Source organism: Ciconia boyciana, chromosome 2 (genome assembly GCF_034638445.1).
Source record: "Ciconia boyciana chromosome 2, ASM3463844v1, whole genome shotgun sequence".
Taxonomy (NCBI): Eukaryota; Metazoa; Chordata; class Aves; order Ciconiiformes; family Ciconiidae; genus Ciconia; species Ciconia boyciana.
This window is the reverse complement of record NC_132935.1, coordinates 921,899-986,372: the sequence shown is the minus strand read 5'-3', so window position 1 is coordinate 986,372 and position 64,474 is coordinate 921,899. Positions and strand designations below refer to the sequence as shown.

At 67.9% G+C, this 64,474-nt stretch overlaps 6 protein-coding genes and 2 non-coding genes across 11 annotated transcripts; 4 read left to right on the top strand and 4 right to left on the bottom strand.

Moving 5' to 3' along the window:
* Window positions 1-3,266: 3,266 nt before the first annotated feature.
* On the bottom strand, window positions 3,267-6,852 carry FOXH1 (forkhead box H1). The gene is made up of 5 exons (XM_072855047.1): window positions 6,082-6,852; window positions 5,523-5,624; window positions 4,484-4,588; window positions 3,589-3,972; window positions 3,267-3,485 (listed from the first exon to the last, which is right to left on the bottom strand). The coding sequence occupies exons 1-5, from the start codon at window positions 6,115-6,117 to the stop codon at window positions 3,267-3,269; spliced, it is 846 nt and encodes a 281-aa protein (XP_072711148.1). The 5' UTR covers window positions 6,118-6,852.
* Window positions 6,853-11,180: 4,328 nt separating this feature from the next.
* Window positions 11,181-16,007, top strand: TMEM276 (transmembrane protein 276). Its single transcript, XM_072851121.1, has 3 exons — window positions 11,181-11,268; window positions 11,389-11,504; window positions 15,456-16,007. Exons 2-3 carry the CDS (start codon window positions 11,418-11,420, stop codon window positions 15,975-15,977), a joined length of 609 nt encoding a protein of 202 aa, XP_072707222.1. The 5' UTR covers window positions 11,181-11,268; window positions 11,389-11,417; the 3' UTR covers window positions 15,978-16,007.
* Window positions 16,008-19,521: 3,514 nt separating this feature from the next.
* Window positions 19,522-26,430, top strand: ZFTRAF1 (zinc finger TRAF-type containing 1). The gene is made up of 4 exons (XM_072851763.1): window positions 19,522-19,895; window positions 23,423-23,661; window positions 24,343-24,554; window positions 25,755-26,430. Exons 1-4 carry the CDS (start codon window positions 19,566-19,568, stop codon window positions 26,144-26,146), a joined length of 1,173 nt encoding a protein of 390 aa, XP_072707864.1. The 5' UTR covers window positions 19,522-19,565; the 3' UTR covers window positions 26,147-26,430.
* A 7,951-nt stretch (window positions 26,431-34,381) lies between these two features.
* TONSL (tonsoku like, DNA repair protein) lies at window positions 34,382-43,799 on the top strand. Of its 3 annotated transcripts, XM_072851756.1 has the most exons (25): window positions 34,382-34,436; window positions 34,819-34,914; window positions 35,022-35,164; window positions 35,241-35,433; window positions 35,538-35,667; window positions 35,752-35,923; window positions 36,027-36,141; window positions 36,322-36,467; window positions 36,542-36,694; window positions 37,496-37,621; window positions 38,187-38,370; window positions 38,445-38,509; window positions 38,997-39,086; window positions 39,197-39,269; window positions 39,382-39,545; window positions 39,651-39,777; window positions 39,868-40,576; window positions 40,705-40,855; window positions 40,946-41,024; window positions 41,643-41,941; window positions 42,569-42,710; window positions 42,784-42,956; window positions 43,041-43,114; window positions 43,338-43,471; window positions 43,541-43,799. In XM_072851756.1, exons 1-25 carry the CDS (start codon window positions 34,406-34,408, stop codon window positions 43,732-43,734), a joined length of 3,963 nt encoding a protein of 1,320 aa, XP_072707857.1. In that variant the 5' UTR covers window positions 34,382-34,405; the 3' UTR covers window positions 43,735-43,799. The 3 variants fall into 3 exon arrangements, with proteins under 3 accessions (XP_072707857.1, XP_072707858.1, XP_072707859.1); XM_072851757.1 differs by lacking the exon at window positions 43,041-43,114; XM_072851758.1 differs by lacking the exons at window positions 42,784-42,956; window positions 43,041-43,114.
* A 12-nt stretch (window positions 43,800-43,811) lies between these two features.
* VPS28 (VPS28 subunit of ESCRT-I) lies at window positions 43,812-46,344 on the bottom strand. Of its 2 annotated transcripts, XM_072851759.1 has the most exons (9): window positions 46,197-46,344; window positions 46,023-46,051; window positions 45,895-45,932; window positions 44,903-44,992; window positions 44,680-44,785; window positions 44,492-44,593; window positions 44,346-44,399; window positions 44,167-44,258; window positions 43,812-44,082 (listed from the first exon to the last, which is right to left on the bottom strand). In XM_072851759.1, the coding sequence occupies exons 1-9, from the start codon at window positions 46,231-46,233 to the stop codon at window positions 43,965-43,967; spliced, it is 666 nt and encodes a 221-aa protein (XP_072707860.1). In that variant the 5' UTR covers window positions 46,234-46,344; the 3' UTR covers window positions 43,812-43,964. The 2 variants fall into 2 exon arrangements, with proteins under 2 accessions (XP_072707860.1, XP_072707861.1); XM_072851760.1 differs by lacking the exons at window positions 45,895-45,932; window positions 46,023-46,051 and having other exon boundaries at window positions 46,197-46,236.
* A 4,578-nt stretch (window positions 46,345-50,922) lies between these two features.
* TRNAR-CCG (transfer RNA arginine (anticodon CCG)) lies at window positions 50,923-50,995 on the bottom strand. Its single transcript has one exon. It is a non-coding gene; the product is annotated as a tRNA-Arg (tRNA).
* A 1,384-nt stretch (window positions 50,996-52,379) lies between these two features.
* On the top strand, window positions 52,380-63,845 carry SLC39A4 (solute carrier family 39 member 4). The gene is made up of 10 exons (XM_072855046.1): window positions 52,380-52,574; window positions 52,923-53,216; window positions 53,864-54,050; window positions 55,256-55,420; window positions 56,547-56,719; window positions 58,783-58,950; window positions 60,155-60,209; window positions 61,183-61,335; window positions 62,099-62,280; window positions 63,620-63,845. Exons 1-10 carry the CDS (start codon window positions 52,380-52,382, stop codon window positions 63,746-63,748), a joined length of 1,701 nt encoding a protein of 566 aa, XP_072711147.1. The 3' UTR covers window positions 63,749-63,845.
* On the bottom strand, window positions 60,274-60,346 carry TRNAR-CCG (transfer RNA arginine (anticodon CCG)). The gene has a single exon. It is a non-coding gene; the product is annotated as a tRNA-Arg (tRNA).
* Window positions 63,846-64,474: the final 629 nt, after the last annotated feature.

Here is a 64,474-nt window from a genome sequence, read left to right as displayed (position 1 = left end):
CCCGTCCCCGTGTCCCTGCCCCGCGTGGAGGGGGTGGGGACATGGGAAGGGGGCGGGGCCATGGGACAGGGGGCGGGGTCACGGGACGGTGTTTGGGGACACGGGGTGGGCCCAGGGATGGGGACAGTCACCCCAGGGACAGGGGACACGTGCCCGGGGACACCTGCGTGTCCCCCCCCCGGGTGTCCCTGTCCCGTCCCCCCCCCCGGGTGCCCTGCGGAGGGGACACACCCCTTCACCCACGGGTGACACTTTGGGGACACCCCTGGGACCCCAGGGACACCCAGGGTGACACCAGACCCGGGCACAGCCCCCCGCTCCCCCCCCGTGTCTGTGCGTGTGTCCCCCCCACGCCGCGGGGTCCCCTCGCCCACCCGTGTGTGTCCCCCAAGGGCCACCTGCCCCCCCACGGGTGCCCCCCCGCCTGGTTTTGGGGGGCTCAGGGGTCTGAGAACCCCCACGCGTGGGGGGCAGGCACCCAGCACCCCACGGCTCCGACTCAGCACCTCTATTGGCAGCGCCCCACATTTTGGGGGGCCCAGCCCCCATCTCCAGCGTGGGGCACCCCCACCCTGGGGTGCAGGGGGACCCCCCAGCTGTGCCCACTCCTGGGGTGCGGGGGAGGGGGTCGGACCCCCCTTAAAGTGGGGTGCGGGCGGAGAGGGGTGCCCCCCAGGGGTCTCATCCCGGGGTCCCCCCCCGGCCCCCCCAGCACCCAAGGGGGCCCAGGGATGGGGGGGGGGAGGTGCCCCCCAGGGGTCCCAGACCCCCCCCCCCCGAGCAGCACCCCCATCCTGAGGGGACCCCCCACCCGGGGAACCCCAAACCGGGGACCCCCATCCCAAGGGACCCCACACCCCAGTGCTCCCAGTGCAGCCCAGTGCCACACCCCAGTGCTTCCACTCCAGCCCAGCCCCCCGGCACACCTCCCCAGTGCTCCCAGTACAGCCCCGTGCCACACCCCAGTGCTCCCAGTCCAGCCCAGCCCCTGGCACAGCTCCCCAGTGCTCCCAGTCCAGCCCAGTGCCACACCCCAGTGCTCCCAGTCCAGCCCAGCCCCCTGGCACAGCTCCCCAGTGCTCCCAGTACAGCCCAGTGCCACACCCCAGTGCTCCCAGTCCAGCCCAGCCCCCTGGCACAGCTCCCCAGTGCTCCCAGTACAGCCCAGTGCCACACCCCAGTGCTCCCAGTCCAGCCCAGCCCCCTGGCACAGCTCCCCAGTGCTCCCAGTACAGCCCAGCCCCCTGGCACAGCTCCCCAGTGCTCCCAGTACAGCCCAGTGCCCTGGCACAGCTCCCCAGTGCTCCCAGTACAGCCCAGTCCCGTGGCATGGCACCCTGGCACCCCAGTGCTCCCAGTACAGTCCAGTATAACCCAGCCCTGCACCCCAGAGCTCCCAGTCCAGCCCAGTCCCCACTCCCTCACCCCAGTCCTCCCACCCAGTGCTCCCAGTCCCCCCAGCGCTCCCCCAGCGCTCCCAGTCCCTCCCAGTCCCCCCCAGCGCTCCCAGTCCCCCCTAGCGCTCCCCTCCAGTACTCCCAGTCCCCCCAGTCCCCCCCAGCGCTCCCAGTCCCCCCAGTGCTCCCAGTCCCCCAGTCCCCGCCCCAGCCCCGGCCCCACGCCCGTGTCCCTTCTCAGCGCAGCCCCGACGGGGCGGGCGGCGGGTCCGGGCTGCCGGCGGGGTCCCGGGGGGCGGCTGGGGTCCCGGGGGTCTGGGGGTCCCGGGGGTCCCGGGGGGGGGGGGAGTCCCGGGGGTGCCGGCGGTACCGGTACCGCTGCCGCCCCGCCCGCCCCGCCGCCATCGCCACCGCTCGGGCCGGCTCGGCTCGGCTCGGCTCTGCCCATCCCGTCCCGTCCCGTCCCGGTTCGGTCCCGCTCGGGCCGGTTCGGCTCCACTCGGGACGGGTCGGCTCCGCTCGGGCCGGGTCGGTCCCGCTCGGGCCGGGTCGGCTCCGCTCGGGCCGGGTCGGCTCCGCTCGGGCCGGGTCGGTCCCGCTCGGGCCGGGTCGGCTCCACTCGGGCCGGTTCGGCTCCGCTCGGCTCTGCCCGTCCCGTCCCGTCCGGGCTCTGCCGGGCCCGGTGAAGCTGAGCCCGGCTCAGCCCGGTTCGGCTCTGCCAGGCCCGGTTCAGCCCAGCGCGGCCCCGCCCGCCCCGTCTGGTCCCCCCGGGGCACCGACACGGAGGCGCCGGGTCGGGCCGGGCTTTATCAGGGGCCGAGACCCCCCGGGGCGGGCGGGGGCTGGGCACGGGGGAGCCGGGGGGGCCGAGCCCGGGGGGATTCGGGGGGTGCCGGGGCTGGTGGGGGCAGAGCCCCGGGGGGGATTCGGGGTCCCGGGGGCATTGGGGTCCCCAGGGGGATTGGGGGCAGAGCCCCGGGGGGATTGGGGGTCCCGGGGCAGGTGGGGGGCAGAGCCCCGGGGGATTCGGGGTCCCGGGGGAACTGGGGGTCCCGGGGCTGGTGGGGGCAGAGCCCCGGGGAGGATTCGGGGTCCCGGGGAGAGATTGGGGGTCCCGGGGCTGGTGGGGGCAGAGCCCCGGGGGGATTCGGGGTCCCAGGGGGAAAACTGGGGGGTCCCGGGGCTGGTGGGGGGTACAGCCCTGGGGGTGCCGGGGCAGGTGGGGGTCCCGGGGAACCGGCGCCCACCCCTAGGACCACCAGTGCCCCCAGTGCCCCCAGCCCTGGAGAACCCCAGCCCCTCCCCCATCCCATCCCCCTCCCCCGGTGCCCCCTCCCCACCCCCGGTGCCGTCCGCTCTTTGTTGTGCAAAGGCCCCGGTGCCGCCAGCCCGGCCCCGCCGCGGGGAACGGGGGGGGGGACACCGGGGGGCGGGGATGGGGTGCGGGGCACATGGCGGGAGCAGGGCGGGGGGCACAGCCCCCCGGGTGTCCCAGGACATTGGGGGGAGGCCGCCCCCCCCCCCACCGCGTGGGCTTTGCGGAGGGGGGTCACCCACCCCGTGTCGTCCCCCGTGTCCCCCATGACACGCACACCAGTGCCACCAGTGTCACCACCTGCTCTTTATTGGGTCCCATCCGGGGTGGGGGGCACAGGGGTGTCCCCAAGGGGGAAGGGGTGCTGGGGGTGACACGGGGGGGGGGTGACACGGGGTGTGACAGGGACATGGCAGGGGGGGACACGGCGTGGGTGCATGGGTGCCGGGGTCACTTCTGGGTGCTGAGGTGGCCGGATGGTGCCGGGGGGGTGGGTCCAGCTGCCACCCTGCCCCCCGGGGGTCAGAGCCCCCCAAATCTCAAGGTGGGGGGTGCTAGCCGTGGAGCGTGGGGTGCACGATGTCCCCAGGGTGGCTCAGCCAGACGTCGAAGATGCTTTTATTGGGGGGCATGGCCTGCACCCCCCCCTCGGGCTCGGGGGGCCCCGGGGGTGGGGGGCCCGGGGGCAGCACCCCCAACGCAGGGCGAGGAAGGGGCCCCACTCGGGGGGCCACGGCGTTGGGGGCCACGGCGGTGCTGTAGGAAGTGGGGAGCTGCCCCCAGGCTGGAGGGGGTGGCGTGGGGACCCCCGGGGGTCAGAAATGGGAGACCGGACCCCCCAACTGCCCAATCTGGGGGGAGCTGGAGGAGGGGCACCCAGGGGGTGTCGGCGGGGTGGGGAGGTGGAGGATGGGCGCAGACCCCCATAAATTGGCCGGGGGGGTCCGCAGGTACCGGTGGAGGGGGGGTCCCCGATTTGTCCGGGGGGTCCCCCCTTTCCGGGGAATCCCTGAGCAGGGAAGCGATGGAGAAGCCGCCGCCGTCACGGGGACGACGGGGAGGGGGGGTCGGGGGGTTGGGGACCCCGCAGCTGTAGGGGTGGCCCCGTAGGACGAAGGGGGCCAGGTCCCGGGCGAAGGTGGTGGCCCCCCCCCGCGCCACCGCCGTGTTCTGCAGCCGGAGGGCGGCGGGGGGGATGCGGCTCACGTCCACCGTCCAGTAGTTGCCCTTGGCCTTGGGCTTGGCCGGGTCCTTCAGCACCTGCGGGGGGGGGCACGACCCGGGCTGGCACCCCCCACTCGTGGCTGCACCCCCCCCCACTCGTGGCTGCACCCCGGGGGAGGGACACCCAGACCCCCCCCCAAGCAGCACCCCAAGCCCTGCAGAGCCAAAGCATCCCCCTTTGATGGGGCACCCCCCCGACCCAGGACCCCCCATCCCAAGGGACCCCCGTCCTGAGAGGACCCCCCACACACACCCCGGGGACCCCCACCCCAGCTGCCCCCCACACCCAGAGCCACCCCCCAAGGACCCCCATCCCCAAGGGACCCCCTATCCCAGCTGCCCCCAGCCCTGCCACCCCCAGGGACCCCCCAGGGGACCCCCCCCACCCCAGGGACCCCCATCCCAATGGGCCCCCCACCCCGAGGGGACCACCCCAGGGCCCCCCCCACCCCCAGCTGCCCTCCAGCCCTGCCCCACCCCAGGGCCCCCACCCCAGGGCCCCCCATCCCGAGGGACCCCCCCACCCGGGGGCCCCCCGCGCCCCCACCTTGGCGAAGCAGGGGTTGGAGGAGAGGTTGTGGCGCACGGAGTCCTTCCAGCCCTGGTAGCCCCCCCCGAAGGAGGGGAAGAGGCTGCGGATCCCCTGGATGATCTGGGGGGGCCGCGTCAGGGGGGGCCCCAACACCCCCACACCCCCAGCCCCTCGCCCCCCCCAGGGCTGGATCCGCCACCCACCCCCCGGCCCAACCCTCGCTTTATGGGACCCCCACCCCACGGCACCCACCCACCCAGCGGGGCCCCCACCCCCGCACCCTGGGGACCCCCTTTCCCGCGGACCCCTCCCCCGGTGTCCCCCGGGCCCAGGCTGCGACACCCCGGGGGCGTGGGGGAGGGGGCGCGCCACAGCGGGCGGGTGGGGGAGGGGAGGCGGCCCGATAGAGGCGACAGAGGCGACAGAGGCGACAGACCCCCGGCGCCGCCAGGGCCGCCCCCCGCCGTGCGGGACCCCCCCTTTAAAAACCGGCGGGAAGCGGCGCAGCTTCGACGGGGCGGGCGGGCGGGGGAGAGGGGGGCTCGGGGTCCCGGGGTGCCGGGGGGCTCGGGGTCCCGGGAGGGGGTGCGGAGCGGGGGGCCCGGGGAGTCGTGGTCCCGTAGCTGGAGGGTCCCGGGGCTGGGGAGGGGTCCCCGGGGTCCCGGGAGGGGGTAGGGGGCTCGGGGGCTCGGGGGGGGATGGCGAGGAGGGGGTCCCGGGTGGGGCGTGGGTCGGGAGGTCCCGCGGTCCCGTGGCTGGGAGGGGGAGGGTCGCGTGGGTGCCGGGGGTCTCGGGAGGGGGATCAGGGGTCCCGTGGGTGCCGGGAGGGGAGATCGGGGGTGCCGGGTTGGGTGGGGAAGGATCGGGGTCCCGGGGGGCGTGGGTCGGGGGTCCCGGGGGCTCCCGGGGATGGCGGGAGGGGGATGGGGGGTCAGGGGTCCCGGGACGGGCGTGCGGAGGTGGGGGACCCGCGGGGGTGAGGGTCCCGGGGAGGGGGTTGGGGCCCTGGGGGGACCCCGGGGGGTGGGGGTCCCGGGGTCCCGGGGGTCGGTACCTGGGCGAGCTTGAGGCGGCGGCCGGGGGCGGCGCGGATGACGAGGGCGATGAGCGCCAGGTAGGAGTAGGGCGGCTTGGGGTGGCGGCGGTACCGGTACCGCTGCGGGGGGCCATGGCGGGGAGCGGCGGGAGGGGCGGGGCTTTATGGGCAGGGGGCGGGGCGGGGAGGGGCTTTGTGGGGCGGGGCAGGGCGGGGCATGGGGTGGGGTGGGGACGGGGTGGGGTGGGGTGGGGATGGGGATGGGGATGGGGTGGGATGGGGTGGGGATGGGATGGGGATGGGGTGGGATGGGGTGGGGTGGGGTGGGGATGGGATGGGGTGGGGTGGGGATGGGGATGGGGTGGGATGGGGTGGGGTGGGATGGGGATGGGGTGGGGTGGGGTGGGGTGGGGTGGGGTGGAACGGGATGGAACTACAGCCCTGTCAGCCTGCCCTTGGTACTGAGGAAGCTGACGGAGCAGATCATCCCCAGTGCCATCACACGGCCACTGAGGATGACCAAGGGATCAGGCCCAGCCAGTGTGGGTTTAGCAAAGGCAGGTCCTGCTCAACCAACCTGATCTCCTACGCCAAGGCGACCCGCCTCGCGCATGGCGGCAAGGCCGTGGATGTTGTCTACCTAGACCTCAGTAAAGCCTTCGACACCGTTCCCCACCGCGTTCTCCTGGAGAAAATGGCTGCTCATGGCTGGGACGGGCGTCCTCTTCGCTGGGTGAAGACCTGGCTGGAGTTCGCTCCAGCTGGTGGCCGGTCACAAGCGGTGTCCCCAGGGCTCGGTGCTGGGGCCACTCCTGTTTAATGTCTTCATCAATGATCTGGGCGAGGGGATCGAGCGCACCCTCGGTCAGTTTGCAGATGACACCAAGCTGGGCGGGAGGGTTGATCTGCTGGAGGGGACGAAGGCTCTGCAGAGGGACCTGGACAGGTCCATGGGCCGAGGGCAACTGCGTGGGGTTCAACAAGGCTCAGTGCCGGGTCCTGCGCTTGGGCCACAGCAACCCCACGCAACGCTGCAGGCGTGGGGAAGAGCGGCTGGAAAGTGCCCGGTGGGGAAGGACCCGGGGGTGTTGGTCGACAGCCGCCTGAACGTGAGCCAGCAGCGTGCCCAGGTGGCCAAGAAAGCCATCTTGGCTTGTATCAGCAATAGCGTGGCCAGCAGGACTGGGGCAGTGACCGTGCCCCCGCACTGGGCGCTGGCGAGGCCGCACCTCGACTGCTGCGTGATTTTGGGCCCCCCACTCCCCGAGAGACGTGGAGGGGCGGGAGCGTGGCCAGAGAAGGGCAGCGGAGCGGGGAAGGGTCTGGGGCAGGAGGGGGGGGGGGAGCGGCGGAGGGACGGGGGGTGTTCAGCCCGGAGAGGAGGGGGCTGGGGGGGGACCCCCTCGCCCTCCCAAACCCCCTGGGCGGGGCCGCAGCGAGGTGGGGTCGGTCCCTGCTCCCCGGTCCCTCCGACGAGAGGAACCGGCCTCGGGGGGGGGGGGGTCAGGTGGGAAATTAGGAACCGATCCCGCCCGGAAAGGGCTGCCCAGCACCCCACACACTCCCCACGCACACCCCTCGCACGCCCTCGCACACCCTTGCCACACCTTGCCCACCCCTCGCACCCCCACACACCCCTTGCACACCCCTTGCCCACCCCTCGCACCCCCACCCACCCCTTGCACACCCCTTGCACCCCCCACCCACCCCTTGCACACACCCCTTGCACACCCCTTACGCAGCCCTCGCACACCCCTTGCCCACAATTTCTCCACCCCTTGCACCCCCTTGCACACCTCTCGCATACCCCTTGCACCCCACGCACACCCCACGCGCTCCCCACGCACGCCCCTTGTGCAGCCCTTGCCCACCCCTCGCACACCCCTGCCCACGCTTTGCACACCCCACACTCCCCACGCACACCACTCGCACACCCTTGCCCACAATTTGCCCACCCCTCGCACACCCCTCGCACCCCACACACCCCCCCGAGCACTCCCCACACACACCCCTCGCACACCCTTGCCCATCCCTTGCACGCCCCTCGCACACCCTTGCCCACGCTTTGCCCACCCCACGCAAATCCCTTGCACACCCTTGCCCACACCTCGCACACCCTTGCCCACCCCTTGCACACGCCATGCACTCCCGCACACCCCTCGCACACCCTTGCACACCCTTGCCACACCTTGCCCACCCCTCGCACCCCCACCCACCCCCACCCACCCCTCGCACACCCTCGCACACCCCTCGCACACCCTTGCCCACGCTTTGCACACCCCACGCACTCTTCACACCCACCCCTTGCACCCCCCACACACCCCTTGCACACCCCTTATGCAGCCCTCGCACACCCTTGCCCACAATTTGCCCACCCCTTGCCCACACCCCCCACACCCCCTTGCACACCCCTCGCACCCCTTGCACACCCCTCGCCCACCCCTCGCACCCCCTCGCCCACCCTCGCCCCCCGGCCCCCGCCCGTGGCCCCGCGGGCGGTGGAAGCCCCGGCCCGGCCCGGCTCTGGCGCTGACCCCGCGCTGCGCCTGCGCGGCCCCGCCGGGACCGGACGGGACGGGACGGGACGGGAGAGGAACCGGGCTGGGGGCGGGGGGCGGGAACGGACCAGGAACGGACCAGGAACGGCCCGGGAACGGACCAGTAACAGACCAGTAACGGACCAGTAACGGCCCGGGAACGGACCAGGAACGGCCCGGGAACGGACCAGTAACGGACCAGTAACGGCCCGGGAACGGACCAGGAACGGCCCGGGAACGGACCAGTAACGGACCAGTAACGGCCCGGGAACGGACCAGTAACAGACCAGTAACGGACCAGGAACGGCCCGGGAACGGACCAGTAACAGACCAGTAACGGACCAGTAACGGACCAGTAACGGCCCGGGAACAGCCCGGGAACGGACCAGTAACGGACCAGTAACGGACCAGTAACAGACCAGTAACGGCCCGGGAACGGACCAGGAACGGCCCGGGAACGGACCAGTAACGGACCAGTAACGGCCCGGGAACAGACCAGGAACGGCCCGGGAACGGACCAGTAACGGACCAGTAACGGACCAGTAACGGCCCGGGAACGGACCAGTAACAGACCAGTAACGGACCAGTAACGGACCAGTAACGGACCAGTAACGGCCCGGGAACGGACCAGTAACAGACCAGTAACGGACCAGTAACGGACCGGGAACGGCCCGGGAACGGACCAGTAACAGACCAGTAACGGACCAGTAACGGACCAGTAACGGACCGGGAACGGCCCGGGAACGGACCAGTAACGGACCAGTAACGGACCAGTAACAGACCAGTAACGGCCCGGGAACGGACCAGTAACGGACCAGTAACGGACCAGTAACGGCCCGGGAACAGACCAGGAACGGCCCGGGAACGGACCAGTAACGGACCAGTAACGGCCCGGGAACGGACCAGGAACAGCCCGGGAACGGACCAGTAACGGACCAGTAACGGACCAGTAACGGACCAGGAACGGCCCGGGAACGGACCAGTAACAGACCAGTAACGGACCAGTAACGGCCCGGGAACGGACCAGTAACAGACCAGTAACGGACCAGTAACGGACCAGGAACGGACCAGGAACGGCCCGGGAACGGACCAGTAACAGACCAGTAACGGACCAGTAACGGACCAGTAACGGCCCGGGAACGGACCAGTAACAGACCAGTAACGGACCAGTAACGGACCAGTAACGGACCAGTAACGGCCCGGGAACGGACCAGTAACAGACCAGTAACGGACCAGTAACGGACCAGGAACGGACCAGGAACGGCCCGGGAACGGACCAGTAACGGACCAGTAACGGCCCGGGAACAGACCAGGAACGGCCCGGGAACGGACCAGTAACGGACCAGTAACGGACCAGTAACGGCCCGGGAACGGACCAGGAACGGCCCGGGAACGGACCAGTAACAGACCAGTAACGGACCAGTAACGGACCAGTAACAGACCAGTAACGGCCCGGGAACGGACCAGGAACGGCCCGGGAACGGACCAGTAACGGACCAGTAACGGCCCGGGAACGGACCAGTAACGGACCAGTAACAGACCAGTAAGCCCAGTAACAGACCAGTAACAGACCAGCAACGGCCCAGTAACAGCCCAGTAACAGCCCAGTGCAGCTTTGCTGGGCACAGAGCCGGCCGGGAGTGGGGACGTGGGGGAGGGGAGGGGCCTGAGGGAGTGGGAGTGGGAGTGAGTGTGAGTGAGTGTGTGTGAGTGTGTGCGTGTGAGTGTGTGAGAGTGAGTGTGAGTGTGTGTGTGAGCGAGTGTGTGTGTGAGTGTGTGAGTGTGAGTGAGTGTGTGTGAGTGTGAGCATGAGCATGAGTGTGTGAGTGAGTGTGTGTGAGTGTGAGTGAGTGTGTGTGAGTGTGTGCGTGTGAGTGTGTGAGAGTGAGTGTGAGTGTGTGTGTGAGCGAGTGTGTGTGTGAGTGTGAGTGAGTGTGTGAGTGTGTGTGAGAGGGTGAGAGTGTGAGCATGAGCGTGAGTGTGTGAGTGTGTGTGAGTGTGAGCATGAGCATGAGTGTGTGAGTGTGAGTGTGAGTGAGTGTGAGTGTGTGTGTGTGCGTGTGAGTGAGTGTGAGTGTGTGCGTGTGAGTGTGTGAGTGAGTGTGAGTGAGTGTGTGTGAGTGTGAGTGAGTGTGTGCGTGTGAGTGTGTGAGAGTGAGTGTGAGTGTGTGTGAGCGAGTGTGTGTGTGAGTGTGAGTGAGTGTGTGTGAGAGGGTGAGAGTGTGAGCATGAGCGTGAGTGTGTGAGTGTGTGTGAGTGTGAGCATGAGCATGAGTGTGTGAGTGTGAGTGAGTGTGAGTGAGTGTGTGTGTGTGCGTGTGAGTGTGTGAGTGAGTGTGTGTGAGTGTGTGCGTGTGAGTGTGTGTGTGAGTGTGAGTGAGTGTGTGTGAGAGGGTGAGAGTGTGAGCATGAGCGTGAGTGTGTGAGTGTGTGTGAGTGTGAGCATGAGCATGAGTGTGTGCGTGTGAGTGTGTGAGTGAGTGTGTGTGAGTGTGTGCGTGTGAGTGTGTGAGTGAGTGTGAGTGAGTGTGAGTGTGAGTGAGTGTGAGTGAGTGTGTGCGTGTGAGTGTGTGAGTGTGTGTGAGTGTGAGTGTGTGAGAGTGTGAGTGTGTGTGTGTGAGTGTGAGTGTGAGAGTGTGTGAGTGTGTGTGAGTGTGTGAGAGAGTGAGCATGAGCGTGAGTGTGTGTGAGTGTGAGAGTGTGAGTGTGAGTGCGCGCGGAGCCGAGCGGGGCCCCCACCGCTCAGTGGAGCTGCCGCTGGGAAGGGGCGCTGGGCCCAGCAGTTACAGGGGCCCCCTCGCACGCCCTCACACCCCTCGCACACCCCTCGCACACCCTTTGCACACCCCTTGCCCACACCTTGCACACCCCTCGCACACCCCTCACACGCCCTCACACCCCTCGCACACCCCTCGCCCACCCCTTGCACGCCCTTTGCACACCCTCACACCCCTCGCCCACCCCTCGCCCACCCCTTGCACACTCGCCCCCGCCCCGGGCCCCGCCGCCCCCGGCCAGGCGCGGTAGCCCCGCCTTCAGCCCCCGGCCCCGCCCACCGCCCCGCCCCGCCGGTGTCCCCGCCCACCGCCCTTCTCGCGTGGCCCCGCCCACCCCATCGCCCCGCCCACCCCCGCCTATCTCGCCGCTCGTGGCCCCGCCCTTCGCCCCGCCCCGCCCGACGCTCCAGCCCGCGCCTCGGTGGCCGCGCCTGGAGGCCGGAAGTGCCGGTACCGGGAACGGGGCGGGGGGGGACGACCGGGAACCGGAGGCGGCGGGGGGGGCGGGACGACGACACCGGGGAGGGGGCGTCCGCGCTGGCCCGCACTGACGTCCCCTCGTTCCCTCAGGCCCGGGGCGCCGGGAGGCCGCCCCACCCATGGGTGCCGGCGCTGGGGGCGGCCGGGCGCTGTCCCAGGCGCTGCTCTGCGCCGTCTGCCTGCTCTGCGCGCGGCGGGCCCGGCAGGTCAGCGGGGACCGCGGGGACAGCGGGGGGGACACCCGCACCCCCACCCGGACAGGGCCCCGGCACCCGGCCAGGGCCCTGTCACCCAGTCTGTCCCCTGCCACCGTCACCCGGCCGGCCCCCTGTCACCCAGCCGGTCCTGTGTCACCCAGTCTGTCCCCTGTCACCCGGCACCCAGATGGTCACCCATCACCCAGACAGTCACCCGTCACCCGGACAGTCACCCGTCACCCAGCCAGCCCCCTGTCACCCAGTCTGTCCCCTGTCACCCGGCACCCAGACGGTCACCCGTCACCCGGACAGTCACCCGTCACCTGGCCAGCCCCCTGTCACCCAGTCTGTCCCCTGTCACCGTCACCCGGCCAGCCCCCTGTCACCCAGTCTGTCCCCTGCCACCCGGCACCCAGTCGGCCCCCTGTCACCCGGCACCCGGACAGTCACCCATCACCCAGACAGTCACCCGTCACCCAGACGGTCACCTGTCACCCGGCCAGCCCCCTGTCACCCAGTCTGTCCCCTGCCACCGTCACCCGGCCGGCCCCCTGTCACCCAGTCTGTCCCCTGCCACCCAGCACCCAGCCGGCCCCCTGTCACCCGGCACCCGGACGGCCCCCTGTCACCCAGCCAGTCCCCTGTCACCCGTCACCTGGACAGTCACCCGTCACCCGGATGGTCCCCTGTCACCCTGTCACTGGGGGTACCGGGGTCTCTGGGGACACTGGGGGCACTGGGGTCACCCGGACGGTCACCCGTCACCCAGACAGGGCCCTGTCACCCAGGCAGTCCCCTGCCGCCCGTCACCCGGACGGTCCCTGTCACCAGGACAGTCCTGTGTCACCCAGCCGGTCCCGGGTGACGGGATGCTCCCCTGTCACCCAACTGGTCCAATGTCACCCTCCCAGTCCCCTGTCACCCAGCCGGGCCCCTGGCACCACACTGGTCACACTGGGGCTGGGGGTACTGGGGACAGAGGTGACACTGGGGCTGGGAGACACTGGGGGCACTGGGGGTCTTGGAGCTGGGAGGTACTGGGGGCACTGGTCGCACTGGGGCTGGGAGAAACTGGGGGCACTGGGGGCACTGGGGACACTGGGGCTGGGGGCACTGGGGCTGGGGGTACTGGGGGCACTGGGGCTGGGAGAAACTGGGGGCACTGGGGGCACTGGGGACACTGGGGCTGGTCACACTGGGGCTGGGGGTACTGGGGGCACTGGGGCTGGGGTTACTGGGGGCACTGGGGGTCCTGGAGCTGGGGGGTACTAGGGGCACTGGTTATACTGGGGCTGGGGTTACTGGGGGCACTGGTCATACTGGGGCTGGGAGACACTGTGGGTACTGGGGCCACTGGGGGCACTGGGGCTGGGGATACTGGGAACACTGGGGACATTGGGGCTGGGGATACTGGGGGCACTGGGGACACTGGGGCTGGGGGTACTGGGGACACTGGGGGTCTTGGAGCTGGGAGGTACTGGGGCACTGGTCGCACTAGGGCTGGGAGAAACTGGGGGTACTGGGGGCACTGGGGCCACTGGGGCTGGGGGTGCTTGGGGCACTGGGGACATTGGGGGTACAGGGGGCACTGGGGCCACTGGGGCTGGGGTTACTGGGGGCACTGGGGACACTGCGGCTAGGGATACTGGGGGCAGAGGGGCTGGGGTTATAGGGGGCACTGGGGACACTGGGGCTGGAGTTACTGGGGACACTGGGGCTGGGGATACTGGGGGCACTGGGGACACTGGGGGTACTGGGGGCACTAGGGCCACTGGGGCCACTGGGGCTGGGAATACTGGGGGCACTGGGGACACTGGGGGTACTGGGGGCACTGCGGATGCTGGGGGCACTGGGGCCACTGGGGTGGGGGACACTGGGACTGGGGGTACTGGGGTCTCTGGGGGCACTGGGGCCATTGGGGCTGGGGATACTGGGGCCACTGGGGATACTGGGGGCGCTGGGGACACTGGGGCTGGGGATACTGGGGTCACTGTGGGCACTGGGGGCACTGGGGACACTGGGGCTGGGGACACTGGGGGCACTGGGGACACTGGGGCTGGGAATACTGGGGGCACTGGGGACACTGGGGGCACTGGGGATGCTGGGGGCACTGGGGCCACTGGGGCGGGGGACACTGGGCCTGGGGGTACTGGGGGCACTGGGGACACTGGGGGTACTGGGGTCTCTGGGGGCACTGGGGCCATTGGGGCTGGGGATACTGGGGCCACTGGGGATACTGGGGGCGCTGGGGACACTGGGGCTGGGGATACTGGGGACACTGTGGACACTGGGGGCACTGGGGACACTGGCGTGGGGATACTGGGGCCACTGGGGCCACTGGGGCAGGGGACACTGAGGGTGGGAATACTGGGGTCTCTGGGGGCACTGGAGCCATTGGGGCTGGGGATAATGGGACCACTGGGGATACTGGGGGCACTGGGGACACTGAGGGTGGGGATACTGGGGACACTGTGGACACTGGGGGCACTGGGGACACTGGGGTGGGGATACTGGGGACACTGGGGCCACTGGGGCAGGGGACACTGAGGGTGGGGATACTGGGGTCACTGGGGGCACTGGGGATGCTGGGGGCACTGGGGCCACTGGGGTGGGGGACACTGGGGCTGGGGGTACTGGGGGCACTGGGGACACTGGGGGTACTGGGGTCTCTGGGGGCACTGGAGCCATTGGGGCTGGGGATACTGGGGCCACTGGGGATACTGGGTGCGCTGGGGACACTGGGGCTGGGGATACTGGGGACACTGGGGCCACTGGGGCTGGGGACACTGAGGGTGGGAATACTGGGGTCACTGGGGGCACTGGGGATGCTGGGGGCACTGGGGCCACTGGGGCAGGGGACACTGGGGCTGGGGGTACTGGGGGCACTGGGGGTACTGGGGTCTCTGGGGGCACTGGAGCCATTGGGGCTGGGGATACTGGGACCACTGGGGATACTGGGGGCGCTGGGGATACTGGGGCCACTGGGGCCACTGGGGCTGGGAATACTGGGGACACTGGGGCCACTGGGGCAGGGGACACTGAGGGTGGGGATACTGGGGTCACTGGGGGCACTGGGGATGCTGGGGGCACTGGGGCTGGGGATACTGGGGCCACTGGGGCCACTGGGGCTGGGAATACTGGGGTCACTGGGGACACTGGGGGCACTGGGGCCACTGGGGCGGGGGACACTGAGGGTGGGGATACTGGGGTCACTGGGGGCACTGGGGATGCTGGGGGCACTGGGGCCACTGGGGCGGGGGACACTGGGGCTGGGGGTACTGGGGGCACTGGGGACACTGGGGGTACTGGGGTCTCTGGGGGCACTGGGGCCATTGGGGCTGGGGATACTGGGGCCACTGGGGATACTGGGGCGCTGGGGACACTGGGGCTGGGGATACTGGGGACACTGTGGACACTGGGGACACTGGTGTGGGGACACTGGGGGCACTGGGGCCACTGGGGCTGGGAATACTGGGGGCACTGGGGACACTGGGGGTACTGGGGGCACTGGGGGTGCTGGGGGCACTGGGGCGGGGGATACTGGGGCCACTGGGGATACTGGGGCGCTGGGGACACTGGGGCTGGGGATACTGGGGACACTGGGGGCACTGGGGACACTGGTGTGGGGATACTGGGGACACTGGGGCCACTGGGGCAGGGGACACTGAGGGTGGGGATACTGGGGGCACTGGGGATGCTGGGGGCACTGGGGCTGGGGATACTGGGGCCACTGGGGCCACTGGGGCTGGGAATACTGGGGTCACTGGGGACACTGGGGGCACTGGGGCCACTGGGGCGGGGGACACTGAGGGTGGGGATACTGGGGGCACTGGGGCCACTGGGGCGGGGGACACTGGGGGCACTGGGGCTCCTGTCACCCGGCCAGTGCCCTGTCTCCCAGCCCGTCCCCTGTCACCCCCGTCTCCCCTCCGGTCACCTCCCGTCCCCTCTCTCCGGCAGGTGACCGGCGGGCCGGCGGCCGGCTTCCTGCTGCAGGCGCTGGCGGCGGCGAGCGACGCCCTGGAGCCCCTTTGGCCCGGGGGGACCCCGGGGGGGGACCCCGACGACCCCCACCCCGACCCCCTGCCCGGCGCCTGGGTCTCGGCCATGCTGGCCCAGCCGCTGGTGGCTTTCGGCTTCCACCGGCTCAGCGGTGACCGGGCCACCGCCAACCTGCTGCTGGGGGGAGCGGCGGTGCTGGCCCCCGCCGCCGCTCGGCTCCCCGAGGAGGGCCGCGTCCTGGCCGCCCGCGCCGTCACCGTCCTCACCGCCGGCAGCGTCCTCGCCCTCTCCGTCCTCACCGCCAACGGGCCCGGCGCGCTGGGCGGCCTCCTCTTGGCCGCCGGGAATCTGTTGCCGACGCCGCTGCCCGGCGCCCGCCGCGATGGGCACCCATGGGTGCTGGCGGCCGGGAACCTGGCACTGGAGCGAGCGCTGCGGGTGCAGCAGCTCGGCGTCGACCGAGGCGGCGAGGAGCAGTAAAGCCGGGGTGCGGTGGCGGTTCTGCCCCGAGACGGGCGCCCGTAGGTGTCATTTTGCGGCGTTAACCGGCGGTGGCCCGCGCGTCACCCCTCCGCGTCGTTAAGGGCCCCGTTAGCGCGGGGCCGGGGGGCCAGCGCTGTCCCCGAGGCGGCTGCCAAGGTCCCCAAGCGCCGGGGCTCTGGGCCGGTGCCGGCACCCAGCGGTGCCGCCACGGCCACGGCACGCTCGGCACGCGCGCCGCCTCGGCTGGGAGAGGGGGCACCCTGGGGTGGGGGTCCCGGCACAGCGGGGCACCCTGGGGTCCCCGGCAGCTCCCGGCCCCTCTCTGGGGCGGGAGGACCCCACCCCTGCAGGGCGGCCCCTCACCCCAGCACATGGGCCGGACTGGGGGCACTGGTCACACTGGGCTGGGGGCACTGGTGGCAATGGTGACACTGTGGCTGGGGGCACTGGGGACACTGGTCACATGGACTGGGGGCACTGGGGGTACTGCTCACCCTGGGGCTGGAGGTACTGGGGACACTGGAGCTGGGAGGCACTGGGACTGTACTGGGGGCACTGGTTCCACTGGGCTGGGGGCACTGGAACACTGGGCTGGGGGCACTGGGGGTCCTGGAGCTGGGGGGCACTGGGGGCACTGGTCACACTGGGGGCACAGAGGACACTGGGAATGCACTGGGGATACTGGTTATACTGGGGCTGGGGTTACTGGGCCCACTGGGGCCACTGGGGCTGGGGGCACTGGGGCACTGGTCACACTGGGGCTGGGGGGTGCTGGGCCACACTGGGCCGCACTGGTCTGTACTGGCCCGCACTGGTCTGTATTGGCCCGCACTGGCCCGCACTGGTCCCCACTGGCCCGCACTGGTCTGTACTGACCCGCACTGGCCCGCACTGGTCCACACTGGTCTGTATTGGCCCGCACTGGTCTGTACTGGTCCGTACTGGCCCGCACTGGTCCGTACTGGCCCACACTGGTCCGTACTGGGCCACAATGGCCCGCACTGGTCCGTACTGGTCTGTACTGGCCCACACTGTCCCGCACTGGTCTGCACTGGTCCCCACTGGTCCGTACTGGTCTGTACTGGCCCGCACTGGTCCCCACTGGTCCGTACTGGCCCGCGCTGGCCTGCGCTGGTCCGCACTGGCCTGCATTGGTCCGCAGTGGTCCATACTGGGCCACACCGGCCCGCACTGGTCCACACTGGTCCCCGCTGGTCCGCACTGGTCCGTACTGGGCCGCACTGGCCCGCATTGTTCCGCACTGGTCCGTACTGGGCCACACTGGCCCGCACTGGTCCCCACTGGTCCGTACTGGCCCACACTGTCCCGCACTGGTCCCCACTGGTCCGTACTGGCCTGCACTGGTCTGCACTGGCCCGCACTGGTCTGTACTGACCCGCACTGGCCCGCACTGGTCCACACTGGTCTGTATTGGCCCGCACTGGTCTGTACTGGTCCGTACTGGCCCGTACTGGCCCGCACTGGTCCGTACTGGGCCACAATGGCCCGCACTGGTCCGTACTGGGCCGCACTGGCCCGCACTGGTCCGTACTGGTCTGCACTGGTCCCCACTGGTCCGTACTGGTCTGTACTGGCCCGCACTGGTCCCCACTGGTCCGTACTGGCCCGCGCTGGCCTGCACTGGTCCGCACTGGCCTGCATTGGTCCGCAGTGGTCCATACTGGGCCACACTGGCCCGCACTGGTCCACACTGGTCCCCACTGGTCCGCACTGGCCCGCATTGGTCCACACTGGTCCGTACTGGGCCGCACTGGCCCGCATTGTTCCGCACTGGTCCGTACTCGGCCACACTGGCCCGCACTGGTCCCCACTGGTCCGTACTGGCCCACACTGTCCTGCACTGGTCCCCACTGGTCCGTACTGGTCTGTACTGGCCCGCACTGGTCCCCACTGGTCCGTACTGGCCCGCGCTGGCCTGCGCTGGTCCGCACTGGCCTGCATTGGTCCGCAGTGGTCCATACTGGGCCACACCGGCCCGCACTGGTCCACACTGGTCCCCACTGGTCCGCACTGGTCCGTACTGGGCCGCACTGGCCCGCATTGTTCCGCACTGGTCCGTACTGGGCCACACTGGCCCGCACTGGTCCCCACTGGTCCGTACTGGCCCACACTGTCCCGCACTGGTCCCCACTGGTCCGTACTGGCCTGCACTGGTCTGCACTGGCCCGCACTGGTCTGTACTGACCCGCACTGGCCCGCACTGGTCCACACTGGTCTGTATTGGCCCGCACTGGTCTATACTGGTCCGTACTGGCCCGCACTGGTCCGTACTGGGCCACAATGGCCCGCACTGGTCCGTACTGGCCCACACTGTCCCGCACTGGTCTGCACTGGTCCCCACTGGTCCGTACTGGTCTGTACTGGCCCGCACTGGTCCCCACTGGTCCGTACTGGCCCGCGCTGGCCTGCACTGGTCCGCACTGGCCTGCATTGGTCCGCAGTGGTCCATACTGGGCCACACTGGCCCGCAATGGTCCACACTGGTCCCCACTGGTCCGCACTGGCCCGCATTGGTCCACACTGGTCCGTACTGGGCCGCACTGGCCCGCATTGTTCCGCACTGGTCCGTACTCGGCCACACTGGCCCGCACTGGTCCCCACTGGTCCGTACTGGCCCACACTGTCCTGCACTGGTCCCCACTGGTCCGCACTGGTCCCCACTGGTCCGTACTGGCCCACACTGTCCTGCACTGGTCCCCACTGGTCCGCACTGGTCCCCACTGGTCCGTACTGGCCTGCACTGGTCTGCACTGGCCCACATTGGTCCGCACTGGTCCACACTGGTCCGTACTGGTCTGTACTGGTTCACACTCGTCTGTACTGGTCCGCACTGGCCCGCACTGGTCCCTACTGGTCCGCACTGGTCTCTACTGGTCTGTACTGACCCGCACTGGTCCGCACTGGCCCGCACTGGTCCCCACTGGTCCGCACTGGTCCCCACTGGTCCGTACTGGCCCGCACTGGTCCGCACTGGCCCGCACTGGTCCCCACTGGTCCGCACTGGCCCGCACTGGTCTGTATTTGCCCGCACTGGTCTGTACTGGCCCGCACTGGTCCGTACCAGCCTGCACTGGCCCGCACTGGTCCCCACTGGCCCGCACTGGTCCCCACTGGTCCGTACTGGCCCGCACTGGTCTGTACTGGCCCGCACTGGCCCGCACTGGTCCCTACTGGTCCGCACTGGCGGCGCTGGGGGGCTCCCCCCACCCCCCGGGGGCTCCGCCCACACGCCCCGCCCCCTCGGCCAGGCCCCGCCCCCTCTGGCGCCCCCCCTCGCCCATTGGCCCGCTGCCGTTTGACGCCGCGCCGGGCCCCGCCCCTCCCCGCCCTCGCGGGGGGAGGGGGGGGATGGCGTTGAAGTTTGCGACTCCGGGCCCGGCGGGGGCGCGGGGGGGGCGTGGCGCCGGCGTCGGCGTCGCCTTCTCATTGGCCGCCCGTGCGGCGGCACCGCCTTCCGCGGGCGGTGATTGGCGGTGGCCCTGACGGGCCGGGAGGGCGGGGTTGGGGGGGGGGCGGCCAAGATGGCGGCGGCGGCGGTGGCGGGGTGAGGCGGCGGCGGCGGCGATGATGTCCGGGGCGGAGGATCGTGAGGCCGGCGGGGGCCCGGCCGCTCCCTCCGCCCCCTCCGCGGCCCTCCCCGGCCCCGCGGCGGCGGCGGGCGGCCCGGGCGAGGCGGGCGGTGCCGAGGAGGCGGGTTCGCTGCTCGGTGGGGCCCGGCCTCACGGTGAGGCGGGCGCCGATCCCGACGCGCCGCCCAAGAAACGATTGAGGGCGGCGGGAACGGGGGCGGCTGGGCCCGAGGGGGCGGCGGGCAGCGTGAAGCTGGAGGAGCGGCTCTACTCCGTGCTGTGCTGCACCGTCTGCCTCGACCTGCCCAAGGCCTCGGTCTACCAGGTACGGCCGGGCCCCGGGGCCTCCCCGGTGGCCACCGACCTCCCCCCTCGGGGCCTCCCTGTCCCCTCAGTGGCCACCGGCACCCTCCTTGTCGTCCCCATCCCTCTCTCCGTGTGTGTCCCCCAGTCAGTGACACCCCCCGGGGCCTCCTTGTGTCGTGTGTCGTGTCCCCCCCCCCCAGGGCTCCGTGTCCCCCTCCCGCTGTCACCGACACCCCCCGCACCCTCTTGTGTCCCTGTCCCCGTGCCCCCCCCAATCAACCACAGCCCCCCGGGGCCTCTGTGTCCCCTACACCGGGCACCGACACCTCCCCCCCCCGCCGCCACTGGCACCCATCAGGGCCCCCCTGTGTGACCCCCCACCCCCTTCTCTCCCAGATCCCCCCCTCAGGGCCCTGCACCCACATTTGTGTCCCCCCCAGCCCCCGTCACCCTCAGCCCTGTGGGGGCACTGGACCCCTGTCCCCCGTCCCCAAACCAGGGGGACCCCTGCCGGGGCACTGACCCCCCTCTCCCCCCAACCAGGGGACCCCCACCAGTCCCTGTCACCCCGTGGCCTCGGGGACTGCCCCTCCCCAGTCCCCGTGGGCACCCACCCTGCGGGGGCTCCCCCTGCCACCCCCCACCGCCATTCACGAGGGGTTCAGGTGCTCTCCCCCACCCTGCTTGGGAGCTTTAGGGTCCCCTCCCCTTTAGGGACCCCAGGGTCCCCCAGGCACCCACCCCTGAGGGCCTCCGGACCCCCTTACCCCCCCCCCAGCATCCTGACCTCCCCCAGGAACCTCAGCACCCACCGCTCGCCCTCCCCACCCCATAGCCCCTCCCCACTCACCCCGAGGGGGGGCTGGGTTCAGTGTCGTCCCCCCCCCCCCCCCTTTATCCCAGTTTGTGCCACACCGGGGGGTTCCCCTGCCCAGGCCGGGAGCGGGACGGGCATCGCCGGCGCTCACCCGAGCGGAGCCGGCGGTTACGTAAAGGTGCCGGCATGTTTCCCTCCGGCCAGCATCCATTTCGCGGCACGCGGACCCGCCGGCAGCCCCACGGTGACGGCAGAGCCGCCAGCACGGCCGCTGGGTGCTTGACCGCCGGCGTGCCGGTTGGCAGTCGGTTGCGGTGGCGACAGAGCCTGGACGCAAAGGTCATCCCCTCGGTGATCTTACACTTTGCTGGTCACATACTAAGAATATCCGGCATCGGCGCGGCCGGTGACGGTGGCGGCAGAGCCGGGGGGGGGGACGCACGCTCCCCCCACCTCGTTTGGGGGGTTCATTTTGGGGAGGGGGGTGCTGTACGACGGCCACTGGCTCGGCGAGGGGGGGATCCCCTCGGCGGTGACGATTAAAAGCATTAAAACCTCGCCGGAGCCACGCCCGGTGAGAGATCCCCGCTGATCCGGTGCCAACGCTTGCCAAACCGGCTCCGCGTGCTGGGCAGGGGGGGCTGCGTCCTTCGTCACGGCCTCCTCTTCCTCCTCGCTCCTGCGGTCACTCGTCCCCCTGTTTAATTATTTATGACGAGGGATGTAATTAAAACCGGGAGCGACCGCGGTGTCGGCCGGTGGCGTGGCCGTGCCGGCGCCTTCCCACCGTCGGGTGGGTTCGTCAGGGCCGAAGCGCTAACGAGCGGCTGTAATTACACGCTCGCGCCGCGGAGGAGCCGCCGTCACCGCCGCGGTTGTGGGAGCGCTCAGCCGGCTTTCGCCTCTTGTTTTGGCTGGCTTGCCGGTATTTTTAGCACGGCAGCGGCGAGGCCCCGCGGGGGAAAGCCGGCGGCTCACCGGGACCGTGCCGAGCCTAAACCGTGAGGGATTTTGAGTCGGACGCGCGCCTGCGCTCATCCCGAAGCCATCGCGGGTATTTCGGAGCCGGGACCCTCATCTGGTAACCGTGCTTCGGCAGCATCGCGGCGGGGACGGTTTAACGCCCGGCTGCCGCGCTCCGGGCCCGGCAGGAGGGAAAATCCGAAACCTTTTGGAGGCAGAACAATGGATGTCCTGGGTAAGCAGATCGGCGCTAATCCCGGCAGCAGGGTCAGGCCTTTCCCATCCCAGCGGAGGATTAAAGCTTTTCCCGGCGCTCCTGGGGAGATGTTTACCGAGCTCCCGGCCATCCCGCCGGCAGGAATCTCGCTGGAATTTGGGGGGTGAGCCCCTGCGACAGGCTGGACCCCGCTGCGGTGGCCCGGCCGGGCCGGGAAGCTGCCGGCTCTGCCCTCGCTGGTCACGGAGTTTGTCCTGGAGGTGACGGCGTTGCAGCCCTCCCGCCGGATTCGAGGGAAGGATTTTCACCGCGGGAGCCCGAAGCCGCCGGCGGGAGCTTTCCCGTCCCTTGGGAGCAGCCGCGTGTCCCTTGAACGATCCCTGCCGTCGCCGGAGATGAGGGAGGACGCGTCCGGCCCGGATGCCATCTGCCTCCTGAGCAGCTCCGGCAGCTCCCGACGGATTCGGTGGTACCTTCGCCCGCTCCGCCGGGCGTTCTACAGGCGATGCCTTTGCCCCGGCACCCGCAGCCATGAAGACGGCTTCTCCCCCCCCCATCACCGGCCCATCGCCTTCGGCAAACTCCGGAAATCCGGCGCTGGCTCTCTGCTCTTTCCCTCTGGTTTTCGGGGCGGATGGAGGAGACCGGATTGGGATCGCTCCGGTGCCGCTCGCTTTGGACAGGGGCTGCCACGAAGCGTCTCGGTCCCGTGTTTCACCTGGCACGGCTCGGCAGCCGGCGTAAACGCATCTTAAACTGATTTTTTTTTTGCCCGAAAAACAGAGATTTAGGGGTTTTATTTTGATGCACAGAGAGAATTCCGAGTGAGCGCCTCTGCGTGCTGGAAGGAGAGGGTGATTCCGGCAATCCGGGGTGCAGCCGGCACGCGGATCCTCTCTTGCCGCCCCGTATCAAAATGTGAATAACTTGGAATAAAAGCCGTTTATTGGGTTATTTCGATCACCCTGTTGAAGCCCGGCAGCCCGGCCGCGCTCTCCCTCGGGAAGCGGGATGCCGTGTTTGGCTCCGGAGCTCATCCCCGGCACACGGGTGCCGAGTCGGACTCGGAGACCCCAGGCCCATCCCGGCGATCCGAGCCCTCGGAGCCGGTTGCCGTCGCTTTGCCGGTGGGTTCGGCTGCGCCGGAGGGGTCTTTTCCCCTCTCTCTCGGGGGCTTTGTGCCGATCCCGCTGGTTTAACCGGAGCGGGGGGGTCTCGACTCCTCCAAAGCCGGCGGTGCTAACCTGGCAGCCGGGGAACGTTCCGGCCTTCGGGATCCCACGGAGCTGGGGGACACAGGGAGCGGGGGGAAGCTTTTTCCTCCCCCGTTTTGGTGTAGTTCCCTGCGGCGGGAGGGCTCCGTTCCCCTCTCCCCGGCTGTTTTTTGGTTATCCCGAGTCCCGTGGTTTTTTGGGAGGAGCGGGAAAGCCAAAGCGCCTTTCTCCGGCGCCGATGAGTCCGAATTCACTTCGTTTGCCTTTCGCCCGACTCTTGTTTCCCCCGCGCCGGATCCGGCAAGAGTCTGATGCTTTATTTCCCTCTCCCGCAGTGCACCAACGGCCACCTGATGTGCGCCGGCTGCTTCATCCACCTCCTGGCAGACGCTCGGCTGAAGGAGGAACAGGCCACTTGCCCGAATTGCCGGTGCGAGATCAGTAAGAGCCTGTGCTGCCGAAACCTGGCCGTGGAAAAAGCCGTCAGCGAGCTGCCCTCCGAGTGCGGCTTCTGCATGCAGCAGTTCCCCCGATCCCTCCTGGAGCGGCACCAGAAAGAGGAGTGCCAGGACAGGTAAAGAGCTTCCCTTCCCTTCGGCGGGGTGCCGGCTTTGCCGGCGTGGCTCGTGGTGCTCCGCCGGCCCGGCACAGAGACACGCGGGGTTTGGGAAACCTCGCTGCCCGGAGAGGGGTGTCGCGGTGAAGCCGGGGCTCGCACAGCGGTGAGCCCCCGCAGTCGGGGTGCCGTGGGCAGGAGGGTTTCTCCAGCGTGCCCACGCTGCCGGAGCCGGCTCCGGTGAAGCCGTCGGGGCTCGGCGGTGCCCTGTGCCCCCTCCAGCCCCCGGCACGGGGTGGTCCGGCCCCAAAACACCGGCTGGGTCCCACCTCCCTTGGGGGATGACGGTTTGAGGGGAGGACGCGGCGCCGCTTCGGCGTGCGGCAGAGCCCCCCCTCCCTCCCTCCTTGCCGGCGTGCTTGTGCCGCCGTGCCCGGTCGGCAGCTGCCGGTGTCCTGCTGGTTTTCCACCGGGTGTGAAAACGGCTCTCCCAGATTTACCGGTCTTGCTCCCGTCTCACCCGGGGCTGCCGGCTCCGAATTCACCCGGACGAGGCGGGCGGTGGCAGGTCTCTGCACCTCGCCGCCCTTCCCGGTGCCGGCACAGCCGGATCCGCCTGGTTTTGCGCCTGTTATCCCGATCCGGGGAATATTCACGCAATATTCACCATTATTTTCTTCCCCCCTCCGCCTCGCCCAGGGTGACCCAGTGCAAATACAAGCGGATCGGGTGCCCGTGGCAGGGTCCTTACCACGAGCTGACGGTGCACGAAGCCGAATGCACCCACCCCACCAAAACCGGCAACGAGCTGATGGAGATTTTAGACGAAATGGACCAAACACGGAAAAAAGAAATGCAGCTTTATAACAGCATCTTCAGCCTGCTCAGCTTCGAGAAGATCGGCTACACAGGTAACGGCTCGCAGTGGCGGCTTCCCCGGGCCCTTCTGCTGCGTCTCCTCGGGCGCCGACGCCGTTTCCGCGCTGCCGAAACCCGCTTTTCTCTCGCGCGGCGATCCGAGTCGGTAGCGGCAAAGGGTTTTGCCGAGCGCGCGGTGGCGTTTCGGCTCGAGCCGCCGTCCTCGACCGCGAGCCAAGGGAGAGTTTTGAAACCAAAACGGTAAATGCCGTTCCCCGTCATGGTTTATCGAGTTCCGGAGAAGCACCGGTGACGCGTCACCCTCCCCTCGCCGTTCTTGCTTTACCGAGGGGTTTTACCGAACCCCTCTCCCCGCCTGCCGGAAAGCTGCCGGTGCCGCGGCGGTTGCGTTTGCAGAGCGGGACTCGGGCGATAACGGGTTTGAAAAGCCGCGGAAGCAGGTAAGCTGGATCTTTGCTTGGTACGCCGGTATTAAAACCGGGGCTAGAACCGCCGCCTAAGACCGGTTTTTACTTCCAACGCCGGGAGGCGAGTTCACCGGAGAGGGAAACGCCGGATTGGGGCTGGAGGGGGAAGGGTTTTCCCCTCGGCGCGGGCAGAGACTCGCTCTCTCTCCTGGAAGCGCCGACACCGTGAGCGCCCAGCTCCTCCCTAAACCCCCACGCCGGTGCCTTCACCAGCGCCGAGCCGGCAGCGTTTTGGTGCCGGGAGCCTCCGGGCCGTGTCACTGGTGTCTGTGCCCCGCGGTGACGCTTTACCGCGCTGCCTCGCTCGCCGGTTTGTACGCCTAACCCCAATAAATTACGCCTTGCCACCCGAACCGTATCCTGTCTGTCTGTCCTGCTGCGCCGTCGGATGCTGGGAAAACCTTTCGGCAGCCGGTTGTGGTTGCCGGCACGCTGTCGGATGCCGGTAAAGCCTTTTGGTGGCCGGGAGCTGCCCCTCTCGTCGCCGTCTCCTGGTGCCGAACGGCCGTAGGCGGGTCGCGTCCCGCGCCGGCTCGTTAGGTTTAATTGCGGATATCGGGTCGCGGTTTCGCTTCCGGCGCTGGGTTGAGCGGAGACGGCGGCGAGGAGGAGCCACCGGTCGGCGGCACCGAAGGATGGCGATGCGGGGCGGTTCCTGCCCGATCCCGATATCCCCATTTTTTTTTTTATTATTTTTTTTTTTGCGTGTGTGTTTTTTGTGTGTTTCTTTTGTTTTCGTTTGCGTTGTTGTTTTTTTTTTTCCAGAGGTCCAGTTCCGCCCTTACCGCACCGACGACTTCATCACCCGGCTGTACTACGAGACGCCGCGCCTGACCGTCCTCAACCAAACCTGGGTGCTGAAGGCGCGGGTGAACGACTCGGAGCGGAACCCCAACCTCTCCTGCAAACGTACCCTCTCCTTCCAACTGATCCTGAAAAGCAAAATCAATTCCCCCATGGAGTGCTCCTTCCTCCTGCTGGAGGGGCCCTACGACGACGTCAAGATCCACCCCGTCATCTACCACTTCGTCTTCAGCAACGAGAACAACGAGACGGATTACATGGCGCTGCCCATCGTCGATTCGGTGGAGTGTAACAAACTCCTGGCGGCCAAAAACATCAACCTGCGGCTTTTTATATTTCAAATCCAAAAATAAGACTCCGGGGAGGGGAGGAGAGAAGAAAAAAAAAAAAAAAAAAATCCTCACCCCCCCGCCCCCCCGCCTCATCTCCCCCGTCGGACCCTCGCCGCCGGCGTTGCGCCGAAACCTGTTTTAAAGCAAAAAAAAAAACAACCAAAAAACCAACAACAACCCCCCCCCCCCCCACGACCGACCGACCCCCGCACCGACGAATATCGAGCTCGAGCTGCATGCCTCCGCCGCGGCGTGGTGATGGGCGGTGGGGGCTCCTCGCCGGCGGCACCGGGGTGGGCGGGGGTTTGGGGTACGGGGAGGGGGTGTGATTTTGGGGAGCCTTCTGTACAGCGGGTGCGCCGGCTGTTTTACTCTTAGAATAAAGGAAAAGGGGAATTTTCCAAATTCTTTGGGGGGTTTTTGCACCTCGGCGCCGGTTTTGCATCCAACCGGCCCCGCGCCGGCTCCCCGGGTGAGCCCGCCCTCTGCCCGGGCTGCTGCCAGAATTTCAGGGGGTGGGGGGGTTACCAAAACTGGAGGGGCTCGGGGTTTTTTTACCAAAATTTGAGGGGCTCGGGGGTTTTTTTAACCAAAATTTGAGGAGCTCGGGGGTTTTTCTTACCAAAATTTGAGGAGCTCGGGGTTTTTTTTAACCAAAATTTGAGGAGCTCGGGGTTTTTTTTACCAAAATTTGAGGGGCTCGGGGTTTTTTAACCAAAATTTGAGGGGTTCGGGGGTTTTTTTAACCAAAATTTGAGGAGCTCGGGGTTTTTTTACCAAAATTTGAGGGGCTCGGGGTTTTCTTACCAAAATTTGAGGGGTTCGGGGTTTTTTTAACCAAAATTTGAGGAGCTCGGGGTTTTTCTTACCAAAATTTGAGGGGCTCGGGGATTTTTCTTACCAAAATTTGAGGGGTTTGGGTGTCCTCTTACCAAAACTGGAGGGGCTCGGGGTTTATTTTACCAAAACTGGAGGGGCTCGGGGTTTATTTTACCAAAACTGGAGGGGCTCGGGGTTTTTTTACCAAAATTTGAGGGGCTCGGGGTTTTTTACCAAAATTTGAGGAGCTCGGGGGTTTTTTTAACCAAAATTTGAGGAGCTCGGGGTTTTTTTTACCAAAATTTGAGGGGTTTGGGGTTTTTCTTACCAAAATTTGAGGGGCTCGGGGTTTTTTTACCAAAATTTGAGGAGCTCGGGTTTTTTTTTTACCAAAATTTGAGGGGTTCGGGGGGTTTTTCTTTACCAAAATTTGAGGGGCTCGGGGGTTTTTCTTACCAAAATTTGAGGGGCTCGGGGGGTTTTTTACCAAAATTTGAGGGGCTCGGGGCTTTTTTTACCAAAATTTGAGGGGCTTGGGGTTTTTACCAAAATTTGAGGTGTTTGGGGTTTTTCTTACGAAAATTTGAGGGGTTTGGGTTTTTTTCTTACCAAAACTTGAGGGGTTTGGGGTTTTTCTTTACCAAAATTTGAGGGGCTCGGGGGTTTTTTTACCAAAATTTGAGGGGCTCGGGGGTTTTTTTACCAAAATTTGAGGGGCTCGGGGGTTTTTCTTACCAAAATTTGAGGGGCTCGGGGGTTTTTCTTACGAAAATTTGAGGGGTTTGGGTTTTTTTCTTACCAAAACTTGAGGGGTTCGGGGTTTTTCTTAACAAAATTTGAGAGGCTCGGGGGTTATTTTACCAAAATTTGAGGGGCTCGGGAGTTTTTTAACCAAAACTTGAGGGATTTGGGAGTTTTTCTTACCAAAACTTGAGGCGTTCACTGTTTTTCTTACCAAAACTTGAGGGGTTCAGGTTTTTTTTTACCAAAACTTGAGGGGTTTGTTTTTTTTTAATTTTACCAAAACTTGAGGCGTTCGGGGATTTTCTTACCAAAACTTGAGGGGCTCAGGGTTTTTCTTACGAAAACTTGAGGGGCTCAGGGGTTCTTTTCACCAAAATTTGAGGGGGTTGTGGGGTTTTTTTCCCAAAATTTGAGGGGGTGGTGGTGCGGTTTTTTCCCCAAATTTGAGGGGTTTGGGGTTTTTTTTCCCAAAATTTGAGGGACTGGGGCATTTTTTACCAATATTTGAGGAGTTTGGGGGTTTTTTTCCCAAAATTTGAGGGGCTGGGGGATTTTTTACCAAAATTTGAGGGGTTCAGGGGTTTTTTAAACCAAAATGAGGGGTTTGTAGTTTTCTAACCAAAATTTGAGGGGGTTTGGGGATTTTTTACCAAAATTTGAGGGATTTGGGGGTTTTCTTGTTGTACCAAAATTTGAGGGGCTTGGGGTTGTTTTTTTTACCAAAATTTGCGGGGTTTGTGGTTTTCTAACCAAAATTTGAGCCATTTGGGGGAAATTTTTTTACCAGAATTTGAGAGGTTTGAGGGATTTCTTACCAAAATTTGAGGGATTTGGGGTTTTTTTGTTGTACCAAAACTTGAGGGGCTCGGGGGTTCTATTTACCAAAATTTGAGGGAGTTGTGGGTTTTTTTACCAAAATTTGAGGGAGTTGGGGGATTTTTTTACCGAAACTTATGGGGTTCATTTTTTTTTTTTTAACCAAAATGAGGGGTTTGTAGTTTTCTAACCAAAATTTGAGGGGATTGGGGTTTTTCTACCAAAATTTGAGGGGGTTGGGGTTTTTTTGCCAGTATTTGAGGGGCTTGGGGGTTTTTTTACCAAAATCTGAGGGGTTCTGTTTTTTTTTTAACCAAAATTTGAGGGGTTTTTGGTTTTCTAACCAAAGTTTGAGGGGCTTGGGGGATTTTTAACCAAAGTTTGAGGGGTTTGGGGGTTCGTTTTACCCAAATTTGAGGGGGTTTGGGGATTTTTTTACCAAAATTTGAGGGGTTTGGGGTGTTTTTTTGTTGTACCAAAATTTGAGGGGCTTGGGGGGATTTTTTTTACCGAAATTTGAGGGCTTTAAGTTTGTTTTTTTTTTTACCAAAATTTGAGGGTTTCAGGGGTTTTTCTAAACAAAACTTGAGGGGTTTGTGGTTTTCTAACCAAAACTTGAGCCATTTGGGGGATTTTTTTTACCAAAATTTGAGAGGTTTGGGGGATTTTTTACCAAAATTTCAGGGGTTTGGAGGGGTTTTTTAAACCAAAATCTGAGGTTTGGGGTTTTTACCAAAATTTGAGTTGTTGTTTACCAAAATTCGAGAGGTTTGGGGTTTCATTTTATGAAAATTTGAGGTTTGTGGCTTTTTTTACAAAAATTTTAGGTTTGTGAGGGTTTTTTTACCAAAATGTGAGGGGGGTTTTAACCAAAATTTGAGGTTTGGGGGATTTTTAACCCAAATTTGACTGGTGTGTGTTGCTTGGGGTTTTTTACCAAACTTTGAGTGTGTGTGGGGGGGGGGGTACCAAAATTTGAGAGGTTTGGGGGTGTTGGTTTTTTACCAAAATTTGAATTGTGGGTGCATTTTTAACCCACATTTGAGGTTTTAGGGGTTTTTTTTTACCAAAGTTCGAGGCATTTTGTGTTTTGTTTTGGTTTTTTTACCAAAATTTGAGGCGTTTGGGGTTTTTTTACCAAAATTTGAGGCGTTTTGGGGGGTTTTTTACCAAAAATTTGAGGCGTTTGGGGTTTTTTTACCAAAATTTGAATTGTGCGTGCATTTTTAACCCACATTTGAGGTTTGAGGCTTTTTTTTTTACCAAAGTTCGAGGCGTTTTGTGTTTTGGTTTTGGTTTTTTTACCAAAATTTGAGGCGTTTGGGGTTTTTTTTACCAAAATTTGAATTGTGGGTGCATTTTTAACCCAAATTTGAGGTTTGAGGCTTTTTTTTTTACCAAAGTTCGAGGTGTTTTGTGTTTTGGTTTTGGGTTTTTTTTATCAAAATTTGAGGCGTTTGGGGGTTTTTTTATCAAAATTTGAGGCGTTTGGGGTTTTTTTTTACCAAAATTTGAGGCGTTTTGGGGTTTTTTTACCAAAATTTGAATTGTGGGTGCATTTTTAACCCAAATTTGAGGTTTGAGGCTTTTTTTTTTACCAAAGTTCGAGGTGTTTTGTGTTTTGGTTTTGTTTTTTTTTTTACCAAAATTTGAGGTGTTTGGGGTTTTTTTTACCAAAATTTGAGGCGTTTTGGGGTTTTTTAACAAAAATTTGAGGCGTTTTGGGGTTTTTTAACCAAAATTTGAATTGTGGGTGCATTTTTAACCCACATTTGAGGTTTGAGGTTTTTTTTTTTTACCAAAGTTTGAGGCGTTTTGTGTTTTGGGGGTTTTTTTACCAAAATTTGAGGCGGTTTGGGGTTTTTTTAACCAAAATTTGAGGCGTTTGGGGGTTTTTTTTACCAAAATTTGAGGCGTTTGGGGGTTTTTTAACAAAAATTTGAATTGTGGGTGCATTTTTAACCCACATTTGAGGTTTGAGGCTTTTTTGTTTTTCACCAGAGTTCGAGGCGTTTTGTATTTTGGTTTTTGGGGGTTTTTTGTTGTTGGGTTTTTTTTACCAAAATTTGAGGCATTTGGGGTTTTTTTTACCAAAATTTGAGGCTGCTTTTTTACCAAATCTGAGGGGTTTATATTTTTTTTACCCCCGTCGAGGCCCCTCTGGCCCCCGCGGGCCCCTGCTCCGCCCGGCCGCGCTCCCCTCCTGTGGCCTGGACCCATCTTGGGGCGGGAATAATTAAATGGACTGAAGTAATTAATTAAAGGGGGGAGGGGCTGCCCTGGCCGGCGGTGACCAGTGACGGGCGGGGGGGCAACTGGGGGCACTGGGGGCACTGGGCTGGGAGTTACTGGGGAGACTGGGGGCACTGGGCTGGGAGTTACTGGGCAAACTGGGAGGCACTAGGCTGGGGATTACTGGGGATACTGGGAGACTCTGGACTGGGTGTACGGGGGATACTGGGAGCACTGGGCTGGGGGTTACTGGGGATACTGGGAGGCACTGGGCTGGGAATTACTGGGCAAACTGGGAGGCACTGGGCTGGGTGTAAGGGGGAGACTGGGGGCACTGGGCTGGGAGTTACTGGGCAAACTGGGAGGCACTGGGCTGGGTGTAAGGGGGAGACTGGGGGCACTGGGCTGGGGGTTACTGGGGACACTGGGGGCACTGGGCTGGGAGTTACTGGGCAAACTGGGAGGCACTGGGCTGGGTGTAAGGGGGAGACTGGGGGCACTGGGCTGGGGGTTACTGGGGATACTGAGGGCACTGGGCTGGGAGTTACTGGGCAAACTGGGAGGCACTGGGCTGAGGATTACTGGGGATACTGGGAGACTCTGGACTGGGTGTAAGGGGAGACTGGGGGCACTGGGCTGGGGGTTACTGGGGATACTGGGGGCACTGGGCTGGGAGTTACTGGGCAAACTGGGAGGCACGGGGCTGGGGATTACTGGGGATACTGTGGGCACTGGGCTGGGAGTTACTGGGCAAACTGGGAGGCACTGGGCTGGGTGTAAGGGGGATACTGGGGCCACTGGGCTGGGGGTTACTGGGGATACTGGGGGCACTGGGCTGGGAGTTACTGGGCAAACTGGGAGGCACTGGGCTGGGTGTAAGGGGGATACTGGGGGCACTGCGCTGGGGGTTACTGGGGATACTGGGAGACTCTGGACTGGGTGTATGTGGGATACTGGGGGCACTGGGCTGGGGGTTACTGGGGATACTGGGGGCACTGGGCTGGGAGTTACTGGGCAAACTGGGAGGCACTGGGCTGGGGATTACTGGGATACTGGGAGACTCTGGACTGGGTGTATGTGGGATACTGGGAGCACTGGGCTGGGAGTTACTGGGCAAACTGGGAGGCACTGGGCTGGGTGTAAGGGGGATACTGGGGGCACTGGGCTGGGAATTACTGGGGATACTGGGAGGCACTGGGCTGGGTGTAAGGGGGATTACTGGGGCCACTGGGCTGGGGATTACTGGGGGCACTGGGCTGGGAGTTACTGGGCAAACTGGGAGGCACTGGGCTGGGTGTAAGGGGGAGACTTGGGGCACTGGGCTGGGGATTACTGGGGATACTGGGGGCACTGGGCTGGGTGTAAGGGGGATACTGGGGCCATTGGGCTGGGGATTACTGGGGATACTGGGGGCACTGGGCTGGGAGTTACTGGGCAAACTGGGAAGCACTGGGCTGGGGATTACTGGGGATTACTGGGGCCACCGGGCTGGGGATTACTGGGGATACTGGGAGACTCTGGACTGGGTGTATGTGGGATACTGGGAGCACTGGGCTATGGGTTACTGGGGATACTGGGGGCACTGGGCTGGGAGTTACTGGGCAAACTGGGAGGCACTGGGTTGGGTGTAAGGGGGATACTGGGGACACTGGGCTGGGGATTACTGGGGATACTGGGAGACTCTAGACTGGGTGTAAGGGGGATACTGGGAGCACTGGGCTGGGGATTACTGGGGCACTGGGCTGGGAGTTACTGGGCAAACTGGGAGGCACTGGGCTGGGTGTAAGGGGGATACTGGGGCCATTGGGCTGGGGATTACTGGGGATACTGGGGGCACTGGGCTGGGAGTTACTGGGCAAACTGGGAGGCACTGGGCTGGGTGTAAGGGGAGACTGGGAGGCACTGGGCTGGGGGTTACTGGGGAAACTGGGAAGCACTGGGCTTGGTGTATGGGGTTACTGGGAGGCAGTGGTCTGGGGGTTACTGGGGATGCTGGGAGACTCTGTGCTGGGTGTAAAGGGGCAAACTGGGAGGCACTGGTCTGGGTCTAAGGGGGATACTGGGATCACTGGGCTGGGGGTTACTGGGGATACTGGGGGGTTTTGGAGGGTAACTGGAGAAACTGGGTAGCCCTGGGCTGTGGGGCTGTATGCAGGGGGTACTGGGAGGCACTGGGCGGGGGATACTGGGAGCCACTGAGGCACACTGGGGGTACTGGGAGCACCAGTGGGGCTGAACTGCGATGTCAGACTGGGGGTACTGGGAGCACTGGGCTGCGTGGTGGCAGGGCTGGGATGGGGGGGCACTGGGAGTACTGGGGGGGGCACTGGCCTGAGCGTGGCAGGGGATACTGGGGAGACACTGGAGGCTACTGGATTATACTGGGAGCACTGGGGCCACTGGGCTGAGGGTACTGGGGAGCACTGGGAGCCACATGAGGTTACTGGAGTGTACTGGGAGCACTGGGGCCACTGGATTGGGGCCACTGCGAGGCACTGGAGGCTACTGGGGAGCACTGGGAGGCACTGGAGGCTACTGGATTGTACTGGGAAGTACTGGGAGCACTGGGGCCACTGGTCTGGGGGGTACTGGGGAGCACTGGAGGCGGCTACTGGAGTGTACTGGGACCACTGGGGCCATTGGGCTGTGAGGTAATGGAGTGCACTGGGAGCTACTGGAGTGTACTGGGAGCACTGGGGGTACTGGGCTGAACTGGGAGGCACTGGAGGTTACTGGAGTGTACTGGGAGCACTGGGGCCACTGGATTTGGGGTACTGGGAGGCTACTGGAGGCTACTGGAGTGTACTGGGAGCACTGGGGAACCACTGGGGGGTACTGGGAGCACTGAGACCACTGGGCTGGGGCTACTGGGGAGCACTGGAGGCCACATGAGGTTACTGGATTGTACTGGGAGCACTGGGGCCACTGGGTTGGGAGTCACTGGAGGCTACTGGAGTGTATTGGGAGTGCTGGGGGATACTGGGGAGCACTGGGAGGCACTGGAGGCTACTGGAGTGGACTGGGGGTTACTGGGGAGCACTGGAAGCCACATGAGATTACTGGAGTGTACTGGGAGCACTGTGGCCACTGGATTGGGGCTACTGGGGAGCACTGGGAGGCACTGGAGTGTACTGGGAGCACTGGGGTCACTAGGCTGTGGGGTACTGGGGAGCACTGGGAGGCAAGGGAGGCTACTGGAGTGTACTGGGAGCACTGTGGCCACTGGTCTGGGAGCACTGGGAGGCACTGGAGGCTACTGGAGTGTACTGGGAGCACTGTGGCCACTGGTCTGGGGGTACTGGGGCGCACTGGGAGCTACTGGGCCCCAGTAGGCAGTGACTGGGAGCACTGGGCACAGTCGCCAGCGGAGTCGGGGCCGCCACGCCTCCCGGCATCCCCCGCGGCGGGGCCGCCACACCTCCCGGCATCCCCCGCGGCAGTCCCGCCACGCCTCCCGGCATCCCCCGCGGCCGGGCGCGGGACACTCCTGAGGCGCTAGTCCCCGCCCCGCTGTGGAGGGGCGGGTTCTACTCCTGCGCGCCGACCAATGGGAGCGCCCACCTCCCTCCCTTCCCCGCGCGGATTGGCGCAGAGGGGCCGAGCGGCGGCCAATAGCGGGGGCGGGGCGGGGCGGGCGGCCTTCGGCGGGTTCGGCGGCGGCGGCGGGGGATGAGCGCGGAGCGGGCGCGGGAGATCCGCCGTGAGTCGGGGCCTACACGGGCCCCCCCCGGGCCCCCGGAGCCTTCCCCGGGCCCCCTCGGCGCGGCACCCCCCGAACCCCCCCAGTCCCGGCTTCCCCCGGGCCTCCCCAGGCGGCCCCTCCGCCCCCTCACCCCCCGCCCCCGGTTTCCCTCGCCCCTTTCCCCTCGGTGCTCGCCCCCTCCCCGTGTCACTCGCCCCGGGCCCCCTTTACCCCCTTGTCCGTGTGTCTCCCCCCCTCCCGAGCTCCTCAACCCCGCCCCGGGTCCCTCGGGCTTCCCCACCCGTGAGGGGGGGACACACACCGGGCTCAGGCCCCGGCTGCGTGGGCACAGGCTGGTTTGGGGGTCCCCGGCCTGACCCCCCCTCCCCGCACCCCCCAGAGCTGCAGAAGGCGAAGGAGAAGGCCCAGCGCAGCGGGAGCCTGGTGGAAGAGGCCGCGGTTTGTAACCAGCTCGGGGAGATTTTGGCCAGCCATGGTACGTCCCCGGGGCGCCGCTGGGCTCCGCTTTGCACCCCCACAATCGGGGGGGGCTCCTGGCCTTCCCTTAGGGTACGTAGGAAGCCTCCCCTCGGTCACCGGCAGGACGCTACGAGGAGGCTCTGGAGGAGCACCGGCAGGAGCTGCGGTTGCTGGAGGGAGCCGGGGACAGCATCGGCTGCGCCGTGGCTCACCGCAAGATCGGCGAGCGCCTGGCCGAGCTGGAGAGCTACGAGGCGGCGCTGAAGGTGGGGGTTCTCATTCTTGGGGGGGGCACCCGGGGGAGGCAGGGGGGGGTCCTCACTCTTCTCCCCGTCTCCGCAGCACCAACGGCAGCACCTGGAGCTGGCCCGGTCGCTCTCGGATGACACGGAACAACAACGAGCCTGGGCCACCATCGGGCGGACGTATATGTTCATCGCCGACAGCCGCTCGCCGGGGGACGCGGTGCCGGCGCTGCGCGAGGCCGAACGAGCTTTCCATACCAGTTTGGCCGTCGTGGAGGAGAAACTGGAAGGTGAAGCCGCGCCGGGTGACCTCCGAGGGACGTCCCGGCCCCGGCGAGGTCCCTCGGTCCCCGGGGAGCTTCGCCAGCTCCCAGAACCGGCGTTTTTTCACCAGGAGCCGTGCCGAAGCGGGAGCTGACGGAGATGAGGACGCGGCTCTACCTTAATTTGGGTTTGGTTTACGACAGCCTGAAGGAACCGGCCAAATGCGACCACTACATCAAGAAAAGCATTTTCCTTTCCGAGTAAGGACGGGCAGAGCAGGCAGGAGCCGCCCGGCAGCGGGTTTAGGGGGCAAATCCGGCAGCGGCGGCGGTTCCGTTTTACAGGCAGGGACGGCTCGACGAAGATCTTTACCGCGCTTACTTCAACCTGGGGAACATCCACCTGCGGGAGGGCGAGCACTCGGGGGCCCTGCGCTGCCTGGCCCGGGCGCGCGATTGCGCCCGGAGGATGAAGGAGAAGGCGATGGAGAGCGAATGCTGCAGCAGCACGGCCCAGGTGGGTGCTGGCAGGGTGGGGGGGGGGTGGCTCGGGACCCCCTCCCCGCGCTCCCTCAGGGTTTGGGGGCTTTTTCTGACGGGCGTCCCCCGCCGTCGCCCAGGTCCTGTTGAGTTTGGGTGACTTTGCGGCCGCCAAGCGCTCGCTGAAGCAAGCCTACGTGCTGGGCTCGCGGCAACCCTGGCAGCGCGACCTCATCCGCTCCAACCTCCGCTACGGTGAGCCGGTGACGGCGTCCCCAGGGGCGGGAAAATGTCCCCAGGGGCGGGAAAATGTCCCCAGGAGGAGACAGGGCCGGGAGGACAGGCACAGCTCACCGGGTGACGCTTGAGGGGACGCTGAGCCCCGCTGGGGTGGCCCCGGGGGTCCCCGGCGTGCCCTGATGGCCACCCCCGTAGCCACCAAGGTGACGCGGCTGCAGGAGGCTCTGGAGGAGGCAGCGGCCGGTGACCCGCCGGCCGCCCTGGCCCTCTGCGAGCAGCTCGGGGACACCTTCTCCAAGCACGGGGACTACGGCCGCGCCGTGGAGTACTACCAGAGGCAGGTGAGCGGGGCCGGGGAGGGGTTTGGGGGGGGTCCCGGGGAGTCGTCCCCGCTGACGGGGGGTCCCCGGGGCAGCTGAGCTTCGCCCAGGCGCTGCGGAGGCCGCCGGGGGAGCTGGCCGTCATCCACGTCTCGCTGGCCACCACCTTCGGGGACCTGAAGGACCACGCGCGAGCCGTCCACCATTACCGGCAGGAGCTGGCCCTGCACCGGGGCAACGCGCTGGAGGTGAGCTGGGGCCTGGGGGGTTCCCGGGGTCCCTGGGGGTTCCGGGGGCCCCTGAGGTGCTTCCTGGGTCCCTGGGGGTGCTCCTGGGGTCCTTGAGGGAATTCTTGGGTCCCTGGGGGGTTCTTGGGGTCCTTGAGGGAATCCCCGGCTCCCTGGGGGGTTCCTTGGGTCACTGGGGAGTTCATGGGGTCCCTAAGGGGGCTCATCAGGTCCTGGGGGGGTTCCTTGGGTCACTGGGGGCTCATCAGGTTCCTGGGGGTTCCCTGTGTCCCTGGGGGGTTCCTTGGGTTCTTGAGGGAGTCCCTGGGTCCCTGGGGGCTCATCGGGGCCCTGGGGGTTCCTGGGGTCCCTGAGGTTCTCCCTGGGTCCCTGGGGGCTCATCAGGTCCCTGGGGGTGCTCCTGGGGTCCTTGAGGGAATTCCTGGGTCCCTGGGGGTTCCTGGGGTCCCTGAGGTGCTCCCTGGGGGCTCATCGGGTCCCTGGGGGGTTCCTGGAGTCCCGGGGGGCTCATTGGGTCCTTGAGGGAGTCCCCGGGTCCCTGGGGGGGGTCCTGGGGTCCCTGGGGGGCTCATCAGGTCCCTGGGGGGCTCCCCGGGTCCCTCGGAAGTGGAGGGGGGCCTCAGCGAGGCTGGCCCCAGTCGGGGTGGGAGGCGACGAGGGCCCGGTGGATTTGGGGACCCGTGGGTGGAGTGGCCCTGGCCCCCTGGGGAGGGTGCGGGGCTGGGGGTGCCCCCCGGGGGGGGTCCGTGGCTCGGCGTGGGACCCCCCCAGGGCCGGGCGCTGACTCCCGGCGGTGCCCAGGAGGGGAAGACGTGGCTGAACGTGGCGCTGGCCATGGAGGAGGCGGGCGAGCCCCCCGCCGAGCTGCGCTCCTGCCTCCAAACCGCGCTGGAGCGAGCGGAGGCGGCCGGAGACCCCCGGCTGCAGGTGAGGGGGGGCAGGGACCCCCCGGTGTCCCCCTGGTGTCCCCTCTGCGCTCCGGGGACTGACCTTCCTCCTTCTCTTTGTCCTCCTTTTCCTTCCTCCTTCCTCCTCCTTTTCCTTCCTCCTCCTTTTCCTTCCTCCTCCTTTTCCTTCCTCCTCCTTTTCCTTCCTCCTCCTTTTCCTTCCTCCTCCTTTTCCTTCCTCCTCCTTTTCCTTCCTCCTCCTTTTCCTTCCTCCTCCTTTTCCTTCCTCCTCCTTTTCCTTCCTCCTCCTTTTCCTTCCTCCTCCTTTTCCTTTTCCTTCCTCCTCCTTTTCCTTTTCCTTCCTCCTTCTTTTCCTTTGTCTTCCTCCTTCTTTTCCTTTGTCTTCCTCCTTCTTTTCCTTTGTCTTCCTCCTTCTTTTCCTTTGTCTTCCTTCCTCGTCTTCCTCCTTCCTCGTCTTCCTCCTTCCTCGTCTTCCTCCTTCCTCGTCTTCCTCCTTCCTCGTCTTCCTCCTTCCTCGTCTTCCTCCTTCCTCGTCTTCCTCCTTCCTCGTCTTCCTCCTTCTTTCTCTGCCTCTTCCTCCTCAGCGGCAGATCCTGCGGCACCTCCGCTCGCTGCAGCTGCGGGACGGCGACGCCGAGGCTGCCGCCGGCACCGCGGCCCGGCTGGTGGGGCTGGGGGGCTCTGGCGAGGAGGAGGAGGAGGAGGAGGAGGAAGAACCGGAGAGCAGCGAGGCTCAGGATGAGAGCGAGCTGGAGCTGTCGGAGAGCGGTGAGGGCTCGGGGGGCTGGGGGGTCCCCTCGCTCACAGGGGGTCCTCACTCATGGGGCGGGGGTCTCTTCCAGAGGAAGAGGAAGATGAACTCGACGGCTACAGCAAGAGCGTGCCCGGGCGCCGGCGGATCAGCAAGGTGAGAGGCCGGGTGTCCCCCCGACAGCCCCCCAAAGAGGGGTGGGGGGTCTCCCCCTTCCCCCGACAGCCCCCAAAGAGGGGTGGGGGGTCTCCCCCCTTTCCTCTGACACCCCCAAAGAGGGGTGGGGGGTCTCCCCCCTTCTCCCTGGCACCCCCAAAAAGGGGTGGAGGAGTCTCCTCTCTGACACCCCCAAAGAAGGGTGGGAGGGGGTCTCCTCCTTCTCTCTGACACCCCCAAAAAGGGGTGGGGGGTCTCCCCCTTCCCCCGACAGCCCCCAAAGAGGGGTGGGAGGGTCTCCTCCATCTCCCCGACACCCCCAAAAAGGGGTGGGGGGGTCTTCTCCTTCTTCTTGACACCCCCAAAGAGGGGTGGGGGGTCTCCCCCTTCCCCTGACACCCCCAAAGAGGGGTGGGGGATCCCCCGGGTGCTGGGGTGCATCCCTGGGGGGTCCCCACCATCCCCCCTCTTTTCCCCGTGCCGGCAGTGGAACCGCCGGAACGAGCGGGGCGAGACCCCCCTGCACCGCGCCTGCATCGAGGGCGACCTGCGCCGCGTCCAGCTCTTCCTCAAGCAGGTGGGCGAGGGCACCGGGGAGGGGGCACCCACGGGCAGTTTTGGGGGGGCACGGGGGTCCCCACGGCCCCTCGCTGACCGTGTGTGTGTGTGTCCCCCCCTCTTTTCTAGGGGCACCCCCTGAACCCCCGCGATTACTGCGGCTGGACCCCACTGCACGAAGCCTGCAACCACGGGCACCTGGGTGAGTGGGGGGGGCGGGCAGAGCCCCTCCCCCCCAAAAAAATGGGCAGAGCCCCCCCAAAAGTGGGCAGAGCCCCCCCTCGCCCCCACCGCCACCCTCTCCTGTCCCCCAGAGATCGTCCGGCTGCTGCTGGATCGGGGAGCGGCGCTGGACGACCCCGGGGGGCCGGGCTGCGAGGGCATCACCCCCCTGCACGACGCCCTCAGCTGCGGCCATTTCGAGGTGGCCGAGCTGCTGGTGCGGCGAGGAGCGTCGGTGACGGCCAGGAACGCCAGGGTGAGGCGCGGGGGACGGCGAGGGGACACCGGGGACCGGTCGCGGCGGGAGGGGGGACGGGACGATGACTGGTGTGTGTCCGTGTCCCCCCGCCCCGTCTCGTAGGGCCTGACGCCGCTGGGGACACTGGAGGAGTGGGTGAGCACCTACAGCAAGGAGCTGGACCAGGAGACGCGGCAGCGGTGCCGGGCGGCCGAGCGCCTGCTCAAGGAGACGGCGGCGGCGGGACGAGGTGGGACGCGGTAACGCCGGCGCCCCGTTCCCCGCCGTTTTTGCGGGGCGCCGGGGTGGGCTGAGGGTGCCGGTGTCGCGTCCCCCGCAGCCCCGCCGCAGCTCTGCCAGGACTCGCCGCTGTTCGACGCCGAGCTGAGCGAGCGCCAAACCCCGCAGCCGCGCTCCCCGCTGGCGGCGGAGCCGGAGGACGGTGACATGTCACCGCTGAGGCCGGTGAAGAAGCGGCAGCGGGTGCCGGGGCTCGGCAGGCGCGAGGGAGCGGGGCCGGAGCTGGAGCCGGACGAGTACGAAGCCGCCATCCGGGGCCTCGGCAGCGCCAAATCCCTTCTCGGCGGCAGCTCCACGACGGCGTGCCGGCAACCGGCGCCGCGGCCGGCTCTCATCCCGGCTGAGCAGTACCTGGAAGAGGAGGACTGGCTGGAAGACGACCTGGGGGGGTCTTGGGGGGGCCGTAAGCGGCCACGCCAGGAACCCCAGGAACCGGTGACCGCTTTGGGGGACAGCACAGGGCCGGAGAGCGACGGCGGGGGTCCCGCTCCGGCCCGGCACCAGCCACGGCGTCGCCGGAGCGTGCAGAGCCGGCTCACCCGCCTGGTGGAGAAGATTCCGGCGGGGCGCTCCCGGGAACGCCGAACCCCCGAGGCGGCCGGGACCCCCCTCCCTGCCGAGGCTGAAGAGGAGGGGAGCCCCCCCTGCCTGCCCGCGCCCCTGCCCGCGCCGCTGCCCGCGCCGCTGCCCACTCTCCGCGTGCGGGTCCGGGTCCAGGACAACGTCTTCCTCATCCCCGTCCCCCAAAGGTGAGAGCTTTGTCCCCCCACTTTGGGACAACCCCCCACCCCACCCCCACCCACCACGTCCCCTTCGAGACCCCCGTGCCGGGCGGCAGCGCTGACCGGTGACCCCGCCGGTGCCGCCGTCGCGGCAGCGAGAGCCGTGCCGTGGGCTGGCTGGCGGAGCGAGCGGCCGAGCGGTATTACCAAACCTGCGGGCTGCTGCCGCGGCTCACCCTCAAGAAGGAGGGGGCCCTCCTGGCCCCCCAGGACCCGGTGGGGGACGTCCTGCAGAGCAACGAGGAGGTGAGCCCCGAGCCCGGACCCCCGGCCCGTGCCGGGCAGCGGCTGCCGGCGAAGGCGGCAGTGCCGTCGGTGACGGTTCTGGCGTTGCAGGTGCTGGCGGAGGTGCAGTGCTGGGATCTGCCGCCCCTGGCCGAGCGCTACCGCAGGGCGTGCCAGAGCCTGGCGGTGGGTAAGGACCCCCGTCCCCTCCCCGTCCCCTGTGCCAGCCCCTTGGGGACCGACCCCCTGAGGGACAGGGACAGGGGAGTCCTGTGCCTGGGGGACCCCTTGTCCCCTCCCCAGCTGTGGCCAAAGACCCCTGTCCCCTCCCTGTCCCCTCCGCCAGCCCCTTGGGGACCGATCCTCCTGAGGGACAGGGACGTCCTGTGCCTGGGGGACCCTTTGTCCCCTCCCCAGTTATGGGCAAGGACCCCTGTCCCCTCCCTGTCCCCTCCCTGTCCCCTCCCTGTCCCCTCCCTGTCCCCTGTGCCACCCCCTTGGGGACCGACCCCCTGAGGGACAGGGGAGTCCTGTGCCTGGGGGACCCCTTGTCCCCTCCCCAGTTATGGGCAAGGACCCCTGTCCCCTCCCTGTCCCCTCCCTGTCCCCTTGGGGACCGTCCCCACCGAGGGACAGAGCCGGGGGAATGCGTGTCCCCGCCAGCGCGGGGCCACCACCGGGACTAGGGGGTCCCCAAGGCAGCCCGGGGCTCCCCAGGGCTGGGGAGAGCCCCTAGGGAGGGGGGGGCGGGTGGTCCCCAGGGCCACCAAAGGCCACCAACGGCCACCAACACCGTCTCTCCCGGCAGAGCCTCACCCGCTGCTGCTGAAGGTGACGGAGCTGCAGGAGCAGAGCCCGGGGCTGGGGGTCGGGGGGGGCCTGGCCCTGCGCCCCCCCCACCTCCCCCCGCTCCTGCGGGCCCTCAAGCTGCAGGCGCCGCTGCGGCAACTCCGCCTGCGCGGCTGCGGGCTGCCCGACGCCGCGGCCGCCGACCTGCTGGCCACGCTGGCCACCCTGCCTGCCCTCACCCTCCTCGACCTGGCCGGGAACCGCCTCGGCGCCCAGGGACTGCGCCAGCTCCGGCCCCGGCACCCCGGCACCTTCCAGGTAGGGCCGGGGGACGCGGCAGCGGGACCCCGGCCCCGGCCCCAGGGGAGCGGCAGCCCCGGTGCTGGCTTTGCCCGGCTGAGCGGGGCGTCGCGGTGGGGGGTGCCCAGCCGCTCCCCCCAAACCTCTCCGTCGTCCCGCAAACCTCTCCGTCGTCCCCTAACCTGTCCCCAAACCCCTTCTTTGTCCCCCAAACCCCTTCTTTGTCCCCCAAACCCCTTCTTTGTCCCCCAAACCCCTTCTTTGTCCTCTAAACCTTGTGGCTGTGCCCTAAACCTCTTCTTTGTCCCTTAAACCTGTCCTCAAACCTCTCCGTTGTCCCCTAAACCTCATGCCTGTCCTTTAAATCTCTTGTTCATTCCTTAAACCTGTCCCCAAATCTCTCCTTTGTCCCCTAAACCTCTCGTTTGTTCCTTAAACCTGTCCCCTAAACCTCTTTTTTGTCCCCTAAACCTCATGCCTGCCCCCTAAACCTCTCCTTCATCCCTTAAACTGTCCCTTAAACTGTCCCCTAAACCTCCCTTTTGTCCCTTAAACCTCTCCTTTGTCCCCTAAACCTCTCCTTTGTCCCCCAAACCTTGGGTCTGTCCCCCAAACCCCTCGTCCCCCCCTCGCCCGTCCCGGCAGAGCCTGGAGGAGCTGGACCTGAGCCTGAACCCCCTGGGCGACGCCGGCTGCCGGCCCCTGGCCCTGCTGCTGGAGTCCTGCCCGGCGCTCACCACGCTGCGGCTGCAGGCCTGCGGCTTCACCGACGCCTTCACCCTCGCGGGTAAGCGGCCGCGGCACCGCGCCGGCAGCGCCGGGCACCGGGCAGCTCTAACCGCGCCGGCGTTTGCTCCTAGGAGCCGCGCGGCTGCAGACTTTGGTCCTGTCCTGCAACGCCCTGGGGTCGGCGGGGCTGGAGCGGCTCCTCGGCAGCCTGCCGTGCCGCAGCCTCGGCCGGCTGGAGCTGGGCTCCGTCACCGGGCCGGGACCCCAGCCCCTCACCGGGACCCTCGGCAGGTACCTGGCGCAGGTGAGAGCGGCCCCCGAGGGGACGCGGGGTGGGGGACGCCGCGCTCCCCGGGGTTGTGCCAATACCGGCGTGCCCTTCCCGCAGGAGGGCTGCGCTCTGAGCCACCTCACGCTCTCCGGGAACCGCCTGGGGGACGGTGACGTCCTGGAGGTGGCCAGGTGAGGGGACGACGAGGGGAACCTTGGGGACCTTGGGGGGTGACGGATGGGGAGGAAGGGCGGCGCCGGCGTCAGGATCCTCACCCTCCGCCTCCCGACGGAGACCCCGCGCCGGCTCCGGCACGGGAGCACGGCCCGGGGACGCAGGGGACACCTTTGGGGACAAGGAGACCCCCCTCGGGGACAAGGGGGGGACTCCCTCACCATCTCCCCCCACCCATAGGTGCCTCCCCGCTTGCCTGGCTCTGGTTTCCCTGGATTTCTCAGCCAATCCCGGGATCGGCGCCGCGGGGCTGCGGACGCTGCTCTCCGCCCTGGAAGAGCGGAGCCAGGGGCTCCAGTTCCTCAGCCTGGCAGGTACGGCAACGGCGCGGGCAACGGTGCGGGCGAGCCCCTGGGGAGCTAATGGTAGCCCCTTCCTCCCAGGCTGCTCCGTGGAGGGTCCGTTGGACGACACGACTTGGGCCAGAACCGCCGGCAACATCCGGGATCTCCGGCTCTGCGGTCGGCGCATCAGCCGGAGCGACCAGCGAGACGCCGGCACAGCCTGGCGCAGTCCTGCCGGCACGGCACTCGGCGCCGTCACGCGGCACCGGAAGCTCTTCTGTAAGAGACTCTAAAGCACCGGCATCGCCGGCGTCCTGCGATTTTAACCGGCACAACCATTACACACCGTATTTATGAACGTGGCTGCTGCTTTTTGGGGTCCCGGCGTCACCGGCGCTCGTGAGGCAGGTGACAGACCAGTGATTTATTGTCCCCGGCTTCCTCTTAACACCAGTAAGCACTGGGAGGGGACCGGGAGGCTCGAAATGGGAGGGAAGGGCGGTGCCGGCGTGTGCCGGACGGCTCAGGAGTGGAGGAAGCGGTTGAAGGCGTTGTAGGCAGATTCCAGGTCGAACAACATCTGCCGGACCTGGGAATCATCCAGCTCATCCGACGCCGACATCCCGCTGAGCGTCTGGAGCCTGGGAGAAAGGGGAGGCTGCGTCAGCGGCACGCCGGCACCCCAGAAACGGCGCCGGTAACGGTGCCGGCACCCCGGCGCTCACCACTGGTTGACCTTCTGCCTCCCCTCGAAGTCGGGGGGCAGGTGGCTCATCCGGTTCATCGTCTCCATCAGCTCCCGTAGGTCCGGCTGGATCTGGGGAAAGAATTTGGGGTGAACCGCTGCGCTGGCATGGCCAAACCGGGGCTCCCGGCGCTGCCGCGGCACGTGGATGAACCCTACCTCGTCCATGGCTCGGATCTCCAGGCGCAGCTTGTCCATCACCGTGATGAAGAGCTGCGAGAGAGGCGGCGTTCGGCTCAACCGCGACCCTTCCCACCCCCTCAAACCTACCAAAGCCGAGCCCCGGCACCCCCCCGGCACCGTACGGAGACGATATCGGCGATGCAGCGGTTGAGGTTGCCCTTGTCGTCCTTGATGGTGATGGGCCGGTCCTCCTTGATCCTCTCCATGGCCAAGGGGCAGTCGAGCTGCGGGAAGACGAGGCCGTGAGCGGCACAACCGACACCCGGGAAGCCCCGTTTGCGTCGGCGGTACCGGCAGCGCCGTGGCTCACCCGGAATTTGCGGCAGAAGTCGTCGATGGAGCTGATCTCGGAGCCTTGGACTTGCTTGAGGGCAGCTTTGAACTGGACCAGGAGGCGGGAGCAGGCAGCCGTGTACCTAGGGAGGGGCAGGGGGAGCAGGCGGGGACGGGCTCGTCCCCTGCCGCGAGGCCGCGCTGGACCCTCGGCCACGGCGCCGCGGGCGCCGTCACCCTCCTCGGCGCCGAGGACTTACTCGTTAGGCGAGACGCAGTCCTTGATGTAGGCTTTCTCCAGAGCCTGCAGCGTCTTCACCACCGCGAAGAGCTCGGCCATGTTGTCGTACCTGCAACCGCAACGGGGACGGCGGTGGAGAGCGAAGAGGGGACGGCGGCGGAGAGCGGTGTCCCAGGAGGGACCGCGACGGAGAAGGGGGGACCGGGAGGGACCACGATGGAGAAGAAGGGACCGGGAAGGACCACGATGGAGAAGAAGGGACCGGGAAGGACCACGATGGAGAACTGTGTCCCAAGAGGGGACTGTGATGGAGAAGGGGGGACCAGGAGGAACTGTGATGGAGAAGGGGGACCACGATGGAGAACTATGTCCCAGGAGGGGACCGCGATGGGGGGGGGACACAGTGATGGAGAAGAGGGGACCACAAGGGCGAAGGGGGTCCCAGGAGGAACTCCGATGGAGTCTGGAGGACCGCGATGGAGAAGGGGGGACCAGGAGGGACCGTGACGGAGCCTGGGGGACCGCGATGGAGAGCTATGGCCAAGGAGAGACCGTGACGGAGAAGGGGGGACCAGGAGGAACTGTGAGGGGATCTGGGGGACCGTGACGGAGAACTGTGTGCCAGGAAGGGACCGCGATGGAGAAGGGGGACCAGGAGGGACCGTGACGGAGCCTGGGGGACCGCGATGGAGAAGGGGGGACCAGGAGGGACCGTGACGGAGCCTGGGGGACACGATGGAGAACTATGTGCCAGGAGGGGACCGCGATGGAGGGGGGGGGGACACGACAGTGATGGAGAAGAGGGGACCAGCAGGGCCTGTGCTGGAGTCTGGGGGACCACGATGGAGAAGGGGGACCAGGAGGGACCCTGATGGAGCAGAGGGTCCCCAGGAGGGACCGTGATGGAGGCACGGGGCCCCGGGCCCTGCCGGTGGCCGGTGGGGACGTGCCGGGGGCTGCTCGGGGCTCACGGTTCCGAGCCGGGCTGGGGGCGGGGGGTCCCGGACTCACTTCTCCCTCTCCCGGGCGTTCTTGTAGAGCTTCACCTCCTGCCGGGGACAAGGGAGGGGACGGGCGGCGGCTCAGCCCCGGGGCCGCGGCGGCAACCGGGGCCCTGCCCGGGGGGAGGCCGCACTCACCTCGTACAGCTCCGGCTTGTTCCCGGGGGCTGCAAAGGGAGCGGGGGGCAGCGTGAGAGAGGGGCTGGGGAACGCCGCGACCCCCTCCGGTAGCCCCGACCCTGCCTCCGGTAGCCCCGCCCCCCCCCCCCCAGGCCTGCGGGTAGGAGCGGGGCCTGCTGCCGCCGGTCTCACCTCCCATCCCGGGCGGGCCCGTGATACCGTGAAACATCCCGGGAGGGTCTGGGCCCCCTCCCCGCTGCCGGTTCCGCCTCGCCCGGTCCCGGTCTGGGCTCCCTTCCCTTCCCCCCCACCCCCCGCTCCGGTCCCGCTGCCGGTGGCCGCGCTGCGCTTCCGCAAAATGGCGGCGGTTCGACGATCCGGCGCTCGGCTGGTGGCGCCTGGCGGGGGGGCCTGCGCGGGCGGGGCGGGGCGAAGGCGGGAGGGGAGGGGCTTAGCGCTTTGGGCGGGAAAAGCGGCGGGTTTTGGCGGGAAAAGTGGAGCGCGTTTTGGCGGGAAAAGCCGCCCTGAGGGGCCGGTGCTGCCCCCGGGCCTGGGGGGGGAAGGGCAGGGGCAGGGAAGGGCAGGAGGGGGCTGCCTCAACATGGCGGCGGCGCGGGGTGTGCGGGCAGGGAGCGGGCAGGGGGGAGGGGGGCAGAGCGGTGACCCCCAGCCGGGGGGGGGGGGGGGGCAGGGCTGCAGGCAGGGGGAAGCACTGCAGGCAGGGAGGGCAGGGCTGCAGGCAGGCAGGTTTCCGAAGGAAGGTGACAGCGGGCTGGGAGGAGGAGGAGGAGGAGGAGGAGGAGGAGGAAGAGGACGTGGCGGCGGCTGCTGCCCTCGGCCGCGCTGGCGCTGGCGGGGCAAGGAGCGCTGTGAGGTGGCGGCTGACGCAGCCCGCGGCAGCCATAAACCCTCCGATAGCGAGGGAGGTCAAGGCCGGGCGATCGGCGTTTGCTCGCCGGCGCCGGGCGAGAGAACTCCCGAGGCGGGCGAAGCTCGTTGACCTTCACCGCGGAGCAAAGCCGTAAAGCGCCGGGTGTGCGCCGGGACGGGCTCTGGGGTTCACGGCGGGTTCGGCGCCGTGCTGGTAAGCGAGGCGGTGCTGGTTGTTCCGAGGAAAGAGCCGCCAGCGAAATACAAGAAAGAAAGAAACTCCAGGAAAAGCCGTCGGCGTCGCCGAGGATTCCCGGCGCCGCGATGATGGCGCGACGTTTGCTCTTTTGTAGCCGCGTTCCTACGCAAGTTCACGCTCCAGGCACGCGGGTCGGTGAAGGAATCCGGTTTTCGGTTACCGGCCTGACCCCGCGGTTACGGCGAGCTGGGAAAAGAACCGTGCCCGAGGCAGCCCAGCAGCTCCGCCGGGTGCCGGTGCCGCAGCCACGGGTGACGGCTATCCGGCCCCGCGTGCCGGCTCCTTGCGGCTTCTTCGGGGAGTCCCTTTATCGTGGTGGAGCTGAGAAACGCCGTCAAGTTCCTTCCGGTTACCTCCAAAATGGGGTTATCGTGTGCGGCTCCGTGTCCTCGGGGCTCCCAAATTCGGCAGGTGCCGAATCGGTTTGTGGTTTAGCACCGGGTTGCGGTTTGAGCTTGGCTCGAAGCTGCCGGCTGGCGACCTCAGGCCAAAAAAATAGAAGAATAAAGAGGAAAATCCCCGCGGTGCTCTGCCGCGTCGCCGCGAAGGAACGGCCTCGTGAACCCCTTTCGCGGCTGCCGAAGCACCGCGGTCGGGCTGCGGTGGCTGCCCGGCACCGGGACTCGCGCTGCCGGCGCCGAGGAAAGCCGTCCTTCGTCCCCAGCAGAGGAGCGTCCTGCCGTCACGCCGTCCGTCCCTCGCACCCCGCCGCTGTTTGGACCCGTGTGTCACGCGGCGCTGTGGAGGCGCAGGTTTTGGGGCGGAAAGGAGTTGAAAGGAGAGATTTAGATCCGGCTTAAGAGATTTACAACCTGGCTTAAGCAAGTTTTGGTTAATTAATCCGGAGGATGGCGTCCGGTTTAATGAAGAGCCGGTCGCGTTTCCCCGCGGAGCGGAACGAAGCTGACCGCGGTTAAGCAGAACGGCCCAGATAAGGAAATCAATTTTAAGGAGAAAAACCCAAATCTGCTTTTTTTTTTCTTTTTTTTCTTTTTTTTTTTTCTGGAGGCTTCCGAGGGGACCCGGCTGGGACAAACCTCAGGATTTGCCGTCCCCGGGAGCCGCGGAAGAGGAAGAGAAGGGCCGGAGCAAACCTGGCCGTGAGAGGTGGGATGGAGGAGCCGATGTTGAGGGCGACGGTGAAGGTCCTGCAGGAGAAGCCCTTCGGCTTCGCGTCCCCCGGGAGCCGGCTGAGGCCCGGTTTGGTCGGTGAGGGCTTCCCCGGCCCCGGGGCTCGGTGGGTGAAGGAAAGCCCTGCCAAGAGGAGGAGGAGGAGGAGGAGGTTGCCCTCCGTGAGCCCACCTCAGGCCACAGCACGGCTGTCCCCTTGCCCCCAGAGCCGAGCCGGCTTCTGCGGTGAAGGTTTTTGAGGAGGTGGGGGAGCGCGGCGCCAACCCGCGCTGACGACGTCAACCGGGCGGCGAGGTGGACGCGTCAGATGGACGGTCCCGCTCTACCCAACGCCGGGAGTCCCGCGGCCAGCTCCGCTCCCCGCGACGCGAGAAGGATGCAAACCCACCGGAGAAGGTCCGGAGGAGGGCCCCGCAGGTGCTCCAAGGGCTAGGAGGAAGGGCTGATGGAGTGCCCTGCAGCCCGCGGAGGTCCCCGCTGGAGCAGAGGAAGAGCGCGAGGAGGAAGGAGCGGCAGAGACGAAGCGTCATGGACGGACCCCAAGCCCCGTTCCCCATCCCTCAGGGGGAGGAGGAAGAGGAGTCAGGACTGAAGTTGACCTGGGGATGAAGGTGGGTGGGAGAGACGGCGTTTTCAGATGCGTTCTTCTGCTCTGTGATTCATTGGCAATAAATAAAATTAATTTCCCCAAGCTGAGTCTGGTTTGCCGTGACGGTCGCCGGTGAGCCATCTCCCTGCCCTTGCCTCCTCCACCCGTGACCTTCTCACCGTGCGTTCTCCCTGTCCTGTTGACGCTGGAGCGGCTGGGTGGGCGGCTGGCAGCCAGCCACGGTTAACCCCCCCCAGGCAGCTACCGAGCAGACGCAGGTTGTCCCTTCACCGGGAGCCACATGGCAAGGACAAGGGACGGCGGGCACGGGTGGCACCGGGAGAGGTCTCATCTTGACCTAGGACACGTTTTACGGCGAGAACGATCAACCGCCGGCACAACGTAGAGGAGTCCCCGTTGCCGGAGGTGTCCGAGACGCAACCGGACGGGGTGTGAGAGGATCTCACCCGGGTTCCTTCACCACGGAAGGTTGGACCAGGCGATCTCGGAGGTCCCGTCCCACCTGGGCTGGGATCAGCCCAAGTTTTGGTTGGACCTGGGTGGTTCGGCAGCTCCTCGGCACCATCCCAGGGAACCCGGTTGACGTGACGCTCCCCATCAACCAGGATGAACCTCCCCGGGCTTGTTACGGTCCCCACCAGCACCCACCGAGCCCGGTGCCCCCAGAAGTGGGGAAGCATCGGGGTGACCTGCCGAGAACAGCCGATCTCGGCCTCAGCCGTACGTCAGGAGCACCAAACCGTTTGGTGAAGGAGCAGCTTCTGGAGGGAACCACCGGCAGCAGCACCTCGTCTTGCCCACGTAGAAGATGACACCGTCCCCTTCGGGGGACCCCGTTCCCGCTGGTGACCCTGCGGGCGTTTCGGGGCACTTTGTGGGACCCCGGCAGCGCGGTGGACGTGGCTTTTATCGCCACGTGCGGCGGCTCGGTAAATGCTTTAGGCAACGCCGGTTGTCGGGAGGAACAAGGAGGCCACGAAACGCCCGTCGGCTGCCGGGACCTGTCTGCCCACCCCGGTACGAGGCTGGTCGCGGCAGACTCCACCTGAAATCTGCCTTCCCCGCGCCGTCAGCTCGTGCCGAAGACAAACCCCCAGCAAAACCGACGCTTATGGGCACGGGGAGGAGAAGGGATGGATGCCAGGGATCTCATCTCGGCGCCAGACCCTCAAATATGGTGGTTTTATCCGGAAAACCCACCGCGTTCCCCCATATGCCGCCCGTCTCCTACCCCGGCTGCCGCTCGGCGCTGTGCCGGCATCCCCTCCCACCGTAGCATCGTCAGGCAGCCCCGTTATCAAACATTAACTTCCCCGGCACCTTGGCCGATGCCGTGCCGAGATAGCCGGCGCTGGAATATCGTGCAGGGAGGTTTATTCTTTTATTACCCTTAACGAGACGGCTTGATTGCCGGGATATTAAAGCCCGGCGCCCCATGGGACCCATTCCCCGTCCAGGCACGGTCCGGCCACCCATACGGGAGGGAGCGGAAAACCAGCTCGGCTTCACCGTTTGCTGCCGGACAGCCTGAGGGGGAAATAATTCCTCTCCCGGTGTACAACCGGTGGGATTTGGTGAGGGGCTCTGGCTGGAAGCCCCTCCAGGTCACCGCAGCTCGGCCGGGCGGTGGTTTAGCCGGGGTTTTACAGGGTGAAGCGGGAGAGCAAGGAAGGGACGGGGCTGCCCCGCGGCCCCGGCGTGCTCCAAAGTGGCCACGGTGCTGCCGGCAGCACCGGCTGGAGGTAACAGACCCCCGGCTCCTGTTGCCGCGGGGCAGCCGGCCGTGCCACGCTCGCTCCCATTCCTTAAAGAAGATGAACAAACCTGCCGGCCCTCGGAGCCGCCGGCCGGTGGCTTTGCCGGCAACGCCGCCACGGAGGAGCGATGTGCCGTCGTGGCCGTTGCCGCTTGGCCCCGCTCACCCCCAACCAGGGTGCTTTCCTGGCACAAGGTCCCAGTGTTTTCTTCGCGGCGCTTCCTGGTGCCACCCCGGCGCTGCCGGAGGGCTCTCGGCACCGCGCCGGTGGGGCAAAATCCACGTCCTCCCCCGACCCAGGTGGGACTCGAACCCACAATCCCCAGCTCCGGAGGCTGATGCCTTATCCATTAGGCCACTGGGCCCGGCCACCGGCGCGGTGGGTGCACGGCGCTGCACGCCACGGGTGCCGCTGGCACGGCCGGGGGCCACGGCAGGGCCACCCGTGGGCCACCGGGTCCCCCGGCCGTGGGCAGCGAGGTGCCGGCAGCACCATCGGGCCTGGCAGGGCCGCGGCGGCGCCGACTCCCTTCCCGTAGACGCCGGTCGCGGTGAGACAGCTGGCACGGCTGCCCGGCACGGGACACGGTTCCTTCCCGGCGGGGCGTCGCGGGCACCCTGTGCCGGGGAGGGGTGCGGGGGGGGCCGAGCACCCAAGGGTGAGCCCAGCACCTGATCTCGGTGCTTGGGCATCGGCCGAGGACCAGGGGGGTGGGCTGAGCACCCAGGGGGGGAGCAGAGCACCCAGCAGCGAGCCCAGCACCCAAGGGTGAGCCCAGCACCCAAGCGTCAGCTGAGCGCCAAGGTGCAAGCTAAGCACCCATGGGTGAGCCGAGCACCCGGCGGGGAACAGAGCACGTTGGCATGAGCTGAGCACCCAAGGGTGAGCCCAGCACCCAAGGGCGAGCCCAGCACCCAGGGGTGAGCCCAGCACCCAGGGGTGAGCCCAGCACCCAGGGGGGAGCCGAGCACCCAGGCATGAGCCCAGCACCCAGGGGTGAGCCCAGCACCCAGGTGCAAGCCGAGCACCCAAGGGCAAGCCCGGCACCCAGATGCGAGCCCAGCACCCAAGGGCGAGCCCAGCACCCAGGGGCGAGCCGAGCACCCAAGGGCGAGCCCAGCACCCAGGGGTGAGCCCAGCACCCAGGGTTGAGCCGAGCACCCAGGCATGAGCCGAGCACCCAAGGGCGAGCCCAGCACCCAGGTCTGAACGGAGCACCCAGGGGCGAGCCGAGCACCCAGGGGTGAGCCCAGCACCCAAGGGCAAGCCCAGCACCCAGATGCGAGCCCAGCACCCAAGGGCGAGCCCGGCACCCAGGGGTGAGCCCAGCACCCAGATGCAAGCCGAGCACCCAAGGGCGAGCCCGGCACCCAGATGCGAGCCCAGCACCCAAGGGCGAGCCCGGCACCCAGGGGTGAGCCCAGCACCCAGGGGGGAGCCGAGCGCCTGAGCTGGGTGCCGGCGCCGATCCAGGTGCCGGGGAGAGCCCAGCACCCACGGGGCGGGCGAGGGCAGGGGGTGCCGGCGGCAGCACCAGGGCTCGGGGGGGGCCGGGCGCGGGCGCAGCCGCCGTGCCGGGCCCTGAGGAATGGTTAACCCGGGGCAATCTCGCCCCGAGCCAATCACCGCCACGGCCCCGGGCGGTTTTACAGCCCCGGCGCCCCACGGCACACCGACACCAGTTGGCAACCCCGGGCCGACGGCGAGGCGGCCCACCGGCGACTCCGTGCCGCGGGGACCGGCGTGCCATGACCCCGCTGCTGCTCCTGCTGACCCTGGGTCTGGGGGCAACCGGCCGGGACCCCGCCGGCGACACCGAGCCGGTGTCGGCGCTCGAGGCCCTGCTGTCGTCGGGATGCGGCTCCCTGCCCCACGGCGCGGTGGAGTCCCTCGTGGGCATCGCCGCCGGCCGTGCGCAGTGCCGTGCCGGGCCGTGTGGAAAGGTAAGCGCCCGCGCCGGCGACGCCGGGCCGTGTGGAAAGAAAGGCAGGGCGGGTGGCCGGGGTCAAACTCCAGCTCGCCGGCACGGCACACGGCACGCGCGGCACAGCGCGCGGCACGCTGCAGCGCCCCGCGGTAGCGCGCGGCGTGGCACGGAGCCACGTGCCCGAGGGGGTCCCTGACCCCCACCGGCTGCCCGGCGCTGTGCCGTGCCATACGCCGGGGCCGGATGGGGCCCAGTCGCCGCGGGGTGCACCCCGCTTCTTTCGGGGCACCCAGTGGGTGCCACGGCGGGGGGGGAGGGGGCACCCTGACCCCCCAGCACCCTGACCCCCTCCCCGTCCCTGCAGTGCCGCCTCTCGGCGGACGCCGTCCTGGCGCTGGTGGGGAAGGCGGGTGCCGGCGCCCGGCTGGAGGCCGCCGAGCTGCCCTGGCTGGGTGCCGCCGTCCTCGTCACCCTCTGGGACCCCCCCGCCGCCTGCGCCGGTGACGCCTCGGGGCGCTGGGACGCCCGCGTCCGGGCGCTGCACCGCGCCTTCGCCGCCAACGGCACCGGCACCGGCAGCGGCGGCCCCGGCTTGTGGGAGGTGTCAGAGCTGCTGGCGGCCGTGCAGCCCAACTACCGCAGCGCCGACAGCCGCGAGGTGAGGGGACACAGGGACGCCACGGGGACGCCACGGGGACACGGGGGGGGGACGTGGCACGGCCAGCGGCGCGTGGCCGTGTGGCCTGGGGCACGTGGCACGGCCACCGTTGCGTGGTCACACGTGCCCCGGGGAGGTGCCACACGTGCCACGGCCACCATTGCGTGGTCACACGTGCCCCGGGGAGGTGCCACACGTGCCACGGCCACCATTCCATTGTCACACGTGCCCCGGGGAGGTGCCACACGTGCCACGGCCACCATTGCGTGGTCACACGTGCCCCGGGGAGGTGCCACACGTGCCACGGCCACCATTCCATTGTCACACGTGCCCCGGGGAGGTGCCACACGTGCCATGGCCACCATTGCGTGGTCACACGTGCCCCGGGGAGGTGCCACACGTGCCACGGCCACCATTCCGTGGTCACACGTGCCCCGGGGAGGTGCCACACGTGCCGCGGCCACCATTCCGTGGTCACACGTGCCCCGGGGAGGTGCCACACGTGCCGCGGCCACCATTGCGTGGTCACACGTGCCCCGGGGAGGTGCCACACGTGCCCCGGTGGCACACGCGCGTGCCGGGAGGCTGTCGGCAGCGGCGGGTGCCCGCGGCGTGGCGCGGGCGGTGACGGTGGCGGCGTGGCGCAGGCCTGCGTGGACGCGGCGGACGTGCTGGCGGCCGGCGCGGCGGCGTCCCCGCGGGGGGGGGCCGGGCGGGTGCTGGCCACCCTGGGCGCCCTGGTGCTGCGCGGCCGCTGCCTGCGCCCCCCTCCCCCCCCCGGCTTCTTCCTCGGCCGCGTCTTCGGCCACGGCCCCCACGGCCGCTCGCTGGCGGGTGAGGAGATGGGGGGCGATGGGGGGAGATGGGGGGCAGCGGGCGGTGTGGCTGTGGGGCAGGGGGTGGGGGTTATGGGGCTGGGGCGGGTGCTGGTGTGGGGCAGGGAGCCGTGGGCTGGGGGCAATGGGGCGGGGAGGCGTGGGGCAGATGCTGTGGGGCCGGGGAGGTGTGGGGTAGATGCTGTGGGACAGGGGACCACGGGGCAGGGGGCCATGGGGCAGAGCTGTGGGGCAGGGAGGCGTGGGGTAGATGCTGTGGGGCAGGGGGCCGTGGGGCAGAGCTGTGGGGCAGGGAGGTGTGGGGCAGGGAGCTGTGGGCTGGGGGCAATGGGGCTGGGAGGCGTGGGGCAGATGCCGTGGGGCAGGGGGCCACGGGGCAGGGAGGTGCGGGGCAGGGAGGTGTGGGGCAGATGCTGTGGGGCAGAGCCGTGGGGCAGAGCCGTGGGGCGGGCTGTGACGGTGCCTGGCAGGGCTGAGCACCCGGGTGGAGCCGCTGGGGCTGGGCCCCGGGGAGCAGCAGCACCCACAGGGCCCCCACGGGGACCCCCCCCACGGGGACCCCCCCCACGGGGCCGGGCACCCCACTGCGCTGCCCCACACCCGCATCCAGAGCCGGCCCTGGGACACGGTGAGTGGGGGGCACCCAGGGGTGCCCGGGGGGGGGTCAGGGTGCCCAGAAGGGGTCTGGGGGTTTGGGGGGTCAAGGTGCTCTGGGGGGGTCAGGGTGTTCAGGGGGGTCAGGGTGCCCTGGGGGGGTCAGGGTGCTCGGGGGGGGGTCAGGGTGCCCAGAAGGGGGTCTGGGTGTTTGGGGGGGTCAAGGTGCTCTGGGGGGGTCAGGGTGTTCAGGGGGGTCAGGGTGCCCTGGGGGGTCAGGGTGGCCGGTGGGGGGGGTCAGTGTGCCCAGGGGGTCAGGGTGCCCTGAGGGGGTCAGGGTGCCCGTGGGGGGGTCAGGGTGTCCGTGGGGTCAGGGTGCTCGGGGGGGGTCAGGGTGGGCGGTGGGGGGGTCAGTGTGCCCAGGGGGGTCAGGGTGCTTGGGGGTCAGGGTGGTCGGAGGGGGTCAGGGTGGCCGGTGGGGGAGTCAGGGTGCCCGTGGGGTCAGGGTGCCCGGGGGGGTCAGGGTGCCCGGGGGGTCAGGGTGCTCGGGGGGGGGTCAGGGTGCCCGGGGGGCTCCGTCCGCCCGGGGCTGAGGCCCAGCCCCCCCAGCGGTGCCTGCCCCCCCCGAGCTGCAGCAGCAGCTCAGCCGCGCCTGCGCCCCACAGCGCCACGGCCCCACGGCCACCGGCCCCACGGCCACTGGCCCCAATGCCACCGGCCCCATGGCCACCAGCCCCGGCCCCACGGCCACCGGCCAGCTCAGCACTGCTGAGAGTGAGTGGGGATGGGGACAGGGGTGGGGACAGGGGTGGGGACAGGCCCCGCCGCCCCACGGGATGGCATCCTGCACCCCTGGGGACAGGGATGGGGACAGTGGCATCCACTGCTGGGGACAGGGACAGCGTCCTGCTGCCCCACGGGACACCATCGTGCACCCCCGGGGACAGGACAGGGTTGGGGACCGGGTTGGGGACAGGGTTGGGGACAGGTCCCGCCGCCCCACGGGACGCCATCGTGCACCCCCGGGGATAGGACAGGGTTGGGGACGGGGTTGGGGACAGGGGTGGGGACAGGCCCCGCCGCCCCACGGGACGCCATCGTGCACCCCCGGGGACAGGACAGGGCTGGGGACCGGGTTGGGGACAGGGTTGGGGACAGGTCCCGCCGCCCCACGGGACGCCATCGTGCACCCCTGGGGACAGTGACAGGGTTGGGGATGGCCCTGTGCCCGCTGCTGGGGACAGGCGTTGCTGCGCTGTCCCCTCTGTCGCCGCGGGCAGCGCCATCGTGCACCCCTGGGGACAGGACAGGGGTGGGGACAGGGTTGGGGACCGGGTTGGGGACAGGTCCCACCGCCCCACGGGATGCCATCGTGCACCCCCGGGGATAGGACAGGGTTGGGGACGGGGTTGGGGACAGGGTTGGGGACAGGTCCCGCCGCCCCACGGGACGCCATCGTGCACCCCTGGGGACAGGACAGGGCTGGGGACAGGGGTGGGGACAGGGTTGGGGACAGGCTTGGGGACAGGGTTGGGGACAGGGGTGGGGACAGGCCCTGCCGCCCCACGGGACGCCATCGTGCACCCCCGGGGACAGGACAGGGTTGGGGACAGGGTTGGGGACAGGTCCCGCCGGGGACGCGCTGCTGCACCTCCTGGGGACAGGTGACACGCTGGGGACAGGGGTGGGGACAGGGTTGGGGACAGGCTTGGGGACAGGGTTGGGGACAGGGGTGGGGACAGGCCCTGCCGGACAGGGGGACACCCCCGGGGACAGGACAGGGTTGGGGACAGGGTTGGGGACAGGTCCCGCCGCCCCACGGGACGCCATCGTGCACCCCCGGGAGGGCCCGGGGCCCGCCTGTGCCGGTGTCCCCGTGCGTGACGCCCGTGTCCCCCAGGGTACGCGCTGGGGACGGTGGCGGGGCTGGTGCTGGCCCTGTGCCCGCTGCTGGCGCTGGCGCTGCTGCGCTGTCCCCTCTGTCGCCGCGGGCAGCGACACCTGCACCCGCTGCTGCTGGGGCTGGCGGCCGGGGCCCTCAGCGGGGACGCGCTGCTGCACCTCCTGCCCCAGGTGACACGGGGGGACACCCGTGGGGACACGGGGGGACATGGGGGGGACACCCGCGGGGACATGGGGGACACCCGCGGGGGCATGGGGACACGGGGACACCCGCAGGGACATGGGGACAGGGGACACCCACGGGGACACACGCGGGGGGACGCGCTGCTGCACCTCCTGCCCCAGGTGACACGGGGGGACACCCGTGGGGACACGGGGGACATGGGGGACACCCGCGGGGACATGGGGGGACACCCGCGGGGACACAGGGGACACCTGCGGGGACACACACGGGGGGACGCGCTGCTGCACCTCCTGCCCCAGGTGACACGGGGGGACACCCGTGGGGACATGGGGGGACATGGGGGACACCCGCGGGGACATGGGGGACACCCGCGGGGACACAGGGGACACCTGCGGGGGACACACGGGGGACGCGCTGCTGCACCTCCTGCCCCAGGTGACGCGGGGGGCCCCCCGTGGGGACATGGGGGGACACCCGCGGGGACACAGGGGACACCCGCGGGGACACAGGGGACACCCACGGGGACACACACGGGGGGACGCGCTGCTGCACCTCCTGCCCCAGGTGACACGGGGGGACACCCGTGGGGACACGGGGGGACACCCGCGGGGGGCATGGGGACACGGGGGGACACCCTGCTGCACCTCCTGCCCCAGGTGACACGGGGGACACCCGTGGGGACACAGGGGGACACGGGGGACACCCGCGGGGGCATGGGGACACGGGGGACACCCGCAGGGGCATGGGGACACAGGGGACACCCGCGGGGACACACGGGGGGACGCGCTGCTGCACCTCCTGCCCCAGGTGACACGGGGGACATGGGGGGACACGGGGGACACCCACGGGGGCATGGGGACATGCAGGGACACCCACGGGGGCATGGGGGGACATGAGGACATGGGGACACCCGCAGGGACACCCGCAGGGGGCATGGGGGACACCCACAGGGGGACACGCAGGGACATGGGGGACACCCACGGGGGGCATGGGGGACACACGGGGAGACATGGGGGGACACGGGGGACATGGTGGGGGACCATGGGGACACAGAGGGACCAGGGGACACACGGGGGGACATGGGGGGACACGGGGGAGGACCACGGGGGATGGGGAGGGACGCGGGGGACATGGGGGGGGACCACGGGGACACAGGGGGACCACGGGGGATGGGACGGGGAGGACACGGGGTGGGACACACAGGGGACACGGGGGACACGGGGACATTGGGGGGACACGGGGGACACGGGGACATGGGGACATTAGGGGACACGGGGGACATGAGGGGACATGGGGACATTGGGGGACACGGGGGACACAGGGGACATGGGGAAATTAGGGGACACAGGGGACACAGGGACATGAGGGACACGGGGACATTGGGGGGACACAGGGGACACATGGGGACACAGGGACATTGGGGGACACGGGGGACATGGGGACATTGGGGGGACATGAGGGGACACGGGGACATTGGGGGACACGGGGGACACGAGGGGACACGGGGACATTGGGGGGACACGGGGGACATGGGGACATTGGGGGACACAGGGGACACGGGGACATTGGGGGACACGAGGGGACATGAGGGACACAGGGACATTGGGGGACACGGGGGACATGAGGGACACGGGGACATTGGGGGACACAGGGGACACATGGGGACACGGGGACATTGGGGGGACACAGGGGACATGGGGACATTGGGGGACATGAGGGGACACGGGGACATTGGGGGACACGGGGGACACGAGGGGACACAGGGACATTGGGGGGACACGGGGGACACGGGGACATTGGGGGGACACGGGGGACATGAGGGGACACGGGGACATTGGGGGGGACACAGGGGACATGGGGACATTGGGGGACATGAGGGACACGGGGACATTGGGGGGACACGGGGGGACACGAGGGGACACGGGGACATTGGGGGGACACAGGGGACACATGGGGACACGGGGACATTGGGGGGGACACAGGGGGACATGGGGACATTGGGGGGACATGAGGGGACACGGGGGACATGAGCCCCTCTGTGCCACCGCAGGCGCTGGGGCTGCACGGCCACGGGGAGGGGACCCCCGGCCACGGGACCCCCGGCCACGGGGAGGGGGCCCCCGAGCAGCCCTGGAGGCTGCTGGGGGTGCTGGGGGGGCTCTTCGCCTTCTTCCTGCTCGAGAAGCTGCTGGGCATCCTGCTGCCCCACGGCGAGGAGGTGTGGGGCTGGGGGCGGCGTGGGGCTGGGGACCCCGGGGCGGCGTGGGGCTGGGGACCCCGGGGTGGTGTGGGGCTGGGGACACCGGGGTGGTGTGGGGCAGGGGGTGGGGGTGGTGTGGGGCTGGGGACACCGGGGTGGCGTGGGGCAGGGGGTGGGGGTGGTGTGGGGCTGGGGACACCGGGGTGGCGTGGGGCAGGGGACACCGGGGTGGTGTGGGGCTGGGAGGTGGGGGTGGTGTGGGGCAGGGGACACCGGGGTGGCGTGGGGCTGGGGGTGGGGGGCGGTGTGGGGCAGGGGACACCGGGGTGGTGTGGGGCAGGGGGTGGGGGTGGTGTGGGGCTGGGGACACCGGGGTGGCGTGGGGCAGGGGACACCGGGGTGGTGTGGGGCTGGGGGTGGGGGTGGTGTGGGGCAGGGGACACCGGGGTGGCGTGGGGCTGGGGGTGGGGGCGGTGTGGGGCAGGGGACACCGGGGTGGCGTGGGGCAGGGGGTGGGGGTGGTGTGGGGCTGGGGACACCGGGGTGGCGTGGGGCAGGGGACACCGGGGTGGTGTGGGGCTGGGGGTGGGGGTGGTGTGGGGCAGGGGACACCGGGTGGCGTGGGGCTGGGGGTGGGGGCGGTGTGGGGCAGGGGACCCCGGGGCGGTGTGGGGCAGGGGACACCGGGGTGGTGTGGGGCTGGGGGTGGGGGTGGTGTGGGGCAGGGGACACCGGGGTGGTGTGGGGCTGGGGGTGGGGGCGGTGTGGGGCAGGGGACACCGGGGTGGTGTGGGGCTGGGAGGTGGGGGTGGTGTGGGGCAGGGGACCCCGGGGCGGTGTGGGGCAGGGGACACCGGGGTGGTGTGGGGCTGGGGGTGGGGGTGGTGTGGGGCAGGGGACACCGGGGTGGTGTGGGGCTGGGAGGTGGGGGTGGTGTGGGGCTGGGGACCCCGGGGCGGGGTGGGGCAGGGGACACCGGGGTGGCGTGGGGCTGGGGGCTGGGGGGTGGTGTGGGGCAGGAGATGCTGGGGTGATGTGGGGCAGGGTGCTGGGGCGGTGTGGGGCAGGGGACACCGGGGCGGTGTGGGGCAGGAGCTGCCAGGCTGGTGTGGGGCAGGCGGACGTGGCGCAGCGGGTGCCAAGCCCCGTGTGGGGCAGGGCAGCAGGCTCTGTGGGGCAGGGCGCCATCCCTATGGGGCAGCAGACCCACATCCCCCCCCAGGTGAAGGCGGAGGACACCGACCTCACCCAGAGCACGCAGGAGCTGCAGAGCCAGGGTGCGGCCCCGCCCCCCACCCCCCCCACCCCCGCCCCCACCCCCCGCCCCCAGCCAAGGGGGCCCGACCCAGGTGGGACTCAGACCCACAATCCCCAGCTCCGGAGGCTGATGCCTTATCCATTAGGCCACTGGGCCGCTGCGCACTGCCGGCGGCGCCGGGCGGCTGCTGGGGGGGGGGTGTCCCCGTGGGTGGGTGTGTCCCAGTGGGTTGGTGTGTCCCCGTGGGTGTGTGTGGGGGTGTCTCCCGTGGGTGGGTGTGTCCCGTGGGTGTGTGTGTGTCCCAGTGGGTTGGTGTGTCCCCGTGGGTGGGTGGGGGTGTGTCCCCGTGGGTGGGTGTGTCCCGTGGGTGTGTGTGTGTCCCCCAGTGGGTTGGTGTCCCCCCGTGGGTGGGTGGGTGTGTCCCCGTGGGTGGGGGGGTGTCTCCGTGGGTGGGTGGGTGTCCCCCGTGGGTGGGTGGGGTGTCCCCGTGGGTGGGTGGGGGTGTCCCCGTGGGTGTGTGTGTCCCCAGTGGGTGGGTGGGGGTGTCCCCCGTGGGTGGGTGTCCCCCCCGTGGGTGGGTGGGGGTGTCCCCCGTGGGTGTGTGTGCCCCAGTGGGTGGGTGGGGGTGTCCCCCCGTGGGTGGGTGTGCCCCAGTGGGTGGGTGGGGGTGTCCCCCGTGGGTGTGTGTGCCCCAGTGGGTGGGTGGGTGTCCCCCGTGGGTGGGTGGGGGTGTCCCCCCGTGGGTTGATGTCCCCGTGGGTGGGTGTCCCCCCGTGGGTGGGTGGGGGTGTCCCCCGTGGGTGGGTGTCCCCCCCGTGGGTGGGTGGGGGTGTCCCCCCGTGGGTTGGTGTCCCCGTGGGTGGGTGTGTCCCAGTGGGTGGGTGGGGGTGTCCCCCGTGGGTGTGTGTGTCCCAGTGGGTGGGTGGGGGTGTCCCCCCCGTGGGTGGGTGGGGGTGTCCCCCCGTGGGTGACGCCGCGCCCCCCCCGCCCAGGCCGGCTGCCGCTGCCCTCCCTGCTGGCGCTGGGCCGCGCTGCGCATGCGCTGACGGACGGGCTGGCGCTGGGCGCCGCCTTCGCCACCTCCGGGAGCGCGGGGCTGGGGGCGGGGCTGGCGCTGCTCTGCCACGAGCTGCCGCACGCGCTGGGTGAGGGGCGGGGCCGGGGCCGGGGGCGGGGCCTGGGGCGGGGGGCCGGGGCGTGGTCCGCGGGTGGGGGGGCCGGGTGTGAGGCACCGTGGGTCAGTGGGGTCTGTGGGTGGGTGGGCCCGCGGGTGTGGGGGTCCACGGGTGGGTGGGTGCCGGGTGTGGGGTCTGTGGGGTCCGTGGGTGGGTGGGTCCACAGGTCGGTGGGTGCCGGGGGCTGGGTCCGTGGGTGGGTGGGTCCGTGGGTGGGTGGGTGCCGGGGGCCGGGTCAGTGGGGTCCGCGGGTGGGTGGGTGCCGGGTGTGGGGGTCCGTGGGTCAGTGGGGTCCGTGGGTGGGTGGGTGCCGGGTGTGGGGTCTGTGGGGCCCGTGGGTGGGTGGGTCCGCAGGTCGGTGGGTGCCGGGGCTGGGTCTGTGGGTGGGTGGGGTCCGTGGGTGGGTGGGTCCGCAGGTCGGTGGGTGCCGGGGCTGGGTCTGTGGGTGGGTGGGTCCGCGGGTGGGTGGGTGCTGGGGGCCGGGTCTGCGAGCTCCGCGGGTGGGTGGGTGCCGGGGGCCGGGTCTGTGAGCTCCGCGGGTGGGTGGGTGCCGGGTGTGGGGGTCCGTGGGTCAGTGGGGTCCGTGGGTGGGTGGGTCCGCGGGTGGGTGGGTGCTGGGGGCCGGGTCTGCGAGCTCCGCGGGTGGGTGGGTGCCGGGTGTGGGGGTCCGTGTGTCGGTGGGGTCCGCGGGTGGGTCCGTGGGTGCCCTCCCGGCTGAGCCCCCCTCCCCCAGGGGCGGCGGCGGTGCTGGAGCGCGCGGGGCGCGGGCGCGCGCTGGCGCTGGCGGCGGCGGGGGCGGTGCCGGTGCTGCCCGGGCTGTACGCGGGGATCGCCCTGGGCGGCGCCGCCCCCGCCCGCGCCTGGATGGGAGCGCCCGCGGCCGGGCTGCTGCTGCACCTGGGCCTGTGCCACGCGGTGAGCGGGGGGGCGCGGCACGGGGGGAGAGAGAGAGACACGGGGGAGAGAGACACGGGGAGGTGACACGGAGGGGTGTGACACGGGGAGGTGAGAGAGAGACACGGGGGGGAGAGAGAGACACGGGGGGTGACATGGGGGAGAGAGAGACACGGGGGGTGTGACACGAGTGTGTGTGACATAGGGGGTGTGACACGAGTGTGTGACACGGGGGGTGACACGGGGGGGTGAGAGAGACACGGGGGAGTGACACGGGGGAGAGAGAGACACGGGGGTGTGACACGGGGGAGTGACACGGGGGGAGAGAGACACGGGGGGTGACATGAGTGTGTGTGACACGGGGGGGTGTGACACGGCAGGGGTGTGACACGAGTGTGTGTGACATGGGGGGTGTGACACGGGGGAGTGACACGGGGGGTGACACGGGGGTGTGACACGGGGGGAGAGAGACACAGGGGGTGACACGGGGGAGAGAGAGACACGGGGGTGTGACACGAGTGTGTGTGACATAGGGGGTGTGACACAAGTGTGTGTGACACGGGGGGTGACACGGGGGGTGAGAGAGACACGGGGGGTGAGAGACACGGGGGTGACACGGGGGGTGACACGAGTGTGTGACACGGGGGGAGAGAGACACAGGGGAGGTGAGAGACAGACACGGGGAGGTGACACGGAGGGTGTGACACGGGGGGTGAGAGAGACACAGGGGGTGACACGGGGGGATGACACGAGGGGGTGACACGAGTGTGTGTGACATAGGGGGTGTGACACGGACACGGGGGGTGTGACACGGGGTGTGTGTGACACAAGTGTGTGTGACATGGGGAGGTGTGTGACATGGGGGGTGACACGGGGGAGAGAGACACGGGGGTGACACAGGGGGGTGACATGAGTGTGTGTGACACGGGGGTGTGACACAGGGGAGAGAGACACGGGGGGTGAGAGACACGGGGGTGACACGGGGGGGGTGACACGAGTGTGTGTGACACAGGGGGTGTGACACGGCAGGGGTGTGACACGAGTGTGTGTGACATGGGGGGTGTGACACGGGGGTGACACGGGGGTGTGACACGGGGGGAGAGAGACACGGGGGTGACACGGGGGGGGAGAGAGAGACACGGGGGGTGTGACACGAGTGTGTGTGACATAGGGGGGGTGTGACACGGGGGTGTGTGTGACACGAGTGTGTGCCACAGGCGTGTGTGCCACGAGTGCGTGTGCCGTGGGTGTGTGCGTGCCACGCGCGGGTGCCGTGCCGTGCCGTGCCGTGCCGTGCCGGGCCGGGCCGGGCCGGGCCGTGCCGTGGCGGCTCTGGCACCCTGACCCCCCTCCCTTGCAGATGCCGGCCATGCTGGCGGCGCGGGACGGGCACCCGTGGGTGCTGCTGGGGCTGCAGAGCGCGGGGCTGCTGGGGGGCTGGGGGGTGCTGCTGCTGCTGGCGCTCTACGAGGAGAACCTGCTGCGCTGAGCGCCCGCGCACACCGGGGCCCACCGGGACCCACCGGGACCCACCGGGACCCAATGGGACCCACCGGGACCCACCAGCACCCACAGGGACCCACCGGGGCCCACCGGGACCCAATGGGACCCAGCACCGCAGCCCCGGAGCCGGCAGCACCCAGCCCCCCCCAGCCCCGTCCCCCTGCCCCTGCCCCTGCCCTGGGGCTGCGGGAGCAGCCGGAATAAAGATGGAATAAAGGGATATAGGGGATATAGGGGATGTGGGGGATGTGGGGGATGTGGGGGATGTGGGGGATGTGGGGGATATAGGGGATATAGGGGATGTGGGGGATGTGGGGATATGGGGGATATGGGGGATGTGGGGGATGTGGGGGATATGGGGGATATGGGGGATATAGGGGATGTGGGGGATGTGGGGGATATGGGGGATATGGGGGATATAGGGGATGTGGGGGATGTGGGGGATATGGGGGATATGGGGGATATAGGGGATGTGGGGATGTGGGGGATATGGGGATATGGGGATGTGGGGGATATGGGGGATATGGGGGATGTGGGGGATATAGGGATGTGGGGATATGGGGGATGTGGGGATGTGGGGGATATGGGGGATATAGGGATGTGGGGGATGTGGGGGATATGGGGGATGTGGGGATATGAGGGATGTGGGGGATATGGGAGTTATAGGGGATATGGGGGATATAGGGATATGGGGGATATAGGGGACATGGGG

Coding starts and splice junctions, on each gene's coding strand:
- SLC39A4 (XM_072855046.1), top strand. CDS start 52,380: ATGACCCCGCTGCTGCTCCTGCTGACCCTGGGTCTGGGGGCAACCGGC. Junction 55,421..56,546: donor CCAGCTCAGCACTGCTGAGA/GTGAGTGGGGAT, acceptor CGTGTCCCCCAG/GGTACGCGCTGGGGACGGTG. Junction 56,720..58,782: donor TGCTGCACCTCCTGCCCCAG/GTGACACGGGGG, acceptor GTGCCACCGCAG/GCGCTGGGGCTGCACGGCCA.
- VPS28 (XM_072851759.1), bottom strand. CDS start 46,233: ATGTTTCACGGTATCACGGGCCCGCCCGGGATGGGAG. Junction 46,052..46,196: donor GGGCCCGCCCGGGATGGGAG/GTGAGACCGGCG, acceptor CTCCCTTTGCAG/CCCCCGGGAACAAGCCGGAG. Junction 44,259..44,345: donor AGATCCGAGCCATGGACGAG/GTAGGGTTCATC, acceptor TTCTTTCCCCAG/ATCCAGCCGGACCTACGGGA.
- FOXH1 (XM_072855047.1), bottom strand. CDS start 6,117: ATGCGCGAGGCGGGTCGCCTTGGCGTAGGAGATCAG. Junction 5,625..6,081: donor GCCTTGGCGTAGGAGATCAG/GTTGGTTGAGCA, acceptor GGCCCCCCGCAG/CGGTACCGGTACCGCCGCCA. Junction 3,973..4,483: donor CCAACCCCTGCTTCGCCAAG/GTGGGGGCGCGG, acceptor CCCCCCCCGCAG/GTGCTGAAGGACCCGGCCAA.
- ZFTRAF1 (XM_072851763.1), top strand. CDS start 19,566: ATGATGTCCGGGGCGGAGGATCGTGAGGCCGGCGGGGGCCCGGCCGCT. Junction 19,896..23,422: donor CCAAGGCCTCGGTCTACCAG/GTACGGCCGGGC, acceptor CCTCTCCCGCAG/TGCACCAACGGCCACCTGAT. Junction 24,555..25,754: donor CGAGAAGATCGGCTACACAG/GTAACGGCTCGC, acceptor TTTTTTTTCCAG/AGGTCCAGTTCCGCCCTTAC.
- TMEM276 (XM_072851121.1), top strand. CDS start 11,418: ATGGGTGCCGGCGCTGGGGGCGGCCGGGCGCTGTCCCAGGCGCTGCTC. Junction 11,505..15,455: donor GCGCGCGGCGGGCCCGGCAG/GTCAGCGGGGAC, acceptor TCTCTCCGGCAG/GTGACCGGCGGGCCGGCGGC.
- TONSL (XM_072851756.1), top strand. CDS start 34,406: ATGAGCGCGGAGCGGGCGCGGGAGATCCGCC. Junction 40,577..40,704: donor CTCATCCCCGTCCCCCAAAG/GTGAGAGCTTTG, acceptor CCGTCGCGGCAG/CGAGAGCCGTGCCGTGGGCT. Junction 41,025..41,642: donor GTGCCAGAGCCTGGCGGTGG/GTAAGGACCCCC, acceptor CTCTCCCGGCAG/AGCCTCACCCGCTGCTGCTG.